General features: G+C 32.8%; 2 protein-coding genes across 3 annotated transcripts; both read right to left on the bottom strand.

The window, feature by feature from the left end:
- Window positions 1-12,609: 12,609 nt before the first annotated feature.
- LOC132734916 (uncharacterized) lies at window positions 12,610-40,883 on the bottom strand. Its single transcript, XM_060721796.1, has 10 exons — window positions 40,765-40,883; window positions 30,813-30,925; window positions 27,872-28,024; window positions 24,347-24,505; window positions 22,843-22,918; window positions 20,454-20,524; window positions 18,956-19,124; window positions 17,297-17,451; window positions 14,935-15,003; window positions 12,610-13,757 (listed from the first exon to the last, which is right to left on the bottom strand). Exons 1-10 carry the CDS (start codon window positions 40,797-40,799, stop codon window positions 13,627-13,629), a joined length of 1,131 nt encoding a protein of 376 aa, XP_060577779.1. The 5' UTR covers window positions 40,800-40,883; the 3' UTR covers window positions 12,610-13,626.
- A 19,551-nt stretch (window positions 40,884-60,434) lies between these two features.
- Window positions 60,435-64,650, bottom strand: LOC132734918 (betaine--homocysteine S-methyltransferase 1-like). Of its 2 annotated transcripts, none has more exons than XM_060721798.1 (7): window positions 64,479-64,650; window positions 63,477-63,667; window positions 63,045-63,239; window positions 62,489-62,600; window positions 61,878-62,056; window positions 61,491-61,575; window positions 60,435-61,044 (listed from the first exon to the last, which is right to left on the bottom strand). In XM_060721798.1, the coding sequence occupies exons 1-7, from the start codon at window positions 64,492-64,494 to the stop codon at window positions 60,773-60,775; spliced, it is 1,050 nt and encodes a 349-aa protein (XP_060577781.1). In that variant the 5' UTR covers window positions 64,495-64,650; the 3' UTR covers window positions 60,435-60,772. The 2 variants fall into 2 exon arrangements, with proteins under 2 accessions (XP_060577781.1, XP_060577782.1); XM_060721799.1 differs by having other exon boundaries at window positions 61,494-61,575; window positions 64,479-64,642.
- Window positions 64,651-72,089: the final 7,439 nt, after the last annotated feature.

Genomic DNA, 72,089 nt, shown 5'->3' with positions numbered 1-72,089 from the left:
GGTTTAATTTTTTTTTGCAGATAAACGCCATTATCAAAGTTTTCAACAAACGCGATTAGTTTTCCACAGAAAAGGGTAGTTTTGTCACAAGACAAATACATTGTTCATGTAGGACTAAAGAGTTTTAAAAAATAATTTGTTGTAATGACCTATTGTTAGTGGGATTTACGTTGCTCCAACAAATTAGAGGTCATATGGCGACTTCACAGCGTTACTGGTTGAAGAAGACCTCAGGTGCCCCTCCATGCATTATTTCAGACACAAACGGGCACTTGAGTAGAACAACCGACGTTCAGCAAGCCAGCTGGATAGCTTCCTCACATGAATAAATCCAACGTCCTTGGCAGGGTTTGAACCCCCAAGCGGTGAGGGGCGCAAGTGGTTTGAACAACCTTAACCATTGTAACCCATCATAAAGCTAGTGTATAATAGTGCTTCTGACAAGGAAATGTCAACTAATTTTGTATAAGTCACAAATAAAAAATTGAAAATCACAATATTCACATATGGTTATTTATTACACATATTACAACAAACATTTACAAATATGCTAAATTAAATGCTACATACATAAACAGTTAATAAAGACCCTTAACATTTTTCTCTGAAATTATTTAATTTGAATACTTGTTCAACAAACAAGCATTTGATTGGTTGATTACAAATATTTAAATTTGAAATTGACCAATGAAACAGCAGCATTACAAAATTGGTTCACAAACTGTTTCACAATGTTGATAATACGCAAATTCGGTTAAGCGGAAAAAAACCACATTGAAAACAATTTTACTATTTATTTTAAAATACCAAAGCTATTACTAATATATTGTGGAACATTTTCAGATCACTCTGACAATAATTCAAGAAAAAAATTGTGACGGCAAAAACAAAATGCAAAAAAAGAAGAATTTACAGGAACATTTCTTTGAAATTTTTTTTCAGTACATATCATTTGCTTTAGTGACTTTTATTTCACAATATTAAAATAAAAGCCTAGCAAGATATAAACAACAAATGGTAATGGAATAACTTTTTACGAAGATTTCTCGCAGTATACAAACCCTTAATACTGATGAAAACTTCCAATGCTGGTTTTTCAGTGTTTTACACTAGCGGTGATTATGATGACAGATGATGATTATGATGACAGATGATGATTATGATGACAGATGATGTTTATAATTAAACAATATAAAAGGTTAAAATAATTAGGTAAATACAAATTTGTGAGAAGTCCATTTCATGGATCTTGTATGAAACAAAAACATAACTTGTGAGCAGACAGAAATCTGAGCAAGTTTGAAAAATGCCATCCCTTCAAAATTCAGACTATTGAATATCCATATAATCTTTCAAATTATCAATCAATCAATCTATCAATCAATCAATCAATCAAACTGTAAGAAGTATTATTTCAAACTGAGATACTGTTGGGTGTTTTTTTGCCACACACTTTGTCAAAAATATTAACTTTACCGTAAAGAAGACATTTTCAGTCTCAGACTGCTCAGAAATTTTGCTGATTAATTTAACATAATAATGTAAATATGAAGGATGAGTATTAACATATATAAATTATAAATGCGGAACAAAAAACAGCATAACATATTTATTGTAAGCCTTTAGCAGCTTTCGAGACAGAAGTATAGAGTTAGCAATGATTACAGTAAAGCACCATTTGATTGAAAAGCAGTTTTCACTTTTAAGTACAAACAAGAGCTGTCGGTAGGACAGCAACGCTCGACTATTCTTAGTGCTTGATAGTAAAAAAAATGCTTGATACAGTTACCTCCTCCTGTTTACAGGTTGGGGTCATGATGGTGAACAAGTGTGCAAAGTTTCAAAGCCATATGTCAATGGACTTTGAAAAATATTTTGAACTATTACAAAAACTTTAACGTAAATTCTAAGTCGAAAAAGGGGCATAATTCTGTCAAAATGCTTGATACAGTTACCTCCTCTTGTCTACAGGTTGGGGTCATGATGGTGAACAAGTGTGCAAAGTTTTAAAAGCCATATGTCAATGGACTTTGAAAATATTTGAACTATTACAAAAACTTTAACGTAAATTCTAAGTCGAAAAAGGGGCATAATTCTGTCAAAATGCTTGATAGAGTTACCTCCTCCTGTCTACAGGTTGGGGTCATGATGGTGAACAAGTGTGCAAAGTTTCAAAGCCATATGTCAATGGACTTTGAAAATATTTGAACTATTACAAAAACTTTAACGTAAATTCTAAGTCGAAAAAAGGGGCATAATTCTGTCAAAATGCTTGATACAGTTACCTCCTCTTGTCTACAGGTTGGGGTCATGATGGTGAACAAGTGTGCAAAGTTTTAAAGCCATATGTCAATGGACTTTGAAAATATTTGAACTATTACAAAAACTTTAACGTAAATTCTAAGTCGAAAAAGGGGCATAATTCTGTCAAAATGCTTGATAGAGTTACCTCCTCCTGTCTACAGGTTGGGGTCATGATGGTGAACAAGTGTGCAAAGTTTCAAAGCCATATGTCTATGGACTTTGAAAATATTTGAACTATTACAAAAACTTTAACATAAGTGGTTACGCCGACGCCGACGCTCGGGTGACTGCAATAGCTCTACTTATTCTTATCGAATAGTCGAGCTAAAAATGATGTGCAAAATGATAAAAAATATCTTTAAAAAAATAATGGAAGTGATTTAAGTGTTCGTTTTTACAGGTTAAAATTTTGTTCAAGATAATACATCAGTCTATACAACTAAAAGCATTATGTTAAATTCAAAAATGAAGATAATGTGCAGGCCCTTTCAATATAAGCACCAACAATGACTTGTTTAATGACACTAGAGAATCATGTAAGACTATAAAACTGTTTCCTTTAGTTAAAGATTTGTAACAAACAAAGAGCTGTCTGTAGGACAGCAACGCTCGACTATTCTTAGTGCTTGATAGTAAAAAAAATGCTTGATACAGTTACCTCCTCCTGTTTACAGGTTGGGGTCATGATGGTGAACAAGTGTGCAAAGTTTCAAAGCCATATGCCAATGGACTTTGAAAATATTTGAACTATTACAAAAACTTTAACGTAAATTCTAAGTCGAAAAAGGGGCATAATTCTGTCAAAATGCTTGATAGAGTTACCTCCTCCTGTCTACAGGTTGGGGTCATGATGGTGAACAAGTGTGCAAAGTTTCAAAGCCATATGTCAATGGACTTTGAAAATATTTGAACTATTACAAAAACTTTAACATCAATTCTAAGTCGAAAAAGGGGCATAATTCTGTCAAAATGCTTGATAGAGTTACCTCCTCCTGTCTACAGGTTGGGGTCATGATGTGTGAACAAGTGTGCAAAAGTTTCAAAAAGCCATATGTCAATGGAACTTTGAAAATATTTGAACTATTACAAAAACTTTAACGTAAATTCTAAGTCGAAAAAGGGGCATAATTCTTGTCAAAATGCTTGATAGAGTTTTACCTCCTCCTGTCTACAGGTTGGGCTCATGATGGTGAACAAGTGTGCAAAGTTTCAAAGCCATATGTCAATGGACTTTGAAAATATTTGAACTATTACAAAAACTTTAACATAAGTGGTTACGCCATCGCCGACGCCGACGCTCGGGTGACTGCAATAGCTCTACTTATTCTTATCGAATAGTCGAGCTAAAAATGCCTTAATTCAGCAAGGATCAGTTCCATATTAAACAATGGCTATGTTCATTACATAAATTTAAAGTCGAAAGATTTACCATTAAGATAATAAAACAAAAAACAAAAATTGAGCCGCGTCATGACAAAACCAACATAATGGGTTTGCGACCAGCATGGATCCAGACCAGCCTGCACATCCGCGCAGTCTGATCAGGATCCATGCTGTTCGCTATCAGTTTCTCTACTTGTTATAGGGTTTGCAAGGGAACAGCATGGATCCTCATCAGACTGTGTGGATGTGCAGGCTAGTCTGGATCCATGCTGGTCGCAAACATATTATGTTGGTTTTGTCATGGCGTGGCTCAATTCTAAACTATGTAGCACATTTAAAGTAGCACACAAGGGATCTAATCCAGCACAGCAAAAACTAAGCTACTCTATAAAAACCTCTATTCTATCTAGTAAATCATGTAATCATTTAAAAACATTAGAAATATTAATTAAACCTTGGAATATAAATATTCTGTCACTCCCAGAAAAAACACCAGTTAACTCAGAAATCATTCAAAAATTTAACATTTTAGACTAAAAATCAATGAAATGATCCAAAAGTTAAACCTTAATTATATCATTGACATAATTATCTAATAGTTTACCAGTAAGTCATTCAAATTATCAACCAGATAAAATTATTGAAATGATACATCAAAAATTCGGCAAAGTAATGCAATATCTAGATTTATCAAGTCAATAATTGTAAAATATCAAATTCTGTTTTTCTTCTTAATTACTTGTGCCAAATAAAGATAAACCTATTTGTTTAATGTGAAACATTATCTGCATTAATCAATAATAATTGATCTTAACCCTTTAAAAGTATTGACACAATATGAAAGTCAAAAGATTTCTATAGCAGATAAACAAAGGCATGTGAATTAATTATATTGTTTCACATCAAGCAAACATTGACTAAAAAGCTAACTTACTCAATTAAACTACCTATTTATCTAATATAATCATTATTTCATGCTTTAATTTTGTAAAACCATACATTCTATGAAGACTTATTCTACACCTAGTGATTAATAAATTCATATATAGATTTATTATCATATTCAAGTTTATATCTGACTATAAGGAAAACACTACTGTTATACCTCATTCAGAATAGCAGCCATGATTAAATATCTGTTGGGGATTTTTTTTAGCCATGCTGATGTAACATTATGCCCATCCAAGTGTAAATGGTCATTGAACAAGTAAACTCAAAGGAATATAACTTTTAGACATAAATTGTGTTCAATTTTTAATCAAACTATGAAAAAATAATCAACAATCCACATGACCAAGAAAATTTTTTGTAAATATCGTTCAGAGAGTCTTGGTAAGGTTCAAATCTTGAAAAAAAAGAGTGGGGCAGTCTTTTTTATAATTTACCGGTAGATTGTTTTTATATTGTATCATAAATCATAAACATCACATCTTTACAAGACAATAATGGTTGAATGTTGGCACATGTTTGATTTTATTGCAACCTCAACATGGATTCCATTAATCAGGTTCAACTTATTATAGTAACACTTAATATTATGGTATCAAAAATCATACATATTCATACAGAAAAATGAAACATAAAATACATGTAATTTAATTCCTTTGATTATGACATAATACATAAATAATGTATAAGAACTGAAGATTCCACTGGTGTGACAAACACCCCACTAAATTCTTTGACACAAGATTTTATATACTACAATTTATCATTATTTTTGAAAGAAATGCTAATTTCCAAAAAAGTTTTTTGAAAAGTACAGAACTTATGGTGCAGCCAAAAAAAAAAGGTTTAAATTTTGACCTTCAAGGGTGACCTTGACCATAAGCCAGCTCAAAAGCAACACCACCCATCCCCTCCCCCACTGAACATTTTTGAGAAAAATATGAAGAAAATTCTTCAAGGGGATTAGGATTTATAGTGTGAACAAAAAATTGTCTGATATTTGACCTTCTAAGGTGGACATTGAATTGGCAGAGCTGTGGTAGGGGTTCTGCACATTGCCATGTTGAGATGAACATTTCACTCAAGTTAGTAGAAAATCTTTCAAAGGGTAAGTCCTTATAGAGCTGACACTTAAATTGACTGATATTTCAAATTTTACCTCCAAAGAAGCCAATGACCTTCAGTAAACACAACAGTGTGCAATCACTGGTTCTGCACATTTTTAAGGTGAATATTTGAGCCATGTTTGAAGAAACTTGAAGAAACATACAGGTACACCCGCACTACCTATAAAATGTTTTAAAAGCACAAATGATATACAATTGGTATGCTATGATATGAACTTGATCTTTTAAGATTTAAAATCAATTTTTGTAATAAAAACAAACAATAAACAGTCAAGTTTTAGGAAATATAAAATCAGTTTTGTTATAAAATAAAATCAAAAATTAAATATTGATAAATTGATATTTTGTTTTTTGTTACTCTCTAATAAACCTTTGATATGTTATGTAAATGCATCCTTTTAATATATATAATCTTTCTTTTGTTTTGATATAAAATAAAACTTTTGTTATGATATAAAACCATATTCTTAAATTTATTTTTGAGTGAACAAAGAAAATAATATTCACTTTGCAAATAGCACTAACAAACCATGTAAATTACCAAAGAAGTTTAAATACGCAAAAAAACAAACCTTGTGCCAGTAACACAGTATAAATATGTTGTAAAATACTGCAAAATAAGTCATAAATCGCACACAACATGGATATTGTTACTCTTAAAATCTTAAAATTCCTTAAGTTTGACACAAACGGCCAGTTTAAAGTTAAAAACAAAAAAGTTCATTTACATCAAAGCAACAGGTAAGTGGTCAGAATTTAAAAACAGAAAGAAATACATCAAAAGTTGTATATTCTTTAAATTTTAGAAATCATTAACTTTAACATGATGAATCTATATAATGCGAGACTTCCTGTAAATGTGAGGAAGAAAGGTTTAATTTGTATTATGGATAATTGAAATTGGATCTGCCCATTGTTAGTGTCGGGAAGAGCTGTTGAATTTGTATAATGGAACAGTCCTTTGGAATTGGATCTGCCCATTATTAGTGCAGGGAAGAGCTGTTGAATTTGTATTATGGAACAGTCCTTTGGAATTGGATATGCCCATTATAAGTGCCAGGAAAGGCTGTTGAATATGTATAATGGAACAGCCCTTTGAAATGGGATCTGCAAGGATGAGATCCTTATTTTGCATAATGGACCAGTCCATCTTTGAAATTGCATCTGCCCATTGTTAGTATGAGGATGTGATGCTAAATTCCTATAATGTAAGTCGTCGTTTGAGATTGGATCCATCCATTTTTAGTGCAAGGATGCGATGTTTAATTTGTGTAATAGAACAGTCCTCCTTTGAAATTGCATCTGCCCATTATTAGCTTGAAGACATAATTACATTTGTTTCCTTTATTTAAACTGAATGTTAACATACATAGGAAGTGATGTTTTGTGAAAAAAATATGAACAAATATTTTGTGCCATGAAATAACATCAAATCTATGACGTGTAAGCATAATGGTTTTCTTTTAAATATCTGAATGTTAAAATGAACCAATTAACTATACAGTATCTGGTCATACTGCATGAAAGTACAGTTTGCCTTGATCTTATCTTGAGGTACAGGAAACTTTTTATAGCAACACGCTTTAAAGTAAACAAGCTTTACAGCATATAACAAGCTTAATAGCAAATAACAATCTTTATAGCAAATAACAAGCTTTATAGTAACAATTAAGCAAGTAACAAGCTTTATAGTAACAATTAAGCAAGTAACAAGCTTTATAGTAACAATTAAGCAAGTAACAAGCTTTATTGTACCAATTAAGCAAGTAACAAGCTTTATAGTAACAATTAAGCAAGTCACAAGCTTTATTGTACCAATTAAGCAAGTAACAAGCTTTATAGTAACAGTTAAGCAAGTAACAAGCTTTATAGTAACAATTAAGCAAGTAACAAGCTTTATAGTAACAATTAAGCAAGTTACAAGCTTTATAGTAACAATTAAGCAAGTAACAAGCTTTATAGTAACAAGCTCTTAACTGGTTGAGAGATTTTCATCAATCTGAACATTAAACAAAAAGCAAAGAAAATTATTCATTCACAAATGATAACAATTTACTAAGTGCTAATAAAATTTACCCTAAACAAATTACATTATTTGCCTAATACATACACAAATGTAATATTAATACTACAAAATCTTACATTTAACTGTGTCTACTGTTCAACCTTTAGAACTTGCAGTAACAAACAATAACTACAATGCCAAGGGCGAGTTAATGAAATCTTTTGTGTTTTTCTACCTATTTTACTAAATTTTCACCAAAAGAGATGGCTATAATCATCTATTTATTAATGAAAACTATATACATGTACCACTAAAAAATGCTATAAAAAAATCTACTTTTTGCACACAGAAAAAAAGAAAGGAAAACAATAATTATATAAACATGTAATGCCTGGTTATTGTGATGGTTTTTCTAAATATCATGGAATGGAACATAAAAAATTGAACAGGGGAAAATATTATAACAATATTAAAGTATAATGTAAGAAGAATGTGAGGAAAATCAGTATTATCATAATAATTAGTACAGCTCTATATCAAATTAGCCTTCAATTAAATAGATCTGTGGCAGATGACAATTAACACATAAAGGAAATTGAAGTTTTAAAAGGAATAAAAAAATGTTTCAAGAAAAACAAGCATTTGATAGTATTGCGGGCAATACAGTAGTCCCCTACCGGTCCCTCAAAAAGTTCTTTAATTGTCATACACTCCTGTGTATTGCCATTTATAATGAATTTGAGGATGAAGTCTGTATTTGAAAATATCGACCACAAAACATAATAAAATAAGTTTGTCTATATCACAGTAATGTGTTAAGTTTCCATGCTTAGTAAGGAAATTATGTTTATACAACCTTGTCATATTATTACGATGTGTGATTTTTAAAGTAAATCCTATAAGGAATGAAGAAGTTGGAGTGAAAATACCAGTATCTCGAAAAAAATCTAAGTTCAAGGGGGACATAATTCTGGAATAGTCTTGCTAGAGTATTTAAACTTCTCAAAAATGTCGAGTGATAATAAGAAACATATATATGAAGTTTGAAGTAGATACATTAGGAAATAAAGAAGTTATTTAAAAAAGACAACATTTTTTCCCCTAAAAAATCTAAGTTCAAGGGAGGTAATACTGATATTTTTTGTGCTAGAGTTATAAACCTTGTCACATATGATGTGGTTGATGACCAGAAACTTATATTTAAAGTTTGAAGTAAACACCTTAAGAAATAAAGAACATATAGTGAAAAAAATCTGAAAAATTTAAATCAAGAAATCTTGAAATTCAGGCTATTTGTTGCCATAGCAACCAGAATTTTCAACATAAGAAAAAAAGAAAAAGATGTGCATAACCTCCAGACTGCCATCTACCCATATTTCAAGTTTCATAAAAAATATTTTCAGTACTTTTTGAGTTATCACTGGTTCCAGTTTATGTGTTAAATTTGCCATATTTTCAGACTATTTGTTGCCATAGCAACCAGAATTTTCAACATAGGAAGAAAAAACAAGATTGCATTTGAGAAAAATGCTATGCCACCGCATTAATACCTAAGCTCTAGGCCTTTTGGGCATTTACAAGAAGGTATTTTAAGTTTTTGAAGCCTTGTACCTTGTACCTACAGACAATAAGATTTTTTATTTTTTACTTATATGTATATATTTGAAAATCAATGAGCCCCCCGCGGGCGGGGGCAATTTTGACCCCAGGGCTATAATTTGAACAATCTTGCTAGAGGTTCACTACACAATGTTTCATGCCAAAAATATCTAACCTCTAGCATTTGTTCAATTGCTAGAAGAAATTTTTTTAAAGTTTTTCACTATTATACATATAACCGAAAACCAATGACCCCCGGGCAGGGCAGATTTGACCCAGCGCTATAATTTGAACAATCTGCGGTAGAGGTCACAACACACATTGCCTTATGCTCTAGGCCTTTGGGGGGGGGTGTGGGGGGGGGGGGGGCGGGGGGGCGGGGGCAGGGGGAGGGTGGGGGGGTGGGGGGGTGGGGGGGGGGGGGGGGGGAGGGGGGGGGGGGGGGGGGGAGGGGGGGCGGGGGGGAGGGGGGGGAGTAAGGGGGGGGGCGGTGGCGGCGGCGGGGGGTGATTGAGAGGGGGGGGTGGCGGGGGGGTGGGGGGGGGGGGGCGGGGAGGGGGGCGGGGGAGGGGGAGAGGGGGCGGGGAGGGGGGGGGGGGGGGGTGGAGAGGGGGGCGGGGGGGGGGCGGGAGGGGGGGGGGGTGTCTTTACAAGTAGTATTTAAAGTTTTACTATATGTACATTATAGTGAAAATCCAAATGACCCCCGGGCGGGGCCGATTTTTACCCTAGGGCTATAATTTGAACAATCTTGGTAGAGGTCTACCAGGCACATGCCTTATGCAAAATATCTAAGCCTTCTAGGCTATTTGGGTCTTTACAATAAGGTATTTTTTAAGTTTTTACTAAAATATGTTACATATAGTGAAAATCAATGACCCCCGGGGCAGGGGCCGATTTTGACCCCAGGGCTATAATTTGAACAAATCTTGGTAGAGGTCTACCAGACAATGCCTTATAACAAAATATCTAAGCTCTAGGCCTTTTGGGTCTTTACAAGAAGATTTTTTAAATTTATTCTTATAATTCCTTTTGGTTGCCATGGCAACCAGATTTCTTCATGGAATTGAAAAATTCTTTTGAACAACTTTGGAAGCCCTTCACCCAAGGATCAATCCTGCCAAGTTTCGGTTGAAATTGGACTATTAGGTTTTTTCACAAGAAGATTTTTTACGTTCACTATATAATCTATATAAACAATGACCCGGGCCGGCGGCCTTATTTTGACCCCAGGCTATAATCTTGAACAATGTTGGAGAAGGTCTACCAGACAATGCCTTATGCAAAATATCTCAAGCTCTTAGGCTTATTTGGGTCTTTACAATAAGTATTTTTTAAGTTTTTACTATATGTACAATATAGTGAAAGTCAATGACCCCGGGAGTGGGCCGATTTTGACCCCAGGGCTATAATTTGAACAAATCTTGGTAGACGCTACCAGACAATGCCTTATGCAAAAATATCTAAGCGTCTAGGCCTTTTGGGTCCAAGAAGATTTTTTAAATTGTTCTTATAATTCCTTCTGCCGTTGCCAAACCAGATTTCTGCATGAATGAAATTCTTTGGAACCAACTTCTTCACCCAAGGAATCAATCCTGCCAAGTTTGGTTGAAATTGGACTACTGGTTTTTTCACAAGAAGATTTTTTAAGTTTCACTATATAATCTATATAACACACACACAACACACACACACACACACACAAACAAACACACACACAGGTGGAATCGCTATATGCCACCGCCCATCGCAATGCTGCGTGCGATAAAAAAGACGTTGCATTAAATCCATACTGCCATCTATCATATATCAGTTTTCATAAAAATATTTCAGACTTTTTGCGTTATCACGGATCCAGTTTTTGTGGACGCGGACGGACTGACGACTGACAGACAGACGGACAGACAGACAGACGACAGACAGACGGAGGGTTTAAACCTAAAGTCCCCTCCGGTTAAAAACACCGGTAGGACTAAAAATCAGCCCTTCTATCTAGAAAAAACCCACTAGAAGGGGTGATTCTTTTTTTAATTCTAAACTTCAGTCCCTTGTGTACATATTCCTTACACATGGTAAATTTTTATACAAATCAAAATATACACAAGACATTTTTTTAAAACAAATATCTGCATAGACTGTTTACAATTGAACAACAAAAACAAAAAAAAAACTATTGAATCTATTGAAGGCTTCCATTATTGTTTTTCAAACAATTATAAATTATGCACTGATAGAAAAGTGAACAGTGCAGATGACCAGATGTCACAGACATGCCAATTCATTATGGTAGTCATTGCCTGTATGGGTGGAATCAATCGTCACCAGCACAATATTATAAAGCCAGAAAACTTTGGAAGTGGGAAAATCATCATTTGGCAATTAAATTTTGTTTTGGTTTAAACATTTCTATTTTTGCTTGATTGCGAAACAAGGTCTTGCAACTTATATGCATCACTTTAGAGTTCACATCCTGGAACCAACCATTACTGGTGTGGTATGAACAAAAATGGTTGTGACCCAAGTAGGGCTGGAACCCATGATCTCTGGGTTGAGAGGCAGACACCTTAACCACTAGGCCACCGCTTCAATTAATTAAATTAAATTTCATCCCCCCCCCCCCCAGCAATATTAACAAGAAACATCAAAGACAAGTTATCCAACTTATAATTTCCTAATCAAATAACTTTGTAAATCTGTAATAATTTATATCAATAATGAGTATTTTTTCATCTTTAAATATAACATGCTACTGTCAAATATCGTAAGTGCATAAATTATTAATCACCTGCAACACCATGATCAATTTATTAAATCATATCACATAGACTCTTCTTGAATCATTATAAGCAACAAAAGAAAATGATAAATTGGTTAAATATTGCTTACTCATGGCTAGAGATAATGCAAATGTTAAAATCTGGCAGATAAAAATTACTTTATAACAGCACAAATGTAAGAAAAGCACCTAGATTAATAAATAAAAACCATGAGTGGCAGTAAAAATACTGTGCATATAGACCTATCTAATCACCTAAAATCTGAATTTCACATTTAAAAAAAAAATACGCTACTCAATCATTACATTTAAACTGTCAGAAACAAAAGATCATGGTTATTTTCAGTTTGATGACATGACAATTTTTTTAGATGTGGAATGTAATACGTTGTCATTATAAAACAACAACAACAATCAATTTCTGATAGAAATTAGAGATAAAGTCAAACAGAGCACAATTAGGTAACTTTCAATTCGAAGCACTTTCTTTTATTCTATAAATAAACAGATAGCATGAAAAGCCCAATCTGTTATTAAAAGATACATATATACCTGATTAAAATAACAAAATGACCAAGTGAAAGCATGTATTGTGTTTCCAATATAACAGTAAAAATGCCGAAATACAAATATATTCTTCTTCACAAACACATCTGTTTCATATTATTTATACAAAAAAGCTCACAAAAATTAAAAAATTTTTCACTATGTTAGTTAAAGGCATAGAATGGGCAGACATGTTTTTAAAAATGTTGTAAAAATGGATTAAGAACATACGAGATGTTTATCACCTTAAGGTGACAGCCTTGTATGTAAAATGATTGTGTTAAAAGTACAGTAGTAAAAATGTCAATAAAATAAAAAAAATATTAAACCACCATATCTCTTTGTTAAAGGTACATGTAGCAAAATGTCAATAAAATAATGAATATTAAAGCTGCATGCCTCCAGATGAGCCAAAATATTTCAAGAAAATTAAATTTAAGAAAAATGTGCTAAAATTTTAAGAAAAGTAAAATGTTTCAAGGTTCAAGTAATGATTTACATGTTATATGTAATTTAGGACCGATTTTGCGGTATTTATCACCATATTTCTACTGCGTTAATAACACAATAATGGGCTAATTTTGCTTATTTTGACCTCTTTTTGGTAATTTGTGTGGAATGCAAGAGCTGTATGAAAAATGTGTAAATTATTTTCTTGGATCACTTCACAATATTTCACTTTTAAAAACACTTTTAAAATTTTCATGAAAATTGGCATGAATCTGGAGGCATGCTGCTTTAAACCACTATATCTCACTAACTGCCACAATGTAAAGACTCAGCAGTATGACAAATGTGTACCATTTTGAAAACTGTAGCAAGTCACAAAATATTAAACATCATAAATAGCATTTGAGGCCTTTATTGGCTTAAAAGTTCCAAAGAGTTTTGTCTGTAATATTTATCACTATGAAAATTCCCCATATTGATGTTATAATTTAATTCCCCTTTTCCCGCGTTTCTTCGTTCTGATCTTTTAATAGAGCCATGTCAGCCCCGCCGGCATTGTCCTGTCCACCACAAGCCCCATTTTCAGTGACCTCTGCAGTATCTCTTCCCCTCACTATAGCTATAAAATATTAATTATGAAAATTAGTCATAACATAAAATACAATAGATCATTTTAAAGCTTATTTGATTTTCACAAAACACAGAAATTTGCTGAATTATTATTCATTTTCTTCACCTTTTGGTTTCTCTTTATATTACACCAATCTTATCACATTTTTTGGGTCATGATTTGTTCCTCAATCCAGGCTTACTATGACTGATTAACAATCCCACACGATTTCTGAATCTGTTGTAAGAGACAAATTAATGACCTTAACACTCAATGACATAGAGAAATCTCGCCTCACTTAAGTATCATACCATCAACTCCTGGATTACTAATTCAATGCTCTCCCTATAAAACTAAGCCCATTTTAAATCACAAATTATTGTTACAATCATATGGGCCCATTCCAACCTTGCTCTTTAAATTTAGTACTCGGACGTTAATCTATTATTCCAGGGAAAATAAACTTGTTTGTTTCTTCGATTGGGTTTTATGTCACATTGAGTCACTGACATAGTATAGGTCATATGGCGACGTTCTAGCTTTGATGTTGGAGGAAGACCTCAGTGCCTCAAGACCTTCAGTGCATTATTTCATGCACAACCTGGTACCTGAGTAGAATCACAGATGCTTCCAAAGCTAGCTGGATAGCTTCTTTACATGAAAGAATCCAAAGTCCCAATCAGGATTTGAACCCACAGCTGTGATGGGCAAGTAGACTAAGTCAACATCCTTAAACACTCGGTCAAAGACGCCCCAAAACATTTCAGTAAACTATACAAATAGCTGTGTCACATGAAAGAATCAAAATCAAGCTGGTTTCAACCTTACCTAAGTTAACCTGCAACTATAAATGTCTAATATTATATTACGTCAGCAACTGTAAACCATTTCCAGTTAAGGAACCCTTGAATATTGCAAGGTGTGGTAAATTGAATGTGTTCAATTCAAGTAAAGAGCTATCCATATCACAATCAGCAAACTAAGGTTTTTGAAGCAAAATTTAAACTTGACCTTTATTTATTGATGTTTCATCTGAGAGTACCAAGGATTATTACAATTAATTTCATATCTTCCAGAAATTATTTTTTCTATTTCTAGTAACAGTGACCTTGAAGTAGACCGACAGATAATACTAAACATGTTTGTGGGGAATGACAAAGAGAAATTTGGTGTGTTTAATACATACGTTGAACAGCTGCAGTAGGCTGTTTAAATTCGGTCTCCTCTTCATGTCGAACATCACCATTTGGTCTCTCTACAAGATTTACAAATAAAATAAATATTTGAAAAAAAACTCTCTTAGAGAAAAACACATAATTGTATGTCAGGTACTTTTGTATTCTTGGTAAAAAATGGTAAACTTTCAACAAAATTAATGGCCCTTTGTCACTAGTTTAAAAGTTGGAACAACAAGTGTTTTCTTGCCTACTTTCAGTATGTTGAAAGCAACATTTTACAGAAAAGTTCCATTGTCAAAGCACAACATGATCATTTTATAAAACCAGAATATAAAGTGATAAGTATAAATAAACAAAAACAGCTTGTACATGGTGGAGACTGAACCAGTTTCAATATTATTGACTTGCTAATTTAAAAAATCTCATCTAATATACCCTAAAATTACAGTGGACAATTCCGAAAAGAAAATACAAGTCCATTTAAAGCAACACGCCTCCAGATTCATACCTATTTTTATGATTTAAAAAAAAAAATTGTAATTAAAAGTAAAATGTTGTGAAGTGAACAAAGAAAATAATTTACACAGTGCAAATAGCACGTGTATTCCACGTAAATTACCAAAAAGTAGTCAAGATATGCAAAAAAAAAGGATTTACTGCGTTAGTAACACAGTAGAAAATTGGTTGATAAATACTGTAAAAGCAGTCCTTAATCGTACATGATGTAAATTATTACATGAAAAATCTAAAATCTTTATTTTCTAAAAAATCTTAGTACAGTTTTATCAAGTTTAATTTTCTTGAAATATTTTGGCTCATCTGGAGGCATGCAGCTTTAAACAAGAGCACCGTTAGTAAAGATGAAGCATTTGTAAGACATGGGAGTAAAAAAAAGTATTACCTCCTTCAAATAACAATCCTCTTTTGAAGTTTCAATATTGTGGTCCAAATGGAACTTTAAGTTATGCCCCAGAAACTATTTTCAATTCTAAGGTAAAAGTGACCTTGACCTTTGACCTTGTGACCCCAAAATCATTAGGGGTCTTCTACCCAATATGGACAATCATACTATGAAGTTTAAACACAGTAGGCCAAATGATACTTAAGTTATATTCCGAAAACTGTTTTCAGTTTTAAGGTAATAGTGACCTTGACCTTGTGACCCCAAAATCAATAGGGGTCTTCTACCCAATATGGACAATCATCCTATGAAGTTTGAATATTGTGGGCTAAATGGAACTTAAGTTATCCTCAAAGAAACTGTTTTCAATTTCTAAGTAATAGTGACCTTGACCTTTGACCTTGTGACCCCAAAATCAATAGGGGTCTTCTACCCAATATGGACAATCATCCTATGAAGTTTGATCACTGTGGGCCAAATGGAACTTAAGTTATGCTCCGGAAACTGTTTTCAGTTTTAAGGTAATAGTGACCTTGACCTTTGACCTTGTGACTCCAAAATCAATAGGGGTCGTCTACCCAATATGGACAATCATCCTATGAAGTTTGAATATTGTGGGCCAAATGGAACTTAAGTTATGCCCCGGAAACTGTTTTCAGTTTTTAACTTTTAAGGTAATAGTGACCTTGACCTTTGACCTTGTGACCCCAAAATCAATAGGGGTCTTCTACCCAATATGGACAATCATCCTATGAAGTTTGAACACTGTGGGCCAAATGGAACTTAAGTTATGCTCCGGAAACTGTTTTCAGTTTTAAGGTAATAGTGACCTTGACCTTTGACCTTGTGACCCCAAAATCAATAGGGGTCTTCTACCCAATATGGACAATCATCCTATGAAGTTTGAACACTGTAGGCCAAATGGAACTTAAGTTATGCTCCGGAAACTGTTTTCAGTTTTAAGGTCATGGTGACCTTGACCTTTGACCTTATGACCCCAAAGTCTTCTACCCAATATGGACAATCATCCTATGAAGTTTGAATATTGTGGGCCAAATGGAACTTAAGTTATGCTCCGGAAACAAAATTGCTAATGGACGGACGGACAGACAGACGGACGGACGGACGCCAGGGGGTATAACATAATATGTCCGAAATTCTTTCGGGCATATAAAAAACAAGATTGTATTTATTAGACTTTGAAATACTATACAATTACAGTTATTTTCCTTAAATACCATCTTTTTAATTAAGCATAACCTTTTTCCGAAAATGTAAAAAAAATAATTACAATTTAAAATCATCATTATATACATTGAGTCATAATGTCCTTATAATATGCTCAAATTATTTTATAAATATTCCTCAGAAGCTACATTTCACTTGCTACAGGTCGTCATCTCAAACTATTTTATTACTTTAACAGTTAACTTATTGTTGCAATAAGAAAAGAAAACTTCTCCACATACCTGGATCTTGCTGGCCAGTTTGATAGCGGTTCCTTCCTCTCCGGCAAAATTTATTTTTTAAATTTGCCAGCCTTGAATTATCATCAACACTCCTTACATACAGTGCGAATGCAACGCTTAACCCACAAAATAGCAAGCCGGCAATAACAACTACCCTAAAATGTCACAAATTTATTTATACATCTAAGACTAAGTGTTATCATCTTGCAGTATAAAGGAAAAACTAGAAATGTGTCCATAGGACATGGATGCCCCCACACGCCACTGTTCTGTCAATCTTATGACTCTAGGTCAAATATTTTTTGGACTTCATGTGCCACAAGTTGAAAACTAAAAAACAACAAAGGGCCATAATTCTGTTAAATTTGGTCGCAGCAAAAATTCCTTCCTTTACTACCATCTACACATTAAGGTTGTTCATCCCTGGAAGTTTAAGCAAAATCTGCCATCCGGTTTAAGAGGAGTTGCGTTCACAAGATTTTGGGACGGACGGACACTCGGACGGACAAGTGAAACGCTATATGCTCCCACTCTGTGGGGGCATAAAAATATTTGAGAAACCATACATGTATTTATAGCATAATAGCAGTTAAATTGAGAAAAAAGAAATTAACAGTTTTTCTAATGTACCAATTGATGTTAATAACAATACAATGGACCTCCGATCCAAAAAACAAAAACTATTGGGGGGTGGGGGTTGGGGCTAAAAAGCATGATTAAATCTGTGACTCATGGATTACCAGTTGGTGTCTATCGTGTTTCCAATGCTCCACAGACTCACACCATGTGAATCAACCCAAGTATGAAAAAGTGGCAGTATAACAAAGTGGTTAACATGTTAAGCTAGTAATCTAATGATTGCTAACCATAAACCCCGTCAGGCTTAAGTCATTGTTTCCTTGAGCAAGAAACTTTACACTCATTGCTCAGTACCCGTTGGTTCCAGATACAAATTTGAATGTGTATGTATAAGCTTATAACTTCCTACACAATCTAACTAAAATAAATTCTGTATAAATTCAAGTATGAAAAACGTTTTTCACTTGCTTAACCCACTACATGATATATACGCCTTTTTCACCCCTCCTTTTTCTGTTGTCTCAAATGGTGAAAAACTGCCTTATTTAGGCCATCAAAACTTGTTGTTTGTTTGAGAAATGTTGTTTAAAAAAGTTATCACTTTTTTGGCGCCGTCCCCTATCCAGAAGATACATCAGGGGGTTGCCAGAAGGTGGATGTGCCCCCTTTTGTTTGGGGGGTTTGAAGGGAGCGGCAGTCACCCTCATTGCCAAGAAAATTTTGGACTTGTGAGAGGCTAAAAATCACCCCAGATCGATCATAAGGTAACGTGTAAGCAACGCTGAAAAGTCTTTGACTCTATCTCAATCCACTGAGAAGTGGCAGCATTTTGAAATCAATTTTGATGGAAAAAATCAACGCAAAATAGTGATTTTTGGCAATTTTGAGATGTCCCCTCATTGCTATGGTAACAGGAAATTTAAGACACAAAGTCAATGGTCCAGTCAACATTTGTGCCAAGTTCGATTAGTATTGAAACATTTTTCATAGTTTTATAGCAATTTGAACTTGTTTCGGGAGACTTTTCAATGAAAACAGCCTTTTTTCACAAAATGCCCATGCAGAAATGGGTTAACTTACACAATTATGATGAAAGACTTATCATCCTTGTCTTTGCCCTGTCCTTGTTCTGCAGCATCAGTTCCATTTTTAGACGATGCATCAGTAGCTATAATGTATCCACCTTCACCTTCTTTAGCCCCATCCTTCTCCATTGTCACAGATGGTTTGTTCACTACTTTGTTAGTAACTAAAACATGAAAATATGCCCCTTTTTATACAAGCATAAAATATTATATTTTTGTATAATATTTGTAAATCACAAAAAACAGCTATATCCAAAGCTGGTATAAAATTAGCAAAGCCATGACAAAGTTACATAAATTAAGAAAAAAACAGGGATCATAATAGCTCAACTTTTTCTTCCAAACAGATGATCTAAAAAACAAAGAAAAAACAAACAAAAACAAAAAAACTTCAAAATCACTAAAGTAACAAGGTCTTATTTCAAGTTATTGAATGAAGCTATTGTATAGGGATATGTTGTGTCATAACTATACAGGCAAATGACTGAACTCGGGTTCATGACAGGTCACTTAAAGTTAACAGAATCAAACTTCTGCACTGCTTGAAAAACATGTATCTTGCTGGAGTTTAAAGTTTAAAATGTTTATATGAATTTTTTGTTTCAGTTTGATTGTGTTGGAAGCTATAGGCTTATCAAAATACTCTCAAATCTGTATCAGGAACCAGCCAGCACTAAGCATTGAGTGTATAATTTCTTGGTCAAGGAAACATAGGCTTGCCTCTCACTGGGATTTGAAGCAACCCAGCCAGCAATCCTTAGATTACTAGCCCAACATGTTAATCAATCTCTTGCTTGAGATATTGGCCTCTTTTGAGTTTAAATTTAAAAAGACTCCACAGAGGTTTTTTGACATGATGGGACTGAAAATATTTTTTCAAGATAAAGGTACCATTTGATGTAGGTTTAGACTATACATCGATATCAGATGACAAATATCAGCGATACATCAATATATCGATATATACTCCTAATTTCTTGTTTATGATTCACTTTCGTACCTGTTTAAATGATTTTAGTAAAATATAATGTTCCCTTAATACAAATATGTTGTGTCCTGTTTATAAATTTCCTATATCCAAGATATTTTTCCTAACAAATTTTTGTCATCACTGCTATGAAGTATGTCCATTATGTATGTAAGACATGGCCACCAGCTTTTTGTATATATTTTGAATGAGTCTCATAATTCATAGACAATAAAATGATTAATCAAAATCATTGATTTTTTCAAATGAGTATTGATTATTGATTGACAGAAAAATATCAACGATACATTGATATCGTCTCTATCGAAGACAGCTCTAGCTGTAATAAAATTTATGGAATAGGACAACAATGCCTTACTCGTATCATTCTGAATCTCTGCTTATTTCTGAATAAATAAACAAAGGGCAGTCTATCCTCCACAAGAAAATTAATCACTGTTACAAAATTTATGCTTTTAAAAAGTTTCCCAACTAACCATATCAGCCAAACAAATGAAATGGTTACCTTTATATGAGGAACTATCTCCACCAGTTACCAATCCTTGATTTGTATTCTCCAAAGTTTCCTGATGCTTCCTGAAATAAATTAGATGAACAAATTTACAGTCAATTTTTGAATTTATCTTGACAAATTAAGAAACATTAACTTCATATCCTGCAAAACAAATGTCATCTGAAATTTTGTACTTCAGCTCACTTGTACAGGTGTAGGAAAAAAGATATGGGACATCCATGTGGCTTAAAACTCCTGAACTAACAAACTATTTACTGCCAACATGTATTAAAACTAAAGAAAAAGACAACTTTGACCACTGTAACAGTAGGGTATTTTCACATATCAAAAATCTAGCAAAATTACAGTGTCATGGGCCTTATCTGCAAACCCTGAATCTTTCTTATTTAACTTTCTATTAAATTTACAATTTTCACTAAAACATATTGATACTGGTTGAACGATAATGACTGCCAATTCAAACAAGAGCTGTCCGTAAGACAGCGCGCTCGACTTTTTTATTGCTTGCCAATAAAAAAAGTTTTTGCAGTAAAAGGCAATACAAGAATCTCTGTATTTTTAAAGTGAACAATGGCCATGAGCATTAAGATATTTAGTGAAGAATTATTTTACTGAATTGTGTGATACCCTTGAACACTGCAGCAAAGTTTGAAATGTTTAAGTCAAAAGAGGGCTGGTAAGAAAGAAAAAAAAACTAGTTGTTTGATACCCTTGAATATTACAGCAATGTTTATATGACATAATTTATGGTAAAGTGAACAAGTGGATAGGAATGAATTTTTTTAGATTTTTTAAGTTTTTTTAGTGCTTGCCTATAATACAAAACATTGACAGTTAAGGGCCATAATTCAAATAAAATCTTTGACAGAATTACCTTCTCCTGGACATGTTTGGGAATCATGATTGTAAACAAGTATTCCAACTTTCAAATTAATATCTCAAACAGTTCAGTCAAAAAGTGGACTGGTACTAAAAACTTAACCAAGATTCTAAGTCGAATAAAAGGCCTTAATTTTTTAAAACAAATCCTTGACAGAGTTACCTTCTCTTGCGTACAGATGGGGTAATGATGTGAAATAGCATTAAAAGTTTCAAAGCAATATCTCAAAGGGTTAAGGCAATAAGTGGATTTTACCCATATTCAATGTATTTTCTAAGTCAAAAAGGGGCATAATTCTGTCAAAAACCTTGACAGAGTTATGTCCTCTTGTCTGTTGATGAAGGTCGTGATGGTAAACAAGTATGGTCAGTTTCAAAGCAATACCTCCAATGGTTTTGAAATAAAGTGAGGTGGTACAAAAAACTTAACCAAGCTCAATACACTTTCTAAGTCAAAAAAGGCCATAATTCTGTCAAAAACCTTGACAGAGTTATGTACTCTTGTCTGTAGATGGAGGTTATGATGGTGAACAAGTATGGTAAGTTTCAAAGCCATACTTGTAATACTTCTGAAATAAAGTGGGGTGGTACGAAAAACTTAACCAAGGTGTGACGCCGACGCCGACGCCGACGCCGGGGCGAGTAGGATAGCTCCCCTTTTCATAGAAAAGTCGAGCTAAAAATATAAGTGAAAACTGAATTCTAAACCGACGGTTTGCATAATGATTTCAAAATTGTAAGATAACAATACTTCCAAGTTTGCTGGTCCTTGTATTTGACACCTTAGGAATTGGTCAAATTTTTTGCTGGCTAATATTTACGAGATGAATACGAACTTGTGAAAATTGTGAATATTTCCATGTAACAAACTTCATCATTTAGCACTAAGCTTGTTTATATTAAATGTGATATGGAGTAACAGTATACAATTATTATTATTATTTTTTTTTTTAGTTTTGCTCCAGTAAGTTATCCAATGGCAAACTCTGTAATCTTTAATAACAGCCAATCGTATACTAGTAGTAACTTCATTTACAAATGTGTGGAATTTCATTCATAAATAGGGGACTACTTTTCCCGTTTTTTTTCCCCATGAAAATCTTGCTTGATTCATAATAAATATTTAACAATGGGTGTAAAGCATCTTTAACCGAGTGACATCAGCATTTATTTAAATTTGATTGAAAGTGAGCATTCCACGGTCTTCAGCCACCCACCTGTTCCTTAGTAACAATCAATTTTTTAAAAGTTATATTTTATGATCTTTTTCTCTCTTATGATATTGTAGCATTGTTTAGTCCTTGAATGGATACTGTATCATTTTGTGTTATTGTAGATTTTGTAATAACCTTATGTTGTACGATATGATATCTTCTTGTACCTGGGTGAATAAAAGGTATGTTCTGTTCTATAATATTTAGATAGTGAGTTCTACACTTTTGGGACAAACCAGAAAATAATGATTATATTGATATATTAAATTTAGATGGTGTGTTCTTACCTCCACAGTGTTTCATTGTACTGACAAGGTTCACATCCTGCTGGACTGGTCATAAATGGTTTACATGGTACACAGTCTGTGTTGTCGAAAGTCAAACAAGAGAAAAGTTAAACAGATTTCAAATCAAATGTAGAATTAAGGGCGGAATAACAAAACAAAAGATTATGTAAACAATACTCTTATGCAGATAATTTAGGCAGATAAAAAACCAACATGTTTTTAAGGAAGTGAAAACCCTAAGATGTACTTATTTCGGCAGATAATAAACCAACATGTCTTTAAGGAAGTGAAAACACAATGATGTACTTAGAAAGAGTTCAAATACTATCTCTTACCATACTATCAACCAGTACAAGTATTTAAAACATTTAGAATGCAAATCATCAAACTAGGGAAAATGAACTCACTAGAACAATGTAACAGAAAAATGACAACTATAATTCATCATTAACTCAACTTAATCATTAACTCAAACATTGTTTAGATAAACTCAACAGTTATGATTAATGAAAGTTTGTTTTAATTAACTCAACTCTTTTATAAAAATCATTTACTCAACTTTGTTTTGATTAACTCAACATTGTTATGATTAGAAAAACTTTGATTAGACCATAATTATAAGCTTTGTTAAAACTCTGTACTTATTAAATATATACCAGTGTCTTAACAATAGAATCTTACACCGGCTGCCAGTACAGACCGGAATATCTAGCTCGAGGGTAACTGTTTACGGCGGTAACGAGCCTCTGCTAAGTTTCCACTAAACAGTTACCCTCAAGCTAGATATTGCCGTCTGTACTGACAGCCGGTGTTTGACCCCTTTTCTTGCATCTTACATATCAATTTTTTTTTAGAGTAGTAGATAATCCTGTCTGATATGCAAGAATAAATGAGCCGCGTCACGACATAACCAACATAGTGCCTTTGCGACCAGCATGGATCCAGACCAGCCTGGCAGTCTGATCAGGATCCATGCTGTTCGCTATCAGTTTTTCTTAAACAACTTATCACCTCATTGAAAATGAAATCAATAATTTCAAATGACAAAACTCATTTGTCCCAGATTACATTTAATTGTATAAAATATAATCCTATTTTCAACAATAAATGTTTGACATTTTATCTGATTTTATTCAGGTTATTAATAATATATTGCAAACCGGAAGCCCTGTTGGCTTGTGTTTTTCTTGCAGCTGATACATAAATAGAGGATATTGAATCAGTGTTGGTTCAATACTGAATTTACTGAATGAGCTGAACTGTTTACAGTAAATTAATCGCCTTTTCATTGACAAGCTTATAGTGTAATGTTGATTTTCAACCTGTCTTGAGGCTATGTTTGTTTAACATAAATGATCCCACATCAAAATATATATGCTTGGCCATGCAATACCGTTTTTACAGAATCACAAAAGCGGCATGGGTATGTGAGTAAAGCAATTAATTTATTCTACTAACAGACTAATGCAGCAGTGAATGATGTTCACATGTCAATATAATTTACCTCCAGATTCATTAAGTTCCTCATTTATACCACAAGGTGTGTACTTTAAATCGCAAACACGGCAAGGAATCCCATAACGGCATTCTTCTGTCTTACATTTGCAAGGCATACCATCACACTCGGATCCCGGCCTAGATCTAGGTACTGGTTTGGTGTCGTCTGAAATCAAAAGGCATTTATATCCATCATAAGTTCGGTTACCCGGTTACTCGTTGCCATCCCTAATTTATATCAATCAATATCAACATCACAACAACAGCACCACATCAGGTTTTTGTCACTTGTCTATTAAAGATAAGACATACAATGCTCATTTATGACTGAAATATTTTCATCACAGAAATATATTGAACTCTATGAAATTCTTTTTGAAATTCTTATTATTAATTCTCATTTCTGATAAAATAGAACTGACACCAACACAAAACCACAGACAACTGCTCCACTTTTCTTTTAAGTTAAAATCAAACTTAGATATTTATACATCACAACAGCAGTGTCAAGTGCTGTTCGGCAGCCAGTGTTTTTTTTCACTTTTTGGGGAAGGGGGTCGGTGCCGTTTGGAGGGGGAAAAATGCAAAAGGAGGTGGAATTTTATTTCTTCACAAAATAATGAAGAAACAAAAAAGAATCCAATGCATATTTCAATACATCACTTACCACTGTAAGATTTACTTTTGTTTGACATTGTTTTCTTTCCAGTGAGTAGAAAAGGGGAGCAACTCTTGCAACACAAGTTTAAAATACCTCGCTTTTTCTTAATATACGGATCTAAAATATTGACAGCAGAATTTTAAGAGTCGCATGTTAAACTTGTTGGGACGCCAGGAGTAGCTCCCCTAACTTACCCGGGAACAATTTGTAAACAACTTTGCTTAACAGTAAGTCTTACAGGCTTAATATAAAACATTTTTTGGCAGTTATATGCAAAAAAAAAAATGGTAGCCATTGCAGGCAAATTTTGGCTGCCATATGATGGGGAAATTTCGGCCTTGAGAGGGGAAAAAACATACTATTTTGAGGGGGGAATGGGGCCGAATTTCGCCGAATATTTTGGTGAAAAAAAATACTGGCAGCCATAAAAAGTTGCACCGTACTTCACTTCAGTGTTGTTATAGTTTTCATGTCGTTCGAGATCATTTTGTCAAGCACTTAAAGTGTTGAAAATGGAGTACCACTCAAACCGTGCTACGGCGCTTGAGGTATGTTGCATTTTTTCATTATCCCTCATGTACAGACTCAATCAATCCAAGTCTGCAATTTTCATGCAATTTTGCTGTTTTTAATGCTTGCATTGTCGGGATGACTTTTTTCAAGATACAGTCGAACTTAGTTCGCTCGAACTCTGAGAGCCTGTGCAAATTTGCTCAAGAGATCGGTAGTTCGAGCCAACCGTGGTTGAACTTTTATAACATTGAACATAAGTCTAAAGGTTTTCCAGCTTACATCGATCGAATGATAAATACATCAATATAATTGTTGTTATGACATCTGTTCGTCGAATACGTCATATTAAGTATTATTATCCAAGTGTTCCCAATTAAGTATTAACAGTACACTTATATTCATGCATATTGAAGTTGGTTGAGTTTGGTTGGGCAGTCATTGTTGAAACTTGTTGAGCAATGTTCAAAATATATTTATATGTTTATTATGAGAATCCCCGATTAATTCTATTTTAAACAAAGAATTAATAAAATATTCAAAAAAAAATAAAATAAAAAATAAGCATTTGACAACTGCATTTATTTTAGTCATTTACTAAAGAAGTATCATTCTATAAATAGATATCACCGTTACATGAACCATAGTTGTAATTAAAGCCGTCCGGGTAAACGTTAACGTCATTTATTTTCTAACTTTTGCACATTACACTTATTTCAGGAGTTACTTTCTTTTTATTGTCTTACTGGGCGATGAGTTTGATCCAAGGGAGGTATTTGAGCGATCCGAGTTCGAGCGAACGAAGTTTAACTGTATTTATCACTAGAAATGTGTCCATAAGAAATAGGTGCCCCCACATTCAACTGTGTACTGACGTACAGCAGGAGAAAGGAAATTCTACATGAATCCCCATAAACCTAAATGGCTGGGGCATATTTACAACATAAAAGATTATTATGTTCAAGTTAGACGACAATCCATTCAAAAATAACAAAGTTATAGCCACTAATAGCAAAATAAAAAGCAAAATTTAGACATTTGACCTTGAACATCAAGGTCATTTATGAATGAAGGTCAAGGTTTGCCAGGTCTACTAAAAGGTATTGTCCAAAGGGTTGTTATGGCCAAGTATGAAGACAATAAACAAAGACCTTAGAAAGTTATTATCAAGGTACAAGTTTGTGGCTGGCAATGGCATCGGCAACAACAACAGCATCATGACTGTAACAATACATCTATTTTTTTGTTTCAAAAAGAAGTCTGGCTGATTAAAACAATTTTATAAGTTTTCCCAAAAATCTTGCATCATCCTCCTTAAGTGTTGATCTCTCTATAATACCTGTTTAAGGGCTTCTTGACCTTTTTTATTCGGTATAAGAAATGAAAACAAAATAAAGCAATTTATAAAGAAGTTATCTCCTTAGGTTATCAATATGATAAGACAACTATAGATTTGAGCCCTGTCACGACAAAACCAACATAATGTGTTTGCGACCAGCATGGATCCAGACCAGCCTGCGCATCTCAAACCCTATAACAATTAGAGAAACTGATAGCGAACAGCATGGATCCTGATCAGATTGCGCGGATGCGAGGCTGGTCTGGATCCATGCTGGTCGCAAACGCATTATGTTGGTTTTGTCATGACGCGGCTCATTTATAGGTTCCTGTCCTTAATATTATCTTACCAGGTTGGCAAAGCCCTTTTGCTCATATAAATGTCAAGAAAGATAAAACTGACAAACAAAATAGTTCACTGTTCACATTTGATTGGGCCAAAAATAAATTTATATATGTTTCCCCTTCCCGACCCAATAAAATTAGGGTTGGGTAGTTAAGAAAATTAATTTTTTTATATGTGCATGATAATAAATAATATGCATATATGTATAATGAACTATCAAAATTTATTTATTAAGTGCAAGTATATGTATGCATAACCATATTCACAACTGACATATGCAACAATTAATTAACTATGCTAGCTGTTTTAAAATATCAGATAAGAAGGTACCTGAAGGAAAAAAAATACGTTCATCCCCTAAGAGCATGAAAAAATCTTTTGGGCAGGGGCAAATTTGTTGGGTAGGTAGGGAAGGGGAAACAAATTTAATTTCATTTTAAGCTTTGATACACAATCTACAATTAAACTCAATGCTTAAATAGATATAGCAAAAAGCCATTTATATAAATGTTTTCCCTCACCCCAATTATTTTGGAAATTTGGGAAGAAAAATAAGTACAAGTATTATATTAAACTGTAACAGTTTGGGTCATTATGTTTATCTAAACATTTGCTATATATATAATCCGGCTAAGATGCAAATATATATATTCAATTTTTTAACACTTTTAACTTACGTATAGGGCAGTCTTCATGTGACTGTGTCTTGGTAAAACAGACACGAGCTTCTTCATCAAGTGATGACGTATTAAATTTGTTCACAGCACCACCAACACAAGGAGTGCATGTGTCTATTCCACCATCTTCCGAACAGAAAGTTACCTCGTGGTCTGTGTAAGGATAAACAATAGATATAATATTGTTTCACACAATATCTTATACAATGACAAGGGATATATACAATATATAGAGGATATTACATGAATGTAGCTTCAATACTGAAGTTATTAAATGAGATAAATAAAATTATATTATGCGAGCCTCAGCTGAGCAAAATATTATTTTATTCAAAGACTACAATATCTAATGGAACTTGACCTATATCCTAGACACTGACTCTTTGTATTCATTTCAGTAAAAAAGCACACAATTATGGGCATTCTAAAAGATATTGAGACCAGATTTGAGACACAATTTGTTAAAACTTGAAAACTGTGCCTATGCTTTATTTAACCTATTAAATAAACCAAGGTAAATATGAAATGAGGAGTAATACACCTATTAAATAGTAAGTTGGTGCCAAGTGATTCGTTAATGCCATCAGCGCAGACTCAGACTTGCTGGAACATAGCAACATACTGTGATACTCACAGTCTGATCACATTGTGTGTTCAAAATCACCTCACATTTGGAAAAATTTTAGGGCCGGGAATTATATTCGAAACACTACTGAATATTCGAACATTGAAAAACGAATACAAATATTCGAAAAAAAAATTTTTTTGGTCATTATTTTAAAATTTCAATTAAGTCGTAAATTAAATCATTAACCTGTACTTGACCAGGTGTTCACACGTTTGTATGACGCGTGTCAACGATAATCGCCAATTAACTGTGAAAACTTTGGGGTCTAGTTGATCAAAAAACACCTGCAATTTACCCGTTTAACAGTTTATAATCCAATTCGTTCTGATTTTAATTATCTTATTTATTGTATTCTGTGCAATGATCTTTCCATTAAATCAATTATTGTCTTAAATTTTGTGAAGACGAATAAATCGGCACACATTACTTCGCTGTGTTATAAAGCATGGGAAGTGTCTATATACCGTCAGAATATATTTATTCCGTAGAAATTAGACTCCGTATAATATTTACTGCATTATAGCTAAATTTATCTGAAGAATATTTTAAACCTTATCTAAAATTATAAATAAATAAAAAAATATTTAATACAAGATAAGTTTCAATATAATTATGTGTTACTGGGGCTAAGAGGCTACAGTGGACAATCAAGTCACGTAAGTTACTCCTGTTAATAAGACAAATGATCAGCAGTCGGATTAACTGAACAAAAGGCAATCAAATTATAAAATTATTTAAAAAGTTAACATATATGTCGATTTACAAAATATAAAATATAGTAATAAAGGTATTTTAATCGTCAATTTTTCCAAACATATTAAAGTAGTATAGTATTGGACGCAATCAATTTCGGATACACATACGTCAAAGAGAAATATTGGAACTTATGTTGTAAAAATGAATATTCGAACATCAAATTCCTTATTTGTTCCCAGCCTTAAAAATTTTGTAAAAATGTTCATAAAAATAATGAATGATATGGTCTGGATTAGAAGGTGACAAAGCCCCTTTACAATCTTTTTTTGTAAAAAGGCCGCCAAAGATTATTTCACATTTTGGGAAATTCAAGAAATTTGAAAAACTACAATACACATGACTTGTAAGTTTTTTTAGCATTTGTATAATCATATAATCTGTCACTTCTATTAAACAGTGTCTATTCTAGGAGGAGGATGAACTCCAATTTTTTAGAATTCCCCCCCCCCTATTTTCCTATTTTAGCAGAGACAGCCTGTCTTTGACAGGGGAAAATTTTTTACATAGAGAAAGAAGGAAAAAAATTCTACAAATGTAACAAGAGGGCCATGATGGCCCTGAAGTCGCTCACCTGTATATAGGCCCCCAGAGTGGGGCCAGTTTAAACCCAAGGGCTTTTATTTGAACAAACTTGGTAGACACCCATTACAAGATGTTTCATGCTAAACATCTTAGAAGGTCTAGCTTGTTGAGTTATAGACATATAGTTCAAAGCAATGACACCCCTAGGGCAGGGCCAGTTTTGCCCCCAGGGCTTTTATTTGAACAAACTTGGTAGACACCTATTTTAAGATGTTTCATGCTAAATATCTTAACTCTAGCTATTTGGGTAAGGTTCTTTAAAAGAAGATTTTTAAAGTTTTTACTATATGCATATAGGGAAAAACAATGACCCCCGGGGCGGGGCCAATTTTGACCCCAGGGTTTTATTTGAACAAACTTGATAAACACTCACTAGAAGATGTTTCATGCCAAATATCTAAGCTCTACCTCTTTGGGTTTTTTAAAAGAAGATATTTTAAGTTTTTTCTATCGGTTGCCATGGCAACCAGAGTTCTGCATGGAATTAAATTCTTTGAACAATTTTTAAAGGTGACCACCAAAGGAACATTCCTGTGAAGTTTGGATGAAATTGACTAAGCGGTTTATGAGGAGATGTCATTTAAAGTAAAAGTTTACGGACGACGGATGGACAGACGCGGGACAAAAAGCAATCACAAAAGCTCACCCTTTGTGACAGGTGAGCTAATAAATTCTCACTTTCGATAAAATCCCCCCCCCCCCATTTTCAAATCCTAGAATACCCCCCCCCATTTTCAAATCCTAGAATACCCCCCCCCCCAATTTTCAAATCCTAGACTAGAGAAATAGACACTGTGAAAACAGTTTAATTTTTCTCAGAAGTAGTAACATGATGATATTTTTGGACAGCTGACGAGGATTTTCTTTTTGTAATTGAATGGGTCCTTATTTTGGCCCCTGGTGATAGCATCTGCAATGCCCCAAGTCTATGCAATGTTTTTAACATGTTGAGAGGGCCATAAACAAATAACATACCGATAGGGCAGTTGAAGACTGGTTGGCAACAGATGGTCCTGGCATCCACAGTGTGTGGCACCTGGTATGGTGGACATTCTGCCAACACATACCCCACCAAAAACAGCAGCACACTGGAAAGGAAAGGCAGAAACTTAAATAAAACTAGAAATGTGTCCATATGACACTGCAGATTCACCAAATTCAATTATCTTTTAACTGTAAGATGCCATTATATACATATGTACATTGTATCATTGTTTGGGGACCTTTATGTTGAAAATGTGACAGAGTTAAATCGTATACATATACATGCACAGTATGTTAACTGGAGTGCAGGTATTAGTTACCCACACTCAAGAGCATTGATTTATTCATTTTGTCTGGGGTTTACATGTTGTGATGACAGAGAAAGGGATAGCGATAGAATTATCATATTCAAATGCTCGTTCATTGGTAACCTTTTCCTGGGGTTTCATATTATGACATCAGGGAACATGTTTTTATTTTTGACGATGATACAAAAGAGAAAGAACATCAAAACACTTGACAATCAGATTAATACTCGAGGGCTATGCCCCCTCGTACAAATCAGATAGCCACGTGTTTCGATGCACTTTCTATTACTTACATACTATTTCATTAAAGTAAAGTGTTATATTAACTACAAATAACACAGGAGAGATGAAAACCTTCAACTGTCAGTCTCTTATGACATTTGATTTTATGTATACATACAACTACCGGTAGGTCTTTTAAGTAGATATACCAGGTCTTTTTAGAATACATACTGGTATCTCTTTTAAGAGCACGTACCGGTAGGTCTTTTAAGTAGATATACCAGTAGGTCTTTTTAGAATACATACTGGTAAGTCTTTTAAGAGCACGTACCGGTAGGTCTTTTAAGAACACATACTGTTAGGTCTTTTAAGAACACATACTGTTAGGTCTTTTAAGAACACATACTTGTAGGTCTTTTAAGAACACATACTTGTAGGTCTTTTAAGAACACATACTTGTAGGTCTTTTAAGAACACATACTTGTAGGTCTTTTAAACATTATCTTTGAGGGTGAACATTTCAGCTATTGAGTTTAATATTGTTTTAAAATAAGTATTTGAAATTGTGTGACATTTATACAATGACTTTTTTAACATTTTGGGGAAAGATGGCCCACCCCGTCACCTTCCCCCAAATGGCATCAGGCGGAGGAAAATGTGCCAACATCAGCACTTTGGGGACACAATCTTTACTATAAATCAATGCAATTTCAAAATAATTAAACTTAAGATAACCCAATAATCAATAATGCTCTCATCAGTTTACTCCAAAACATTTGAGGATTGTTTGTTGTTTTTTTCCTTAAACAATCTAAGGAAAAATCTGTTCTAAAATTGGAGGAAAATATAATACATGTAGTCATGTATATGCTTATGGGGCTCAATTTCGGCCTAAAATTAATCTACAAAAAGACCCCAACTGCATTAGAACTTCAAGGGTGACATTGAGGTTATCTTATGGGCCAAGTTTAAAGAAAATCCTTTAAGGGTTTACCATTTTTTAAGTGTTATAACTGATCTCAGGATTGCCCCCCACCTTCACTTCCCCCCTATAATCATTTATTTATGCAGTGACAGAGGTATTGTTATCTTCTGAATTACTGTATATTTCTCTGATACCCCACCCCCTCTACCCACACACAAGAGCAGTTTACTATGTATTTAACAAAACAAGCACAAATCTTAATACATCTTCATGGTGCTTCCATTTATATCCAGCCAAAGAAACAGCAAACAAGTTAATAATTGATAGGTGCTTTTTTCCATTTTGACAATATCAAATGCTATTTTAACAGCTTAACTTACACCAGTTCTGGAAAATATATTACATGTATATATATATTTATTACCCTTCCAGATTTTTTTCTGCCTTTTTGATTGGATATTGATCACCCAAAAGAAATTGATATTACCGAGCCAGACAGGTAATTATACACACTAAATTTCCCCGTTCTAAACAACATGCGCTGTGGCGATGCGCGTAAGGTTTGATTTTATGCGATGTCAATTCAGATATACAAGCACTTTTTAACTGTCAAATGATATAAATATAGTAATCATACATATTCTCATGAGTATTGAAAACAAAATTAATATGACCTTGTGAAAGCTTGATATTAATTCCAAAAAGTGCGTTCAACAGACTACTCCTTTTCTCTTGTTTACATTCGTTAGGTTCGAAAGAAAATACGTCATGTATTTATGTGATGTCATGTAGTGGTGAAGGGGTACCCTAAAAGGAATCTTATTTCAACGTTTCATTTGAAGTAGCAATGATTTATTTTAAAAACGTCTTAACTCGGCAGGGCAAGGGTAATAAAATTATTATTTTGGTTTTGGAGTGATATATGTGGATATATTACTTGCCAAGATAAAATATCACCCTCGCCTAACGGCTCGGTGATATAAAATTTTGACAGGTAATATATCCACATATATCACTCCAAAACCAAAATAACATATAATAGTAAATATAGGGCCCCCATTAGAGAAAATACGGTACTCGTACTTCATAATGATACTTACTGATCAGTTAAATCTCTTATCTCACTTGCAAGTTTACTTTGATCAATATTTCTGTAATGTACTGATTGTTTATAAAAACATGATCTAAAATACAAGTAGACTGTCATAATTCTATTTAAGTTTGCAGGGTGACCTTGTTGTATATTTAATTTCAAGAACATTTGTTTTAATAGTGCTGTTATATAATCATAACCAACCTCTCAATATATTTAAGGAAATATTTGTGTTTAACAACACAAACAATTACAATACTTTCAAATGGAGTAACTCTTACCAAATATTGTGATTCAAATATTTCCTGCTTCAAATGTTTATGAAATTATACCAGTACTCTTTGTTATTGAGCCAGAAAATTATTTTTGAGATCAGGCCAGTGTTTCACTTTTTGTAGCGCACTTCTTTTAACTGTATTTTAACTTACCATGGTTTAGTTTTAAACCTTGATTCTGTTTGACACTTATTCGAACCACATAAATATACTTCCTGAAACTAACCAGTACTTTTGTCATATATCTTGGTTTAAACAAAGTAGGGTACAAACTCACATTTCCTGGGATGTCGAGAACCCACATTCCAGTGATTTTTTTTAACCTATGGCTTTCTGAAGGGGAAAATATAGCGTGATAAATCAGAAAAGGGGAAATCAAATTTTAACAACTGAAAATGGAATTTACCCACACATTTTTTAAAATTTCAATTCAATTTAACATGCATAGTACATAGCAGAGGCTATCTATAGGGACAGTCTTTCAGTTGATATGTCAGCTGCTTATTAAGTCATGGTTTTAGTGAAGAATGTGCACAGGGCATTGTAGGGGGAAAATAGCAGCATTTTTAGGGGAAAATAGACCTATTTTGGGCTAGGGGAAACAGCCTTTATTCAGCTGTAAAATACAGGAGAAAAAACCCACTGCATTCTATGATATATCAAGAACCCACGTTCCCTTGGATGTCAAGAGTCCACATTCCCTGGGATGTCGAGAACCCAAGTTAATCTTCTAAACACATAACATTACATGGCTTTTTATCTTGTATAGCCCTAGAAGCAATTTACTGTTATTGCAGTTGCCTTCACACTAAAAAATTTTCTTTAAAAATCTTTTTCAGGATAAATCCATAAATTTCCATGTACATTTCATTTTATATTTCCCATCTTTCCATTATTTTTTTCTCAGACCCTAAGCCAAGGGCGGTTGGGCCCCTTCCACTACAGTGTACATGTAGAAGAAGTTCTATATTATCATCTATTAAGCAAATTGGCTAATATTACAACACAAAAGTGCCCTAAATCTTTTCACATTTCTGAAAATACAATCCATGTACAAGGGCTGAAAAAGGTAAGCTATTCCTTTTTTTTTGTGGTTAATGGATTTTAAGTCAAATTGATTCTATAAAGTTTTAAGCTAATAACATGACCTTTTCTGCTTAATTAGTGGAGGAAGACCCCAGGTACCCCCTTTTGTAGAAGAAAGTTACTTAGAAAAATGATAATTTAATTAACATTTATTCTAAAAACATCATGTAAAAGTCACAACTCAATAATGTACATGTATAATCAAAATTGTGCACCTAAAAGTTGGCATTTGTTCAAATATATTGCGCAATTTGCAACGTAGGTTGTCTTAAGCATTTCAACAATTTAAATATGCTATATATGCTTCCGCCTACACATAATTATTTTATCAAGCTATCTTTGCAACATTAAATACTGAAATGATTTAATCTCTTGACAAAAATCTCAAATGACAAAGTATCTTGTTTACACCTTTTTTATTACACAAGATTTTTTTTCCAGTGACTATTGTATTTCACAAATCTGTAAGAGAATTGTATAATGTACAGTATATACCATATTTACCATCTCAACCTAACTGCAACCACCTTTATCTTTGTTTATGTTTACACATTAGTATCATTTTACTTCAAAGGGGAAAAAAACAACTTTACAAGTTTGTGTCATATTTACATAAAATGTCAACAGTAAAGATTTTTGAAGGGTAATTTTTTAGCGCAGTAATCTGTCAAATTGTGAAAAAATAAACAAGAATAAATCCTCACCTGTAGTCACTTTATTCATACATTTAAATAATTTATATTCATAGTTTCAGCTTTCTTCTTTTTATTCCCTCAAATATATCAATCAAATTCTCAAGATTGTGATTTGTCAGTTCATTATTTTATTTGGTACTGAAAAGCAATCCTGCCAATTATGAATTTTTTACACATTTTTGTGAATTTTTTATGTGTTTTCTACATTGTGAAGAGGCCTTATTTCGGGGTCAAAATCAACCAAAAAAATCACTGGTTCAATGGACACATAACCAGGGTTTTCATTTTTATCTGAGGCAACAGATGCTCCAATGAAAACAACTGATTTTGCAAATGGTCAAGGGTGATTACTGATACTTTAATATACAGCCTGAAATTACATCCAATCTTAACAGCATTTTAACCGATGGTTTGGATTACCAAACAGTTAATAATGAAAACCCTGCATAACTTACTACACATGAAGAAATATTTGAAATATATTGGTTATACACATGAACCAGAGTTAAAGTGAACTTAATTTATCAGTTATAGTCTTACAGAGATTGTTTTCCTTCTTTGTTTGGGCCTGTAAAAGGATCCTTTTCAATACAAAATACAGACATTTTCCCTCCAATTCAAGCCAAATAATTTCCAAATGTATATATATCAAACTTGAGACATTATATTGTTATTTTGAGTAATGTAGTCCCAAAATATACTTGATCAAAATTTAGAAATTCATTTTATGTAATCCGAGACTCACAGGGAAAAACTAGGCTTGCCCAACTTTACTGTGTTGGCTTATTAAATAATAAACAATATTGGTTGTATTTAAAGGAATTAAATTACGATTTAAGCATGATTTTTCATATGGAACAGTTTAATTATTTTGTTAAAAGGTATTTGTGTTTTACTTAGTATATAAAAAGGTCAAAAGTAATGTATTTATACGCTGACATGTTTTATCATCCAGTTGAAGTGCTATGGGTGTATGAGTCATTATGATAAGACATTGGTTTGTCATGAAATAAGAACATCTCAAATCAACGTCATATTTATAGGACTAATTAAAGCGCCATGTTAATGGGCATTTTATAACAGAAATATTCAAAAGAAACAAAAATAGAACTTTGTCACCTGTAATGTAATGATAAATAAAACAACAAATATTAAGTAAAATAAAATTTAAACAAAAACAAACAACTCACAACGAATCACACTCCCGGTCTCGCCACATTTTTGGGATAGTGTGAAAGGTAATTCTAGAAAAAATATATACCGAGTACTGTACTTGTTAGAGACCTCTTTAAATCATTTAGGTTTTTATTAATTGTTCAGTGGTTCAGTCGCTTTTATATCAACAATAACTGCATGTTTGTTCTATAATTAATTAAGTTAGTAAATTTATTTCAATTTTCGTAAACGGTAATATTTTAATGTCCTTTTCAAGAATGTTGACATTGAAAATTTGCATGTAAAGAGTGCAATATCTGACTTTTTATGCTATCTATAATCATTTGCAGGGTGAATAACAGAATATCCAAAACTTCAGCATTTGCTGCTGAGATATTTTATATAATGTTAAAAATAAAAAACTTAAAAGACCAAAGCATTTATTGAATTAAATCAGCATCATGGACATATCTGTCCGTACACAAGGTACTGATGTGTGGACAATTTAGGTAAATTTAATACCCTCCTTCACAGGCTACAGATCTATATAAATGTCAACATAATCAGAAATAAATTTTAAACAAACTAGTCTGTTAGTTAGGAGAATAACATATCTGTATTGTGTCAAATTTTCAGATCTCCAGATTTAAAATCATTATATCTGTATGAAAAAATGTTTAAAAAGTGTCTGTTGGTGGTACCTGACCAGTACTTAGCAATATACAGGACTTACAGTATATAATTTTAACTAGAATTACTTTTTGCACTATTCCCAAGACTCTGTCAACAGCATTTGTTTCTCTCACTTAGACTGGATTAAGACTAGTTCTGGCTTCCATAATTTTATATGTCGCTTTTATTTTGACGTTGCGACAGTCAAAATAAAAGACTAAATACTATAAAACCTGTTCGCTGAAATCTTTAGCTAGATTAAGACCAGACCATTCCCAAAATTAAAATACAATATCACTCTCTCAATTGACCGTTTTTAGTTCATAATTTATTTCTGTCTGATAAAACGGGATTCCACAGATAATTTGCGCAGGAATCCAAAAAACTAATCTCATATAATCAGATAATTGTACATTTTACACGATTTTAGTACCACAGACCACATCTTTGATAAATAATAATCAATGTACAGACCTGTAAAAAAGTACATTTCTATTAGAAATTGATTCACCGGAACAGTTAAATCTCCCGCTTGAACAGTTGTTGAAAATAACAGGGTTTGCCTAAAATACGAAAGTGAGATTTTTGACGAAAGTGAGCGAAAGTGACTTTTAAAATATTAATTGTAACGTTTTAATAGACTGACTTATTCTGACTTTTACAATAAAATTGCAGTTTGTAGACGTAAATTATTAGAAATTACTTATATTTATTATAAAAAATAATCATAATGATGATTTATTCGGTTTTTATTTGCATAATATATACTGTATACACAAATTCTTATATCTTCCTTTCGCTTACATTGAAAAATACGAAAGTGACTTATAAAATATACCGTTTAAATTGAAATTATTTTTACTATTATTGCACAAAGTGGACGTATAATATCAGAAAATGATAATATTTACTTTCAAAGATAATCATTATGATGATTAAATCGCCATTTATTTTGCATAATCTCTACACACAAGTTATATACAGAGATATTCCTTTCGCTCGCATTGAAAAATACGAAAGTGACTTACAAAATATCAAATATACTGTTTAAATTGAATGTATTACTAAAATTGCAATTAATTTGTAGACGTACAATATCAGAAGTCAATTACATTTATTTTTAAAAATAATCATTATGATGATTTAACCGCCCTTTATTTGCATTATACAAGTTAAAAGATCTTCCTTTCCCTCACCAATATAAATCCGTGCCCTCACATTGGAAAATACGAAAGTGACTTCAAAAATGTCAAATATAGCGCTGAAAGACGCATGTTTTCAGAAATGAATAAAATATATTTAAAAAAAAATCATTATGATGATTTAATATCCATATTTCATAATTGCTGTATACCTGTTCTGATATCTTTCTTTTGCCCACATTGAACAATACGAAAGTGACTTAATCGGACGAAAGTCAATGTCAATATTCACGATATTAATGTTTTTTATAATAAAAAATGAGTCATTTTCATTATTATTCATGTTTTCATGGTGATTGACATATAACTGATGATGAAAATGACTAGCACAAAATATAAAAAAAAAAATCCTAACTTATAAAAAGATTGAACTTTACCGATATATATAGTACGATATTTATAGAAAATTCCGTGGATTACTTATTTCCTTTTTTCATAGTGAAATATTATTTTAACGATGATGGGAAATTCCAAATTATTTTTCAAATTAACATGTACATTGCTCATCTACACCTGGATGAGCATAATAACTGCCACTTTAATCCGTGCAAGATATCTATGGTGGTGCAGAAGAAATGTTAATTCAATTTTCCACTCAATAAACAACCGGGCAAGTGTCATCAGTTACATACCTATGATTGGATTATAATAATACTTTAGTGGGACTAAAGCGTCATGCGGTCACCGTCGTGTGTACTATCAATTAAAGTGGATGCGAAAATGATATGACAACACGTGTTTGCATGTAAACATATTCATACTTTATTTTGTCTCATTCGTATACATGCATTTTTAAACATATATACAACTATTCACATAAAACCTACATAAGACCATTCCATTTAAGAATTTCAAGAGACATTATAATAATGAGAAACACATTCAAGACCCATTACTGTTAGATTTGAATCAAACAGTATAATTACAATATAATATATAAACAAATTATATTAAATGTTAGGTAACACCATCGTTAATCAAAAATTAAAAACTGCCCGAAAAAGACGATGTAAGAAACTGAGAACTGTAAATCGGAGCCCTAACGCATAAATTGTATAATTCATGTTTTTGCCAATTATATTATAATTATTATATATATTTTTTATCCCTAACATTGAAAATACGAAAGTGAGCGAAAGTAAGATCTCTGAATTTGCTATATAGAAATGATGAAAATGCATGAATATTAAAACCTCATAATGATTTTTAAGTATTTTTTATTCATTTTTGAAACTATGCGTCTACAAACTGTTATATTAATATAAATTCAAAATAAACGGTATATTGAATGTTTTATAAGTCACTTTCGTATTTTTCAATGTGAGCGAAAGGAAGATCTACGTAGTTGTGTATAGAAATTATGCAAATATAAATAGCGATTAAATCATCATATATAATGATTATTTTTGAAAATGAATATTATCAATTTCTGATAATATTCGTCTACTTAGAGCAATTTTAGTAAAAAATCAACTTAACCAGTATATTTAATATTTTATATGTCACTTTAGTATTTTTCAATGTGAGCGAAAGGAAGATTTCTGAACTTGTGTATAGAAATTATGCAAATAAATGGCGATTAAATCATCATAATGATAATTTTTAAAAATAGATATTATCAAATTCCAAAACTATACGTCTACAATCTTTTATAATTATATAGATTTAAATTAATCGCTATATTTGATATTTTGAAGTCACTTTCGTATTTTTTTTCAATCTGAGCGAAGGAAGATATCTGAACTTGTGTATAAAAATAATGCAAATAAATAGCGATTAAATCATCATAATGATTATTTTAAAAAATAGGTATCATCAAGTTCTGATAATATACATCTACAAATTGTAATTTAAGTAAAAATTTCAATTAAAACAGAATATTTAATATTTTATATGTCACTTTCGTATTTTTCAATGTGAGCGAAAGGAAGATATAAGAACTTGTGTATAGAAATTATGCAAATTAGTAGCGATTACATCATCATTATGATTATTTCTGTTAATAAATATAATTATTTTCTAATAATATACGTCTACAAACTGCAAGTTTGTTTTAAAAGTCTATTAAAATGTTATAATTACTATTTTAAAAGTCACTTTCGCTCACTTTCGCTCACTTTCGTCAAAAATCTCACTTTCGTATTTTAGGCATACCGAAAATAACATAATTTTCGCCTTTTCTTTTGTTTTCATACTGTCCGAAATCATTTCACTTGAGCTGAGTGTACAATTTTAACAATCAGCTGAAAACGATCATTGCAACAAGATATGTCATATCTAACAGAGAAAATAAGTAAAATGAATCCTTACGTTGAAGAAATAGCTGGATGTGTGGTTGCAAACATTTTTTTATTCCTACCAAAATAAATCACATGCAAGATCTACTGGTTCCCCCGCCAAAGTAGGTTGAATACAACTAAATACGAGGGCCTACACTAAATTATCGACGGTCTCCGAAAAAATCGAGACCGTCTACAGTAGTGGATTTACTATATGTACAAATTAATTATAATTTTTCCTGCAATTGGTTAATTCTCTTACACGAGAGACAAAATGTTTGGATTATTTGAAAAATAGCAAATGGATTAAAAAAAATTGAGTATAACATTAATTTAAAAAAAAAAAAAAACAACAAAAACAAAAAACAAACAGTATGTATGTATGGATACTCTAACGACAATCGCAAAATCCCTAATCAGATGTATCATTTTATGCAGAAATAGCGCTAATGAATCTGTTTTTTCGTGCATAAACATTTCTTGAAAAAGTTTGTGTTTTTACTTAAAAGGTGCCTTTGTTTATGCAGATGATTAAATTACTAAAAGCTGTATCAACTCTTTATTATTAATTTTCAAGATTTTAAAATTTCACTGTATACTTTGTTTTTATAAGATTGTTGTGACAGAGCCAAACACTATCTTCTCCCGTCCCCTGAGCTGCTTTTGCCGTTGGAACTGTCAGTGTGATTGCTATAATCCAGTCAAGACTTGCTTTGTCAAACACGGAGAAAAAGATAGTCTGCAGGTAAATATGTATACATAGTGAGATGTCACCAACATTTTTTATTCTTTCAAGTGTTAAAAGAACATTTATTTAAGTTCCTGAAATATGTTTGAATTAACCAGCAAAGAGCTGTGGATATCATAAGATGATAATTTGCTTTTCAAAATATTGCACACAGCTTGAAGAATACCTAGATCTATCTATAAATTGTTGCAAAGTATAGGAGAAAGTGCCCACTCCCCATGGTCAAACTTGTTTAGCATCTGAATTTTATTTATAGGCAAACACACACACAATATTATGATGGATGAACATGGTGACACGTCATCTACAATGGTTACAAATGTACGTTTCTGAAGTTTACATTACATGACTTGAGTTTAATAAAACGCACAATACGATCCTTAAATATTAGCAAAGATTACGCAAATTAGTAAAAGTACCGTGATATTTAATGCTAAACATTCTTTGCTTCTTATAAAGTAGAAATTGTCAATAATAGTATTCAGATTTATCAAATAATGAATGTCATTTTGGAATTTCATACATTTTAGGATCAACGTTGTATACTCAGTATGTTTTAAAATCAAACAATGCATTTTTAAAATTGAAATTGGAGTTGATTTCTGTACTCAAATTTAAAATACTATATTTTAGGACACAGTTCTTGTTAAAGTATTAGAGGTTGATGAATCTTTAATTGGAAGATACTGCGTTGTTGTGTATGACCGCTTGCCTTATCCAGGCGTCATCTTAGATGTAGATGATAATGAATTGGAAGTAAAGGTTATGAACCGCATAGGGGTCAACAGATTTTTCTGGCCATTACTTGAAGACAGACTCTGGTACCAGAAAAATCAAGTTGTAACATTGCTTGACGGTAAGCCACAAAATGTTACAAAGAGACATTGTCAAATTGACCAAGTTGTATGGGATGCCATTACAGAAGAAATGGACATTGAATAGTTATTTTGTGGCTTGCTATTGAAATTTATGATAGTATGACAATATTTATAATAATGAAATGTTGAACAATCCATGACTATTGACTACCATAAAAGTGTTTATTTCACATGCAATGAAATATAATTGGTAAACTTTCGGCGTTTCCACCGATTCATGTAGAACCGCAATATTATCAATATAGCTTCGTTTTCAGTTCCGGAGTTCGAAATCTGCTGATAGCAAATGCAGAACGTTCCCCATACAGCTTCATTATAATTTTCAAAGTGAAAAGAAAACAACATATAAAATCCTTATATTGTTGAGAACGATACTTATTCTATTTATAAGACTCGGCTGGGTCTCTACAATATATAACAACGTCATAATTATTGGTACATGACGTTGATGTGAATTAAAATAGTAAAATGGTATGGTAGGAATAGTAATTGTTGAATCAAATGAAATAAAAAATGAAAAAAATAAAATAACTAAAATAATTTCTTTTAAAATTTTTATTCACTTTTCTCACAGTTGTGATGTTATAAAAATAAAATGCAAAGCTGAAAACAAAGTTGTCTTTACTTTAGTCATTACCGTAACAGACTTGTCATTTCCATAACGCCAAATCCAATGTGGCCATACCACGTGACTTTTCGGGTACGGAACACGCCGATTTTTCACCCGATTCAGGTATGTTTTTTATTCATAACTTATTTATTATTCAACCGATTTTGATCAGATAAGGCGCAGAGTACCCGTAATTATATCAGCTATCCACGGTATATCAAAATTCTGAAAACCCCTGAATGGTTTTTGAGAACATTCGAGTACAGTTTTCTTTTCATAGCCTGGGCCGAGGGGAACGGTACACACTCATTTGTCATAACAAGCAATTTCTAGCAAGTCATATGTTTTTTGACACTATTTCATAGAAAAATACATGTTAAATCTGATATATTAACTATGTCCAATGTATCGAGTGAATGCAGTGATGTTTTAGCATATTTTCATAAAGTTATGTTGAAATGGTACGGAACACACTGTTATTTCAAAAGATACGGTACACACACAATTTCTGTCTTTGTAATAATTCTAAAATAAAATATATTAAAATTTAATTTCATTTATAATGTGAGTGATTTTTTTCACAGTTATACATTTCATTAATTTAAACGAGAGCCCAGGGACCTGTTTTGCAATGTATCATAGTGCTTACTTTTAATTAGTCGCCGGTAGAAACCGGCGACTATATTTGTAACAGTTTAATATTATACCTATGGTAGGAGAAGGCATTATTTTTTGTAAATAAAAACATAACAATTACTGAACAATTAAAGACTACAATTGTTTTCAGTAATCTCAAAAATTCAAACATACAATAATGTTGCTAAATGAAATGAAATATTCAAATACTGACATCGTAAAAAGCAACATTACAATATTTATAAAATGAATTAATGACGTATCCCTATGGACCAGTCATTGAATGTAGGGATGCTTTTACCTTTTTAAAGTGTCAAGCGTTGCTATTTTATGATAAATAAATCATGCATGATATTTGAAATGACACTTTTAAATTATCTGGTTGTTTGTATCTAATGAGACCTTATCTATTTTTTATCTTATTTATTATAAACAGTTTCTCCCAGAATCACGTGACTACACGTTGTATGTTATTGGTATGAAATCTATTAATAGTAATGGCTGATAAGATAGACATACAGGTAACATGTGAATGGTTAGCAGCTGATAAAGTGCAAATCAAAGTAATTTTGTATGAAAAATCTCGGTATGACAGTAGGTGTCGGAATCGTATTGGATACACAGAGAAAACTAATAAACCATCTTTGTGTTGATAGTTTATCGCACTGAAAGGCAATTAAACTTTATTGTATGTAACGACAGGAATATTGATTTCAGCTATATAATATATTTTTTCGATAGTGCATAAGATGCTGACACCACTTTTACAATAGAATTGCATTGTTTTATGCAATAATTAAGCATATATATTTTCATAGTCACTTTGCAAATATTCGATGATCGGTAATAATTTGTCGGTAATTATCGGATGCTGAAGAAAACCATACGTTCAACGGTATATGTATAAAGTAGAATTACAAATAGAATTATAATCATATCACTTGCTTTACAAGCCTCAAATGACAAGATGTTAGATTTTAAGTTAGTTTCAAATTGAAGACTGTAGGTTCGATTTACAAGCCTCGATGACAAGATGTTAGATTTTAAGTTAGTTTCAAATTGAAGACTGTAGGTTCGATTTACAAGTCTCGATGACAAGATGTTAGATTTTAAGTTAGTTTCAAATTGAAGACTGTAGGTTCGATTTACAAGTCTCGATGACAAGATGTTAGATTTTAAGTTAGTTTCAAATTGAAGACTGTAGGTTCGATAAAGTGATTTTTTATGTTTTCTTTTATAATACTTTTTGTATTTTGCAAAACTTGACCGTTTATCAAAATTATGAAATAAAAAAGTGCTAGAAATGAAACACACGATTTATCAACTTATGTTTCATAAAGTTAAAAGATATAATAAAAATCAATTTATGAAAACTACATACAGGATTTGTCCGAGATTCGAGCTTGCGCCTACTACATGTAGGTTACTACCACTAGGCCATCGAGCAATATTAATTGATATGATTATACATGTAATTATACTTACAATAGAATCGGTAACATTAATCATAATAAGTTATGTAAGCAAACGAAACAGCTCCCGAAAATTATTGAGTCACAGGTAAATATTGCCAAACAATACTTGCTTATTTATTAATGATAAAAGTTTTATTATAACATGAGATAAATTTTTTGCAAAAAACTCTCAGCAAGAAAGATATAATTGTGGCAAGTAAATGAAAACGTGTTTATGAATAAACATTACTCAACTTATTGTTCCTCTTTTCTTTATACTCGAACCATTAAACTGATATTTTCTTTTATTTATGATAATACAATCATATTTCTATCCGGCGACTTGATGCTTTAGCATCAAAATCTCTACTTGTGTTTATATGTATTTGTGCACTATATTTCAAGAGATCACGCTTAACATTTACAACCTCCATGTAATTGTCCTATTTAAAATCACCTAGGGTATGTTTAACACTTCGATCTTCAAAGAATCAGGTAGTTGCGCTCTATAGAAAAAATGTTGTTATATAATGCTGTGTTTATTGTTCTTTATTGTTGTTTTTTTATTTCTTTTAGTTTAAGTGATATGTCTTTTTGCTTCATCCTGAAAATTAAACAAGGACATGACCTAAATCGCTGGAAAGTATCGTTATACTTGATATCAATTTATATATATTTATATTTTGTTAATAATAAGCAAGTCATTAGGTACAATTTTGCAATATCATAGTCATGACCAATTTGACCAATCAAAAATTACATCAATTAGATAATTGACAAAAATAGATTAAACACCGAACAATAACAATCAAGCAGACACAGTTAGGCATTACTCATTTCGGAAGATTATTTTTTTCCCTTTCTTTTTCTTGTAGATTACATTAGGTCATTATAATAAATATATACATTGTATTTACATGTAAAATATTCATACAGTGTTGCCCTCACATGTTCACGTGACTGTTTATTATTTATTATTATTATACAAATGTATTTGTCTCATGTTTTTGTATTGTAATGCAAACTGGGATATATATTCAATAAAACTTGAAAAAACTCATGTTTAATTAAATCAAATCACAGAAGGCGCTGAATTTGTTTGGGTCTCAGAATGTCAGAAAGGTGAAGGCTGTGAGATTGTAAACCAATTTGTTTTTGTATAGTGCCACCAATGTTGTTTCTAGTGTCATAACTGTAGTAAATAGGCTAGAAGGCTTATTGCAACACTGATATGTAATTCATTGTTTATTTGGCTTAAACAATTAAAAACAAAAACAAAAACAAAAACATGAGTTGCCTTAACTTGGATTTGAACTCAGGACATCTCTCTTCATAAACGAGCATGTAACCCCTCGACCACGGGGAAGTTTTAAGATAACAGCCTGAAGAAAACCATATCATTCTAAATTAGGGTTTGTAACCCTTATTAATTTCGTTTGACACTGATGTAAATAATCATGGAGCTTAAATTACATGTATGTCTGGTAAAGAAATTACACAATATTTGAAATCTTTTGACCAATCGGGAACTACCTTTCTTTTCCCGAGAAGGCTTGAAAATTAATGCTCCCGTCATTTGACAATCTTAACACAGTGATCCCCCCTTATTTTTTAAGTAACCGCTTCCAGGGGTTCGGACTACTTTCTTATTTTTGCAAATAGACATATCAGAGCCTGAAATTTCGCTACCATTATTTTGTTTGGTTTGACGACCCAAACAAATAAAAATGTAGTCGCCATTGCTTAATTTTTTTTGAATGTTCATAGGGCACGAAGCTTTAAAAATAACTTTTAATTCATGTAATTAGGTCATTTTTGGTTTGGTTTCACGGCTCATAAAACTGACATTATCATGTGGCGACTTTCGTGTTTTACAAGTGCCCCTTTGGGTTTTAAATAAAGAAAGAACGGGCACCTGAGTAAAACGACCGACATTCTGTACGGTAGTAAGAAAACTTTCTCACATAAAAAATCGAAAACATCGAAGTCACTTGTGGTCTCGTACCTACTTCATGGTAGTATATAAACAGAACACAGCCTCCAAAATCCATAGCATTTGATTGACAAAATGGGGTATTATTAAAATATCATTTTATTTTTAACACAAACACGCAAGCCCACATATTCATGAACTCAAGCTGTTAAATGCATCTTGAAATGAAAGTCCAAGATAGGCATAATTTTACCAAATTTCCTAACATGTATACCTTACATGTATATGTAACAAGGTTACCTTGTATAAACTACGTTACGTTATATATAACAGGCCTTGTTCCCCATATGGGTTCTTCAAATTATTAATTTTGATTGCACGTGTAACTGCGAAATATATTTTGTCCATATGTAAATAATTTGATAATTTAGATACATGCAGTTAGATTGGGACCCTGGCAGATGATTCATACCAAATATCATGTGGCCGAAAAAAACTTTAAACTTTCCGTGATTTAAAAAAATCCACTTACATCAAAACCAGCGTTTTTTCTCCAAATTAAACAACATTTTGCAAGGAACATATATTTCCAACTTACTCCTAACTTCTTGTTTGTTTATATATTCATACTACGTTTTAGACAGTCATTAATATTATTCGAACAAACAAATTATATAAAATAATAATCGCACATAACAGATGTCCATGAATTTCATAATTCGTTTTATAATCCAAAAGAATATACCTAATTGTTTCAAATGAAAATCAAAACAAAACAAAATTTTGAATGTCTTCCGTATCCCTCCCTAAAATTTTTAACATTTTATAGCCAAAAATTAATTGCTCAACATATAAAATCGAATTTTGCGCAACGTACTCTCAAAATGTTCTTTTATTTTTTTTTAATAATCCTGTTTACATCAAACTGTAGGCATAATGATACTTTGCAAAACAGGTCCCAGGGTTCTCGTTTAAATTAATAAAATGTATAACTATGAAAAAAATCATTCACTTTATAATTGAAATTATATTTTTATATATATTTTATTAGCTTAGTATATTGTTTCAAAGACAGAAATTGTGTGTGTACCGTATCTTTTGAAATAACAGTGTGTTCCGTATCATTTCAACATAACTTTATGAAAATATGCTAAAACATCACTGCATTCACTCGATACATTGGACATAGTAAATATATCAGATTTAACATGTATTTTTCTATGAAATAGTGTCAAAAAACATATGACTTGCTAGAAATCGCATGTTATGCCAAATGAGTGTGTACCGTTCCCCTCGGCCCAGGTTATGAAAAGAAAACTGTACTCGAATGTTCTCAAAAACCATTCAGGGGTTTTCAGAATTTTGATATACCGTGGATAACTTATATAATTACGGTTACTCTGCGCCTTATCTCATCAAAATCGGTTGAATAATAAATAAGTTATGATGAAAAAACATACCTGAATCGGGTGAAAAATCGGCGTGTTCCGTACCCGAAAAGTCACGTGGTATGGCCACATTGAAATCATTACCGCAACATGCATTATTCCCTCTTTTTAATATATTTTAGTCGTATAAATGGTACATATGATGAAGGTATATTTCACTGGTGTTGTATAACTTATCCATTTACTGAAATAGTAGAAACAAACAGAGACCGATCTTTTAAATATTATAACATTACCACACTGATTATAAAAGATTTTGTATTGATATTTTCAAAGTTTATAAAAAAAAGATTTTTAGACATTTTATTTTTGGTATATTTATCAAAAGCTATTTCTTTTCATGTGTTTTGCACTTAATCGTTGTTTGAAACGAAATAATTATATTGCAATTAAAAAAATAAAGGCGTTTTCAGATCGTTGTGGTAATGACAAATCTTGTTACCTTTGTATATTTCTTAAGCAAAATCATCAAACATTTACTTCTGAAAATTATGCATTAGCTACAGTTTGTTTCAAGAGAGTTGCTAGTTAGTCTTAATATAGATAATAAAACAAAAACTGTTTATTTGTTTCAAGGTTTTGTCAAGTCTTACATGCCCAAATTTGGTAGAAATGACCATACTGTACATGTACACAATACAAAGCGTACATTGCCAAACAAATTTAAATGTAATTTTCAAATTTAGATTTTAATAAACAATGACGATGTTAGAATAAACGTTAGTAAATCATTTAAAAAGTGCCGTTGAAACACAATGAGTCTTTTAACGGTATGTCACGGGGTCTTCCCCAGGATAAAATGAAATCATGTTAAACGGTGGTTTCTTGTGCTTTTATGCTGCACACATTGAAATAGAAGTGTCTAGATATTTTTCTCAAAAATTGCAAACTGGAGTTTTAAAAACAAGTCCATCTTAGAAAAAAAATTAAATTAAATACAAATAAAATGAGGTTTTTATGCATTTTCACGTACACAAAATTTTAAGAATCCAATCTTATATCTCTTTTATAAAATTCATTGATAAACTACTTAATTGTTAGATTATATAATGATATTTATTCAAACATTACAACTTGGGAATAAAAGAAAAGAGAAATCAGTCTAAAAAACGTACTAGTATTTATTAATAAAAACGTGTTGGCATGAAAATGGCCATGGCTGGATAAAAGCATTTTAATTATTTAACCTATTGAAATGTCTATGTGTTTCGATTTAAGACTACTAAATGTCTTTACTATAACTGTTTTTGCCCCGGCAACGGTTGCAAAAACGTGGTAGCACATGCTTCAACTCAAGGTACACAGGTACAGATGATGAATTCACTTTACATGTCTGTTTTACAAATTGATCAGCTCCGATAACGGTCGCTGAGAATTATAAGCATTCTCCTTTTTCTATATCTTTCTGTTCCAGCCATGACGTGCTAATATAGTGTTATCTGAAAATATAAAGGGAAGAAAGCAAAAACAAAAAACAAAACAAAAAACAATGAAATTGAACGGGTGGGTTTGTGGTGGGATTCAAGATTTGAAATGTAAATTTTAGATTTTTTTAACGAAGATAAACTAGTCTACCTCTTTTATGGTGAGCCACGATTGAAAGACCGTTCCCAGAATTTGCTCTGCCTTATATATGACATATTCAAGTGTAAGTTGTCTCCCCTGACAACTCTTCTTGAGGCCCTACTGGGGTGTTATAATAAAAAATGTTAAGTTGTAAGATTTGAATAAAAGATTTAATCCTCTAGCGGATAAATCGAATATTATTCAAACATTACAACTTGGGAATAAAAGAAAAGAGAAATCAGTCTAAAAAACGTACTAGTATTTATTAATAAAAACGTGTTGGCATGAAAATGGCCATGGCTGGATAAAAGCATTTTAATTATTTAACCTATTGAAATGTCTATGTGTTTCGATTTAAGACTACTAAATGTCTTTACTATAACTGTTTTTGCCCCGGCAACGGTTGCAAAAACGTGGTAGCACATGCCAAAAAGCCCACAAGCAAAGTGAAACATTTGACTGTGGGCTTCCGCCAAAGCGGGCTACCACAGCTAAAAAAATTCCCTACCAAGCCATGGACGTGAATGTGTTGAGAGCGCCCGATATTGTATTCAATAAAACGTGGTTACCAAAGTCCGACAGATGTGTGCCATCCGGCCTATACAACCTAGGGTTTTCTGTAATATTCACGAATTCGAAAACCCAGCCAAACGCCGCCCCCGGCACTCTCCGTACACAGCCCCGGGGAACTCACCCAATGGAGTGTAATAGCGAACTCAATGTTTTCGGCCTTTTTTTTAAAAAAAAAATAAATTGAAATAAAACAGTTATTTCTTTATAAGAAAATAATTTATAAGAAAATAATTAAATATCATTGTATGAATAATTCCATACAAAAAATAAAGTAAATACACAAGTTTACGCAGAAAATAACCTTATTTATTATGGAAGATTCCACTACGTCTGTTTGAATTTTATTGATTTCATAATAAACAATTTTTTTTTTGAATAATTTGCAATAGATATTAAACGAATATTGATAATTTTTAAAAACATCAATTTTTTTTTACCTTAAACGGTTAAATAATGATAGAAAAATAGAAATATCTCGTAACTGTGTTATGTACTTCATTTGGTGTAATTTCCCAGAGCTAAAACGGCAACGCACCGGAAAACGGCGCCCAGCTAGGTCCTCGAAAAGGTCAATCAGGGTATCGAATATAATTACCCCCGAGTTTAATAACAAATGTACTGATACAACTATTTATACGCATGCGGGTTTTATACATTGGACATATCTCCATGACCTTCTTGGTAATATCTGAGACCAAATTATTTTCGTAACAGGCATTATTTCCAGTAAAGTCCCTGTTATAAAGTTTTTGATGTTCCATATGATTTCAACTGAAGGTCGATTTCCTAAATCGTTCCCGCCAGTGTATTTTCAAAAATTTTGGCGCATTTTTAAACTCAAGCAAGAATTCTATCGAAGGTTTTAAATCAGAAACTTTCATGCCCCCCTGATATTCCCATATAACATTATAACCTAGAAATTGAAAGGCATCCCTAATAATTGAAGAGCCTATAATCCAAACATCCGACATTTTATAGGCTGAAATAAGTTTGATTATATATTACCTATCCATTTAATATATATAATTATCAAGTAATGTTATCAAAACACACGTCAGGCACATAATGCCAACTAGGTGTTATAAATTATTAAAGACACATAATATCAGGCACATAATGCCAACTGGGTGTTATAATTATAAAAGACACATAATGTCAGGCACATAATGCCAACTGGGTGTTATAAATTATAAAAGACACATAATGTCAGGCACATAATGCCAACTGGGTGTTATAAATTATTAAAGACACATAATGTCAGGCACATAATGCCAACTGGGTGTTATAAATTATAAAAGACACATAATGTCAGGCACATAATGCCAACTGCTTGTTATACAATAACACATTTAAAAAAAACAATATCAGGCACATAATGCCAGGCACATAATGCCAATATATATAATATCTTTTTATTACAACAGCATAAATTGCTCTTCTTAATACATTAATGTGCATTAAGACCCGGTAACGGTTTCTTAATACAAATACGTACTTCATTTAAATAGCCAAATTTCGGATCGCCGGCATTCACATTACAGCCATTTTGGCAGATCCTAAAAAAATAAGTTTTTTCCATAAAATACTATAAAATGATCGGATGTAGGATTTATAAGCGTAAGATCGCCAACGGACTCTGTATTTTATATCATTGATAGCACAACCCTCACGGAACATATTAGAAGCCCCGCCGATTCGAAAAGAGTGTGCTCTAAATTCATTTTTTTTTAACCTATCGAGTTCAAAGTCCTTTTTAATATTGAATTGAATTGCAAGGATGTTAAGGGACTTCCATCGAAATGGCAGAATAACGGCCCTTGCACGTTACTTCTAAAATGTAAGAACTCTTTCAGTTTTTCATAACAGAGCTTGGTCAGTTATCGGAATATCAATAGAACATCCGACATATCTCTGGTCCGTTTTTTGGACATCTAAAATACAGTCTAATGAGATTTTGATTGATCGTTACATCATCTACATTTAAAACTACCTTTTTTGATTTCTTTGAAGGCAATGCAAATTCGCTTATTCTTAACAGACCTATGTAGGCAAGACATAAAGCATCAGAAAACATAAAACACTCATATTGTGATCTGCAAGCGTTAGGTAGGGCTGATAAAAGCTGTATCAGTACATTTTGTGTTATCGGGTGTCTTGTGTCATGCCTTTTCGATAATCTACGGAACCCTTCTAGCATACTATTGACTATGAATTGTTTTGTATTGTCAACCAAATTGTTTACTTTATTAAAATAACTTATTGTTGAAACGTGAACAGCTACTGTTGAAAATGAGTATTGACGTAAAGACATGTATGCAATATATTCCGTTATATATAGTTCTAAATGGCAGTTATCTACCCATTTTTTTCTGTAAACATAACATAACCATTGAATTTTTCAAAAAAATGTTAGCCAAATATTTGCATCTTCTTTCATGCCTTGGTTGACTAATAAAATGGAACGGTTTCTTTACATACAACATGGCACCATAAAAACGTGCCACTGGGAATAGCTTTCGATATAAAATTAAATAGACCAACGACTGATTACAAGTAAGTCTTTTAGTCTGATCTTTTTAGCGTTTCTCACCCAAACGAGACTGTTTTCGCTTTCCTTATTTTTTCTAAAGGCACCTCAACCATTTGGTTGATTGAATCAATTTCAAGACACAGGTATGTTATAGTTATAACAGGTCCCATCCATTTTTCGACACTAAGGGGGACACCAAGTTCATTGCAAATTTTATCAAATGTTCGCATTAAATTCAAGCATTTTTCAAAAGAATTTTCTTTTATAAAAAATCATCTAGTAGGTGGTCAATGAAGTATGATTTTGATTATTTAGACACAAGCCATTGTAAAAAACTTTTGAAACATTTTCAAAAATAAAACATGTTCAAACATGATGCGCCTTGTGGCAGCATTTTTTGAATCCAATATCCCTCCTCGGTTTTTATACCTAATAAATCAAAATCACCTGGCCATATAGGGCATAAATTAAATGCAGAAGAAATGTCAGCTTTTGCCATAAAAGCAGAACCCCCTATTTCTTGAACTATTCTTATTGCATTTTCGAATTGTGAATATTGAACATATGGCAAAATTCAGGATCGTTAAATTCATTTATACTTTGCCTGGTGGGTATGAAAGCTGAAAGCACCGTTTTGTTTTGGTACGAGACCTACGGGATTTATTCTCAGATTAGTAATTGGCCTTTTTTTTTTTAACTGTCCTAGGATTCGCCCAAGTATAAATTGGTCGTGAAGTTTTTTACTTAATAAGCATTTTTGATCAATTACCGATTTGAGATATTTAGAAGAAAAAAAAAATAGGGATTCTTGGTCCCGTATATTCGAGTTTAAAACCAGTGCTGACTCCTTGTAAAATGTAATTGGCATCATCCTTATTTGAGCATTGAAAGAGTTTATCAGCGAGAACCTAGATATTAATTGGTGAAAACCCCAGGTCCCATAGGCACTCTTTGAGCTGGCAATCTAAATACATAACGCGGTTTGAATTGCGCTGTTTGTTTATTTGCATAACAGTGTATTGAAGGGTGGTTACCAAAGCATTTGATGCAAACGTGTTTGTAAGTACATGATCTATTTGTACAAAAGCCTTTGTTATTAAAGTCATAACATTTTTTGAATATTCAGAAGTGCGGGCTGCATATATATCATCCACAATTCTGAGTCAATATTTTGCCACTTTATACCCAAATCGATTAATGTTTTAAGCCTAAATTACCTATCATATTCAAACCATCCGACATTTCTTGATGCCGCTAAACGAATGTTTGCAAAATATTGTAATAGGTTATTGGCTTATTCTGTATGTTTCATAATAAAAATACTCATGTATACCACGAATGCATCTGACCAAATTATACATGTATACCACGAATGCATCTGACCAAATTTCTATTTTTTTTTTTTATTTGTTTCGGAATTTGCTCTTGGGTACTCATTATAAGTTCCCCGTCAACAAGTTGAATCTTTTGTTTATTTTATATTTTCTAACATATTTTTCTTTGGCAACAAAGTGTGTAACTAAACTCTACAAATTGATTGTTCCATATTTTATCTCTAGTCTAGTACTGACAGATACATGTGCGCCTAGCATTGTACCGGAATAAGTATTTATCATGATATTTTTTAACTTCACCTTAAGCTTTATTTGTCTCTTGCTGATGAAGATCAACATCTACCGGAGGTCCGGATTGGCCATCCATTTCGTTTTCTTCACAGGGCTCCCTTACAGGGCTGTCAGCTGGAGGCATGGCTGTAGAAACATACGTCCGAATGTTCCTCCTATTATTGACTTGCTGTTGGGGCGTGTCTCGTGTATGACCACGTTGTTGTCGATGTTTTAGCATTGTCGAAAAATAAAATAATATAAATAAATTAATTAAATAAATTTGTGTAGATCTAATTAAATTATTATTATTATTATCAACTTTTCTTTTAGTGTATTTTATTTATTTCCTACTTTATATATTTAGTCTATTTACTCTTATCTTTATTTTCTTAGCCTCGATGAAATGACGTCATAGGTATGATGTCACGCGCGTGGATTTCAATGAAACTGATAATTTTCCCGTTGTAAAACATGACCTGTCATAATCGAGCCATATAATCAATTAATTGTATTTTTAACCGTTTTAAAGCTATTCTCATTTATTGATTAATAAGATAATGCTCTAGATTTTAAGTATAGATCACGTGCTGAAACATCATATAAATATAGAATCTATATCATTATGTTGTAAACTCAAGATCTAGATTTAAACCCAATTTTTTATTTATTTACTAAATATTTCAAAGAAGCCTATTGACTTTGACACATATTTAGTGTAATCAAGGCATCCAAAATTGATTTTTTTTTAGACTACTGTCCTTGACGAGAACAACAGCTGGTCATCATCACGTGGTTATTAGATCTGGTCAAAGTTCTTATCTAATAAACCCCAAATATTAAAACAAATAATAATGAGCAGAAATGTAAAATATATCTTAATCTCCTGTGCGATTCTAAAAAATATTCGTTGATATTCAAGATTTGAAATGTAAATTTTAGATTTTTTTAACGAAGATAAACTAGTCTACCTCTTCTATGGTGAGCCACGATTGAAAGACCGTTCCCAGAATTTGCTCTGCCTTATATATGACATATTCAAGTGTAAGTTGTCTCCCCTGACAACTCTTCTTGAGGCCCTACTGGGGTGTTATAATAAAAAATGTTAAGTTGTAAGATTTGAATAAAAGATTTAATCCTCTAGCGGATAAATCGAATATTATCTTAACTTCTTACTATTTATCAATATTATTATTTAAATGTTGGTAAAAATAGATATATACATTAATTATATTAATGTGTGTATATATTTAAATATCTATGATTTTCATACTGTAACCATATAGATTATTACATTGTAATTAAATATCTTACTTGTTCCATTATAATTGTATAATTGTAAAAGAACGTGCTCTTCTTTTGGAGGAAATAAAGATATTATCGTTACATTTAAAAGGGAAAATTATTTCTATTTAACCAGTAGGTCTATTGAGGCAATTTGAGGGTGAGGGGCAATTTTTTTAGCATCATTAACTCCTTGAATCTGCCACTGTCCTGAAAAAATAACAGACCGATGGCTTCAGCCCCTTAACCCTTTCACTGCCATAGGGACGGCTTAAGCCGTCCCTGATATTTTCGGCGTATTTGTCATATGGACGGCTTTAGCCGTTTCTATAATAATCATAATAATAATAATAAATTAATAATAATAATAAAAATAATAATAGATATAAAGAAAATTATACCATGGACAATAGTTATTATTATACTAGCATATTTGGAAACATATATAATTATTATAATACTAATAACAAATAATAATAATAATTATGTTAATTAATAATATAGTAATTTCTTAGAAAACCCTCTGGCAAATAGATGATCAATAAAACAATAACCCTCTGGCAGCGAAAGGGTTAAAGGGTATAAATCTATATCTTATGAAATTTTTTTATAAAATTTATCAACAGTAAAATTATATTGGTTCCATTGTTATATGGCTATAATTACCAAAACATTTGTAACATAGAATGTCTCTATTATTTAATACACATGAATAATGTACGTAAACAGAATAAAATTTTCTGGAACAAAATATTATTTTGCTATTTTAAGTAGGGTTTTATCCGTTTAGCAGTGACTTTGTGCATGCACCACTCGCTTTTAGGCAATTTAAATTAATGCCATTTTCATTTCATACAAACATTTTAGAAGTATTCTTTTCTTAATTCAAACAATAATTTTTGCATCAGATATATAGCTTTATACACTTTAAGCCCCACGGTAGATCCGTACCTGCATTTATATTTTAATGGTTTATAATCTTTGAAGGGTATTATATATATCAATATATCATTAGCTCGTGAAGTTGTACTTCATTGGTAGTGCACCGCCATAGATAACCACTTCCTAGTCAACTTAACATTTGCTTTGCTTAAGGCCTATGTTCATATGGCCGAGTGGTTAATTAAGGCTGTTGACTTCAATACACTTATACTACACTGATGTGGGTTGGGATCCAGCCAGGGAATTTTTCATGTTCGAAATCTATTAAACAAGCTTACAGAAAGTCCGGTGGTTCTACCCACTCATGAGCATGTGGCTAAAATATTGAACGGAATGGCATTTACCGCTCTAATTCCTATACAGTACCAGTAAAGGTAGCATATGGTACTCTGTTGTGTTGGTGCGACGTATTCCCCCGTAAAAAATAAAAATAAATAGATAAAAATAAACCCATAAAAAACAACAAAACGATTATAAGTGAAATGCAATAAGGGAGACAACATTTTCATTTTGCTTTCCATCTTGTTCACAGTTGTAACTTCCCTTTCAGTGTAAATGTGAGCCAAGATGGCAAAAAAAGAGGAAATAGCGGGTAAGCTAGCTGACCCATTGTACCATCAGAAACTGATTTTCCTAGTCTGGCCATAATAACTTTAACAAAATGTGCATGAAGAACACGCTGAGATAGAAATACAAATGTATTTATTGTAATTATGTAATGAGATATCTTAGATATTTCATTTGTAGGTAAATTTAGATATTGTTATACGCTCAACTCCGATTTGGCTCTCTCCCTCTCGAATTAGAATAAGGCAGACATAAAGGTTTTCTGAGAGAACAAAGACTGTGTAAATCTGCAATAGATCTGAAATTGATGACGAGTTACACTTTATGTTTAAATGTCCGGTAAAGCAAGATTTACACAATTACTTAAATTACGTTAACATCATTCATGTTAATATAATTATACAATCAAGACAATAAAAAAGATAGAAAAGATAGAATTTAAATAACAACATATTGTTGACATCTAACTGATATATTCTCTGTTAAACAATTTACATGTAGTATGTTAACATCATACATTTACTTATCTTAAATTTAATGTAATTATTGTGTACACACCAAATGTTTTTGTATTGTACATTAATGTGTCAAAAGCTAGTGGCCTATATATATCACGAATGAGTTGAGTTGAGTTGAGACATTTTGCAATTGGTGGAATTTAAAATTGAATAGAGGATCTCGTAATGTTTTTTTAGTTAACTTATTAAACAAGCTTATTAATTTTTCAGTCTCTGTTAATTTTCAACTTGTAAACTGTTTAATGTCGATTTTGTGAAATAAGTCTATAAGTACTCGAAAACATAAGCTTTTCATATAGTCAATGCAACCGTGTGGACCACATGAACAGTTTTGTACAAAGTAAAAACGGTATTTTCTGAACGGCTAAGATACAGAAAGGAGCCCTATAATTTATAAGGTAAAAAAAGACATATCAATAGATAAATATGCTTGGATATTGTTGTTATTATATTTTATTTGTTCACTCATTTGATAGATAAATAATGAACCAAAAAGAAAGTCAATCGTTCCAAAAATCAGGAAGGGGTTGATTCGAAAAGACGATTGTCAGAACATGTAGTGTGTGTGCGCGTGTGTGTGTGCGCGCGCGCGTGCGTGCGTGTTTGTGTTGGTGTGTGTGTGTGTTTGACCACTGCGTTATAAGGAGCCGACTGGATGCTGTGGCATTCTTCAGGCAGTGATGATAGTACATTTATAGGTCGTTCACATTGTTTAGCGGGTTTTTACGCCGATTTACGCGTCGATCAAAAATGATCCAAAACATGTTGAATTTGGTTCAAATCCGGGCTTTTTGAAGGACAGTTATCGATGAAATAAACATTGGGATTTTGTTATACTGTATATTTATACAAACAACATTAATCTGGCATTATCGCATTGTAATATCGTTCTGACGTAATGGGTTTGAAGCAGAGAAACTACATGATAAACCAGAATATTTTCCCTATATTTTAGGCATTAAAATGTTCTTCAAATTGAATAACGCCGGGATAGGGTGCGGAACATGCTAGCAATATCACGTCACATCATAACTGATCCCAGTTTCAAGAACAATCGCGTTGTAGGACGCAACAGTGGGCATAATGTCCTTCCAATGCTTCGGAACAAACGTACACGGTCATCAGCTCGAAACAATGCAAACTTCGACGATCATTAGTAAAATAAATTGTTCGCCAGATCTGTTTTGTCCTGTTTATATGTTCCAGGGCACATGCCGTTGAGTCAAAATCTTTTGAAGAAAGTGCGATGTCCTTGCAAGCCGTTCTAGCCTAACAATACCAGCCTTTTTGTCGGAAATCCGGTTGTTGTAAGTCTCGGTGATAACAGCAACTGCTGCTGTTCGAAAGCAATCTCGTTGATGCTGGTTCGCGATATGTGAATCCGGTTACGGGACGGCTTTTGGCCGCCGTATCATTTTTGGACGGAAGGGCTTTTGCCCTGGAGAGCTTTTGTCCGTTTCCCATGTAATACACCTATTTGCCACTATTTGTGACAATTAATTTAATTAGTCATTAAAATTTGGATAATCATAAACCAATCAAATATGCAGTTTGATAAAACGTTCAAGCCATTCAAGATAATTAAAGATAATTGCCAAAATCCCAAGGCATGAGATTAATTGCCGGATGACAGCATTAAATGTTTTGATAAGGGAGTACACTATCACAAAAATGTATGACGCTGAAAAAATGACACATATATATTCAAGTCAAGCTGGTCAACGTATCTTTGACCTCTTCAGGTGGGGAGGGAGGGGGTGGGGGGGGCTGCAGTCCTGAATCCGCCAATGCATACTCTAAGGACTGTGTTCAGTCACTACTTATATTTAATCACCACATGACTTTAATAGTATCAACCTCCTCCCCTCACATTTTCCTCAGAAACAGAAACACACACTAACACAGCATCAAACCTGTGAGAAGGTCAGTATGGCCTATAGTATAAAACAAAAAGGAATCACAAATTCGTCATATTACCGTTGCAGCTTATCGCTGAGATCGAGTCCCGCAAGAGATTTCGAGTTGCTACGTGCAAGGAAGCTAGTCACATTGCTGAAATAATGCATTAAGGAGTACCTGCAGTAAAACTGGAAAGTCAAATTTTTTTAAAACACGACCCCATCCCCACCAAAAAAGAAAAGAATAACAAAATAAAAACTAAAATAAAATAATAATAACAAAAACTAATAAAAAGATTAAAAACAAGACCTAAATAGTACCAATCAGTAACAAACTGAAAGAAAACAGTTTGATCACATATGATCTTAAAAGCATCACATCCTAAGAAAACATAAGGTCGTCATATGACCTTAACATCAAGCACAAAGAAAACAAATTGTCGCCCAAATCAACACTAAAGATCTTTCTTTAAAATACCGAAAACCATGAACATTGTAACACAACATCAAAATACAGGATACTAGTAATTTATTTGAGTTAGATATCATTGACATTATGAAAGCCGTATTTAAAGTAATAAATGATTATTGCATTGCAATGAAATACAATCAATGTGAATAAGTTGGTTGTAGCCAAATTCATATGAAATATATGGTTGCATTTGTGATAACAACTGTCTTATTATAAATGTGTTTGTGATTTGTTTATTTAAGCAGTAAAATTTACTTCAATCAAAATGAATCCAAATACTGTACATGATTAAATCCTCAACCTGGACATGAAACAATGACACAAAGCTGAAACAATTCAGATTGCCGCGTCTGTACCTTGAAAGGCTTACATAAAAGTTTATCCTTTATGCGCTTTCATATCTTCCGTGAATTCCTTTCTAAATTTAGACTTGTCGCCGTAAATATAGTGATTCGTCATATCCGGCGAGTACTTGCTAGCGGGTGGGGTACGACCGTATTTTTCTGCAACAATTCGAATCAAACTTGCTGAATTGCCGCAACAAAGACCAACATACTGGATCCCGATTTTACGACACTCGATGGCGAATGCTTCAATCTCCTGACGGCTGCATCGGCATGCGCAAAGATCAGTTGGAAAAGCCCGGATATCTGACAAGATAAATGTATATGCGACTTTATTTAATAAATTGTCAAAATTATGAAAGTTGATATGAAAATTACGTTCTATATATTATCTTTTTATAAATTAATTTGAAATTATTTTTATCTACAATGTAAGATACATAGCTTTTTATCAGATTTCTGATGGTATTTACAAATTTGATATCTTTTTGCAATTTTTAGGTTAAAAAAGAAGAGATAATACTTGATAGTTTTACATCTTTATAGTCTTTATAGATATAAGTCAATGAAATTGTCAAATTAGCTAATGTATCAATAAAAATATGTTAAAGTACGACATATTCCGCCAAAATCATATTCACCTCTCTGCATATGATACTAAGAAAGGAAACATATAAATGTTGCTGGATTTGTAAAAAGCTTCAATTGAGATAGAATTTCACTTGGGTACTAGTATTAAGGTAAAAGTATACTACTTGTGCCTGGTATGGTCAGCGAATGGAATGTAGGCTGCTCTGAGGTTGTCCTATAAGTAACCGGAAGTGCAGCAATCGGACCCTTAATAGGAGAAATTAAATGTGAAGAATTAGAAGTGGTATACCAAGATAATATCCAAGTGAAGAATATTGAAGTATTATTTTACTAGCACTTATGTAATGTGAATAAGTTATCGAAAAATGAATAGCATATTTTCTAAATTTGTGATGATTTTTTTATTCCATAAATATGAAAAATATCACATATGACAATTGAAATAATTATGCTTTTTTGTTCATCATTGGCCCTATCCTTTTACTACGTGGAATGCATAGTACTATTAGCACACTTCTTAAAATTATCAGAAAATGTAGGACACTAACTTTACAATTTTCTACTATTCCTTTTAAGACCGGAAGCATAGTTGCAGGACCACGTCCGCAATTCAACCCCACAACTGCTGCTCCGGCCTTTTGTAACCGTCTGCAGGCATCGATAACAGTCACGCCGTCTACACACACTTCACTGGTTACTGCAGACAGTGTTATAACCGCTGGTACACCTATGTAAAATGGCATCTCTTTAAGACCCTATATCTATATTTATCAGTGTAAGGTATATTAAACATTTGAAATGAACAAGATATTTATATTTGCGCTTACATTTGTTGGTCAATGTCATTTCAATTTTTTATCAAACAAACACTTAAATGTATTTTGGCTTTTTTTTATGAAGAAAAGCTGAAATGAGAAGTACTTGGGATGTTATTAGACTCGGCAGCATGATAGGAATATTTTAGTTTCAAAACGACCAAAAGGAAAATAAGGCGATCCGAATGAAGCTATAATAATATTATTTCTCTTTTCCATATCAAGAGTGAGTTTAAATCATTGCACAACAAAGCGTTTTTCCTTGACCATTTCAAACTTTTGGCAACTGCTGTGTTTTCTATAGTTTTAAAAAGGACTTTGTAATAACTATTCAAAATGTTTACCTTTACCATACTTATGTATACAATCTAGAGCTAACTTCGCCTCACCGAAGCTTGAGAACGTTTCACCAACAATATAATCTGCTCCCATCTCAACAGCAACTTCTACCTGCTCCTGAAATGATCCGAGTTATTCCGACAATGATAATGTCATACGTTTCTCTCTTGCGTTGTCTTTTTCGACTCGCAATTGCAACTTTTGAACACACTCTGTAAACGTTGGGACAAGGACTAAAGATAATCGTTCCAAATGTATCATCTCGGTGTTCGTATTATTCTTGGAATGAAATATTTTATAATAAAAACTTTATAAGTGTTTGATGTACATTGAAAGTGTTGATTATGTATAGATCCGAAATTTTCAAGTAATAATTCGTGCGCAAACATTATAATCACTTATAAATGAAAACAACAATAACTAGATCATTTACCTACGGTCTTATGTATGCGTCTTACTCTGTTTGGTCTTAAGCTCAAAAATACAAATTATTGTAGCCATTGTTACTTATATTTCAAGTGTTAACGCTCCATGTTAATGAGGAAGAACAATTATACTGACCTTAAACATGCTTTCTGTGACCTTATGCGATTCATCATCTCCGGTGACATAAACCGTTGAATTACATATGTTTCCCGCCATAAGACACCCATGTTTATCCGCAACTTCACGCGCTATTCGTAATGCCGTTCTATTGATTTTATCCAAATCTCCCTCCCTGCCAATCACACGTAGCTTTTCTCTATGTGCGTAGTACTTTATGAATAAATGTATAAAACGTATATTGTTTTTCATTGGTAACTTCAAATACATGATATTTCTGTATACAATTAGGACAAATGGAATGATAAAATGTCTTGAACATACTTGTACAAAGAAAAGGCAATTCAGCTGAAAGCCAATATATGACTTGCCAAGTTTAAAACCAAACCTATCACTCAATTGTACACTTATTTTTTCATTAACTCATTTAACGAAGTCTTTGAAAATTACCGTAAAAGCTAAAACAACATCACTTCCAGCATGAACAAATTCTTCATGTAATTGTCTCACGCGTTCCGGATGCTCAAGTATCACTTCCGGTACAAATGCACCAGCTTGTAAATAACCTCTATTCTCGAATTCAAAAAGATATCCTTCCGCAACAATAATGCATCCTCCATTTTGAAGTCTTTCGATTAACCCTACAAACGCAATCAAATCAAACAGGTTAGTGTGTTTTTAAAATATAAGAAGTTTAGCAAAATACGTTAAAACATTTTAATTTAAAATTGCTGAACAAAAATTCTGGGAGCAATGACAACATCAACAACAACAAAAGAAAAATCAGATGGAAATCGCTGAATCATGTAGATAGTCTGTTCATGATATCTAATATGGGTGCAACATTTTTCACGCCTTCGCTGCCGCAACTGCTTGAGCAGTGTTCAATCATTAACTAAAAGTATGAAATACTTAAGGCTGTAAAAATCCGTTGTTACAAGATATGATAGTTTAAGTTTCTTCTAATAGAACTTTACACTACGAGCATACCCATGTAATATCCGATATGTATCCATTACAATTAGGAGCTGTTCATTCCTAATCTCTTAACGTTATGGGAACTTTGATTTTTAGTGATAGAGCTAGAAAAGATATCTAGGGATGATATGTCCGATCCCTGCCACTAGCTACATATATAAAAATCTGGAAACAAAGTGATCCCTCGGAAGCATTCACCACAACTCAATTATATAAGAATTGCAGACTCGGTTTGATTGAGTCTGTACATGAGGGACAATAAATAAGTGCGACATCCCTCACGCCCCCTAGCACCGGCTAGTCGCTTTTAGGTTAAAACAACAGGCATATGTGAAAAAATCAATGTCATTTCTGGAATTTGGTAATGGGTGTATCCAAGCAACAATCAAACATTAATGGCGCCTATACAGTCTAAAATATGAAAGAAAAAGCATCATATGCTAACAAAGCAGGAATATAATGGAACTGACTTACCTTTACTTGAAGACATTGTACGTCCACGTTTTTACAAACAGAGCGAATAGTTTAGACGAACCTTATATTATCTTGATAAGACGTTTACACCATATTCGTTCAACTTGCGTGTACTTAAAACTACTATTCTTATCAGAATGGATAGCTATTCAAATTCATATTATACATTTGATTTGCATAATTGAAATCATATACTTATTTAGCATGATTACGCACGACTGTTTTCAACAAGAATGCGAAACTGATAGTATAAGCGAGTGTACAAATGTATTGAGTTTTGACTATTAATTAATAAAAATAAATGGAGAAAGATGCAAATAAATATTTGAGTAAATCAGACATTTATTAGTTTATGGAGGCAATCGCGTACACAATTGCCAAATTATTCTATGATACAGGGTGGGTCAATATTTAATACCATACAAAGTTGATTTTCTAAGTTAGCTAGTGATCCCTGTATTTGTTTAAATTATGCTATGTTTCAAAACACCTGCTTGCAAATGATACTAAAATGATGTGTGAAGTCAACCGATCAAGCATTTTATATTTTATTTACGTTTAAAACACTTTATATGAGTTACTTCATGTTAAATATGTATAGGGTATGAACCGAGATCTTAGGAAAGGCCTGGTCACGAACTTCGTGTGACAAAGAGAGCGCGAAGCGCTCGAGATGAATTATGAATTATGAAATTCGTGACCAGGTTTTTCCTTAACAGAACAAATTTGAAGTACCAGGCCAATATCCAAACTCACACACGTTAAACTTCTTTAGGGATTCTTATTTTTTCTATTTTAAGCAATGACAACTTCTTTAGGGATTCTTATTTTCTCTATTTTAAGCAATGACTGACGATAACGACTTGGATGACATTCTATCCATAATGCACAACACACATCACGTCCAGATTAACGTTTTGATAAACGTTTTGCTTTAATGAATAACAAATCATTTGCATTTTGCTTTGACTTCAAACCACTTGACACTCACTGCTGTGAGTTCCAATTAAATTGGGATATTGAGCTAGCTTACAGAATCTCGTTGGTTCTACTGAGATGTCTGCTTGTGCTTGTGCTAAAAAAAAGAAATGCAAATAAGAAACCGGAATGTCACCTTTACAGTGTTTGTTCTCCATTAAAAGAAATAATTAATAATAAAGAAATAATAAAAGAATGCTGAATGTGCAATTTGCTTCTGTCAAGTATTTGGTATGATATATTGTCGCTATAGTCCTGGTTTTGATTATCAATGTTAAATGTCTTTACATTTCAAAGCATTTATTTCAGCCAATCCTTAGCTTCGGGGGTTTGCAGGGAAAAGCAGCAGTGTTTTGACATAACGCCGGTTAAAATTTTGTTTGTGTTTAAAAAGGCAGGATTTACTCTTTCTCCAAGAGAGGGACGTTTAATAGGGATTTAAATAACAACATGTTTGATGCCACGGTTAGGAACTTAACATTTATTTTGCTATTAATTATGGGTTGTGACTGCAATAATAAAGAACTGTTACAGATAAATACTCGTAGAATTAAACCTCAAACGTCCGCATATGTAATATTGTGAATGTGTTTAATGGCAGAAGAACCTTATAGATTATAACTTTGAAAAGGAACGCAATGGAATATAATTATATTCAAAATTTGTAACACTGATGGGCTGAACATGATTGTATTATGAATGTTGGGAAATTTCTTATATGACCGGGTCTGTCTGACAAGACTAGACCTGTGCACGAGCAAATGTCAATAAAATATGCCTGTATGCCTGGTAGAACATGCTCCGTAGTAACTGATAAAAAACGTTCACTTGTTAATTAAAAGCGTGCAAGCTTATCATTGACAAAGATGCCATATTTTCACTTACCTAAGAAGCACATAACGCATAGATAACAATGGGGTCAACCCAGCCAGCATGACCATATCGGGCCGATATAGGATTAATGTCGGCATGTCGGCAAAATATGCCGACTATTTGCCGACGTCGGGCCGCTGCAGTGCCGACATATTGAGTATTTTTACTTAATAATGTGAATAAATTGTCCTGTGTATGATTTCAATTACTAGAACCAAATTAACCACATTTCGTGTTACATCAAAAAAGATACATCGGGTCTGCGTCGGGCCTACATGACCTATCAATGCAACTATTTTGTATATCGGGTTGACATCTACGGAATGCCGTTAGGGCCATTGCCTATGAATGTGTTGATCTGAAACGCGATAGTCGAAAGTACGATGGTGAAAACGCGAAATCACGAAACTACGATGGTGAAAACGCGAAAGCACGATGATGAAAACGCGAAAGTACGATGATGAAAACGCGACAGTACGATACTACGATGATGAAAACGCGATAAACTATCGTGTTTTCACCATCGTACTGTCGCGTTTTCACCATCGTAGTTTCGTGATTTCGCGTTTTCATCATCGTACTGTCGTGTTTTCATCATCGTACTATCGCGTTTTCACCATCGTACTATCGCGTTTTCACCATCGTACTATCGCGTTTTCATCATCGTACTGGCGTGTTTTCACCATCGTAGTATCGCGTTTTCACCATCGTACTGTCGTGTTTTCATCATCGTACTATCGCGTTTTCATCATCGTACTATCGCGTTTTCATCATCTTACTATCGCGTTTTCATCATCGTACTATCGCGTTTTCACCATCGTAGTTTCGTGATTTCGTGTTTTTTTCCATCGTACTATCGACTATCGCGTTTCAGATTAACACATTCATAGGCGATGGCCCTAACGGCATTCCGGAATGCCGTTAGGGCCATCGCCTATGAATGGTTTGATCTGAAACGCGATACTCGACAGTGCGATGATGAAAACGCGAAATCACGAAACTACGATGGTGAAAACGCGACAGTGCGATGGTGAAAACACGATAGTTTATCGCGTTTTCATCATCGTAGTATCGTACTGTCGCGTTTTCATCATCGTACTATCGCGTTTTCATCATCGTGCTTTCGCGTTTTCACCATCGTAGTTTCGTGATTTCGCGTTTTCACCATCGTACTATCGACTATCGCGTTTTAAATCAACACATTCATAGGCGATGGCCCTAACGGCATTCCGTAGACATCGGTACGATATTGCGTTTTCTGTTTAATTGAAAATCATGCAGCAAATAATTGTACATTTTGTTATGAATTTCTAAAATAATCATAGTTGAATTTTGAAATGATATGTGATTTGTAATTAAATTCAATATTTATGTTTTGACTTCATAAAAATCACTCTTTTATTATATTTTAAATGAAAAGCTTGAACATATTCACTGCAGTCCTACAATTAACAGATTAAGCGCCAAAAAGAAAAGCTAACAAAGGAAGGTGATAAAAAGCATGGTTTTTTTTAATGTAATGATGATTCAACAAATCTGTATTTTGATTTTTACAGTTAAAATTATTGGAAAAATACAATTTTTCTGTTTGTCTCTTTTTTTGAGATGTAAAATTATGTTTGAAAATGTTTGTCACATGATTTCGCGACATGCATCATCATGGTAGTGATTGTCATTTGCACATTTAAGTTAAAATATATGTCTTAATTTATTATCTGATTTTGTAAAATAATTATCTTTTATTTTGTGTTTTTGCAGGTTATGCCAAATGCTTGCTGCTAGATGTCATCAACATGCTAGCATAAGGATGATACCTGGTCGATATAGGACCGATATCTTTCTACTGTTGGCTGACATCGCACCGCTATTGTTTAGATGTAGGCCCGATGTCGGCAAGAAATATCGGGCCTATATCGTTAAGATATCGGCCCGATATTCTGCTGCCGATGTCGGGCCGACATCATTCCTATTTGCAGCCGAGGTTATAGCCGACATCGGGCCGTCATAGAAAACCATGTTGGTTTGATGTCGGGCCGATATAGAATGTTGGCTGGGAACTTACTTGAATGTGAGCGAATAACTGCCAGATGGATACCCCATTTGCTACCATCTGACAAGAGTCAGGAACGATTAAATGCGCTCAAAATTAACTGAAAATATTTTTTAAATATGACAATCTCCGTTTATCTTATATTTGGTCAGGTGATGAAAGCTGGTTTCACTATTTTATGACAGCTCGCAAGTGCAACAATAAGATTTGGGCCACCAACATGTTCGCCGACCATGTATTACCAAACAATTGACATTTGTCAAGAAAGTTATTTTTGTTTCTTTTAAATACCCATGGAACTGTTGTCCACATGCCTGTTTCTAGAGGCCGTTATGTCACATTCATGTATAACAGAGTTAAGAAAAATTGAAGAAAAAACAATAGCAACAACAACACTTTAATAAAGTTTGTCCTTCGACTGGGATGAATGGCCGAACGTTCTCCGAACGTGGCACCTAATGACCTTTTCCTCTTTCTTATAATGAAAAGAAAACTTGCAGGCCATCGCTACAAGAGTAGACATAGACTTTGTTCGGCCATTTTTCATTTATGAAAAATATACCTAAAGTGTACTATGTTAAAGCGTTCAAATACTTGAATAAACATCTGAAATTTTGTGTTTCTGTAGGAGGAGATCATTCAAATGAAAACAGGAAATTGTAAAATATTTGTTCTTAAGTAAAATTGATTTACCTTACTGCATTGCATATTGACCCTCCCTCATATCGGTACTTATTGTATCTAAATGACCTGTTTCGCTTTCTTACTAAGTTCTGAACCGTTACTTTTTTCTCCAAAACTATTTCTTAAACGATTTAAATTTTTGTTTTAAAGATTTTGAAAAAAGATTATGCGCGAGACGAGACGATACAACGAGAGGACGAGACAGTATACGGAAGTTTATCTTCTCGTCCTTTCGGCTTATCATCTTGTCCCTTCCTACATTTATCAGTTGTCGCCGATTATTTTTCAAACTTTTAGGCTTTAAAATGTTCATTTAAACTGTAAAATGTAGAATTTAATGACATTCTTCAGTAAAAAGTTATTAAAAGCACAAGAAAAAATTAAAGTACCCCCCCCCCCAAAAAAAAGAACAAAAAAAATAAAATAAAACAAAACAACCACACACACAGAGTGAAAACGACAACAACAAAAACCCATTCGTGTTTTATTCATATAAGTACGTATTATTTTATTACTTTTATTTGTTGAGGCTCACTTTGTAAACTTAAACGAGTGAAATTTGGTACACGCCTTTATCAGTAAGGACAAATGCCATCTGTTCGTACTAGTACAGTTACCACGTACTAACAATGTTCTCTAGTATAATTTAGGTTAAGATGTTACTTTAAACACGATGAAATTTCTCTGTATTTCGCACCTTTTCTTACCTTTGTTATGTAGTCAAGAATAATTTACGCACAGTTTCAAAATCTAAACAGTTAAAAATAGATACTACTAATGGCAAAAATATGAAAATAGAGATAACATTACTAATGAGCACATGTATATGTACCGGAGGTGACAATTTCTTTAAACAGAGACGTGACGCTATTGTGTTCACCAAGCAATGTATTGTTATTATTGTTTTATGTGTTTTACAAGGAAATACAAAAAGAAGATTTTATGATTATTTTATAGCATCGGACCAACCTAACTCTAATTCCATTTCAGATAATCGAAAGATAAAGTAACGATTACTCACGCGATATGAACCACTTTACAATACGGAAGACCTAACAAAGGTGAAAAACTTGTATAGGAAACTTATTGAACCCTTAAAGATTTAAGAGCTGCTGCACATTTTATGTTACATGTAATACAAATATTCAGATTATTCATTGGCATAGCAAGAAGAGTTACACCATACACCGCTTTTCATGGAAAGCCCGTGCAGCATTGTAGGTTACATGATAACCCCCGTATGAACACATCTTTGGATGTTTCTAAATTCAGAATTTCACCATTTTCATTTTAAAATGTCGAATACTGCTTAAGCCGGTGCTATAGGGCGTGGACGGTACCGTCCATGAACAGGTCCTGCAACATTCCGTTTTATTTTTACTACAAATCACAGCTGTTATAGCATTTCTACAGGCCGACAACTGACATAATCGACGTTAACGCATCAACACATCATCTTTTTCTCGATTGTATCAGATAAGAGAATAATACAATGTCTTTACCATTCACCAATAAAAGCATTACGCTGAAATGTTGATATATCACATCCGATATCGTAGTGACAAAATTACCATACTTTTCTACCCTTCTATTGTTAAAATGATCAGAAAAGCGTAAAATCAAACAGGAGCAACCAAAGTGGCCAACTTTGTCCGAACCATTAATGGATAAAATGCCATTAACGTATTTACTGTTAGATAATTTAAGTGAGTTATTATAATGAGGTCAAGACTATGAAGGTTTTTTTATGCTTGAACAAACATCAGAAAAATGAAGAATGTCTTGTTTCTGACAGATCTCTAGTCAATTGGCTCTTAATGTTTATCTAACCCAGATTTGTCTTTTGTCCGAGGATATATGAGATAAACTATTTTAGCTACGTGAGAGAATAACTAATTTATCTTTTGGTACATTTTGAAAAACATGTACGTGTACATTTACAGTTTGTTATGAAATCCTTAAATCACGCGAAAACGACAAAACTGAAAATGTTACAAGTTCGGTTTGACTGGGCATGTTCATAGACAGAAGTGGTGAATGTAAGCTACCATCCACAACCCTTAGCGGCGTCTTAAGCAGAATGAGTATTTACGAAACAAATTGTAACAAGCAGGATAATCTTAAACGTATGAATATGATCATGACCATATCCACTATTCAGGATTCTTTCCCAATAGCTTGGTTCCTCGCCAGTTGTCCGGTGTTGCTGGGTTTTGTTTGGCGAATAGTTCATTGAATGGCGCCTTTCCTTTCATATTTTAGTTATGGGTTAGGAACTCATTATCGCTCACAAAGAATTATCATGAATTCGTTTATTCCAACTTAAGCTTCTTATTATGAAACGTAAATATATGTTAAATAATATTTAATATATACAAAACAATAATATAACTTGGCTGCAACATAATTAATTTCATAGCAAACCTCTGTTGTCTTAATTCAAGTCTTTGATATCATTTTGATATATATGAGCTCAATATGATGTATTTCATATGCCGTTGTTTTTCCTTAATGCCTTAACCATGTAATTTAAACATTTTTGATTAAAATGGCCGCTATCCTCCTGAACAGTCTTAAAGACAGTTAATGCAATTTTCATTTTCTGAACTTCGTTTCACCGGAGTTAATGGCAAGATAATAGATTACGTGACTTGAAAGACATTGTTGGAATGAACCTGACAATCCAAAGATCAACTTACAGTGTAATAGCATGTCTTAAAATATAATATAACAATTTTAAGCCTCTTACAACGAGGATCTAAGCGTGTGATACACTACAAATCATTTATTAGGGAAAGGTTGAATCCGTTAGAATTAAATTGTAAATTATACATTTACTGTCAAGGCACACATTTTTCTTACATTTTGAGTTACTCTTATGGTAAACACTGCTTTAGTAAATTGACACTGGATCGAATATTAATTGAGACAGTAACAGAAATCAGATTTGATCCAGCAAGGAAGTTCTGCATTCTGATTACTTATTACGGTCACAGAAATGCATTTGCTTTGATACATAAACTGTA

This window comes from Ruditapes philippinarum, unplaced genomic scaffold, assembly GCF_026571515.1.
Source record: "Ruditapes philippinarum isolate M1 unplaced genomic scaffold, ASM2657151v2 ctg7474_1_1_1_1, whole genome shotgun sequence".
Classification (NCBI taxonomy): Eukaryota; Metazoa; Mollusca; class Bivalvia; order Venerida; family Veneridae; genus Ruditapes; species Ruditapes philippinarum.
Note: the sequence above shows the minus strand (reverse complement) of the source record. Positions and strands in the feature narration are given on the sequence as shown.

Excerpts from the sequence above, each read along its gene's own strand:
- LOC132734916 (XM_060721796.1), bottom strand. The coding sequence starts at position 40,799 with ATGTTTGCAACCACACATCCAGCTATTTCTTCAAC. Across the intron at positions 19,125-20,453 it reads AGATAGTTCCTCATATAAAG|TTACTAACAAAGTAGTGAAC; the intron begins GTAACCATTTCA and ends TTCATGTTTTAG. Across the intron at positions 13,758-14,934 it reads GCCTACTGCAGCTGTTCAAC|CTATAGTGAGGGGAAGAGAT; the intron begins GTATGTATTAAA and ends AATATTTTATAG.
- LOC132734918 (XM_060721798.1), bottom strand. Across the intron at positions 62,057-62,488 it reads TATACATAAGTATGGTAAAG|GTGTACCAGCGGTTATAACA; the intron begins GTAAACATTTTG and ends CATTTTACATAG. Across the intron at positions 61,576-61,877 it reads GAATAGTAGAAAATTGTAAA|GGTCCGATTGCTGCACTTCC; the intron begins GTTAGTGTCCTA and ends TCTCCTATTAAG.